Below are 72,089 nucleotides of genomic sequence, written 5' to 3'. Positions count from 1 at the left end.
CGTACGTGAGCTACTGATGATCAAATGAATGATCCTGAGCACCTACTTATGTTAAACATAACCCCACCGTGTCCTTGGTAGGAGAAGGAACTCGCAAAGGAGACAATCACGGTTACGCACTCAGTTGGCATATTTTAATTAAGTTAACTTCAAGTTATCTAGAACCAGTGTTAAACAAAGTTTCCACGTTGCCACATAACCGCGGGCACGGCTTTCCGAAAGATTTAACCCTGCAAGGGTGCTCCAACTAGTCCATCACAAATTACCACAAGCTGCATAGAAATCCTCGATCACGAAACTTGCGACCTCGTCGGACTCCTTACTGGAAAACCTCAACTCTGAGATTACCCAAAGCATCACCGGAATCCCGATGCACAAGACATTTATCAAAGGTAAAACTAATCCAGCAAGGTCGCCCGGCCTGTCGACGATCTCGATAGGAGCCGCGTATCTCGTTCTCAGGACACGACGGATAAGCTACGCGTACGGTGGCGTGATAGAAATCACCCAAGTTGCCCTGGGTTGGCCCCGCACAATGCTCTGTTTTGGACCAGCACCATCAGCACTGGCCCTCCCTGTATTATGTAGAATTACTCCTCGGATTCATGACGCCCTATGCTTTCAGTATTAATAGTATTATTATGTTGTGAAAATGTAGTACCAATGTTGGGCCTTGCCATACCAGCTTTAATCTAAAACTAATTATCAAGGGGGTCCCCATAAGAACCCCGACCGTGTTAGGAGCGCTCAATTATGGAACATAACACCGGTAGCCGAAACTAAGGGGGCAAAGGTGGAACAAAACACTAGGCTAGAAAGGCCGAGCCTTCCACCTTTTACCAAGTATATAGGTGCATTAAATTAAATAGCAATTAATAGGGTGATATAACAAGGAACCCATGTTATCACATGGTTAAGCAAGTGGTAACATAGCAACTGCACCTGCAACTAGCAACGCTAACACATGGTTAAGCAAGTGGTAACATAGCCAATAAGTGGTTTGCTAGATTGTGAATAGGTTGAGGTTTTTCGACGCAATGTTAAGAGGCTGATATTTAACGGGTGGTAGGCAGCAAGACATAACGATAGAAACGGTAAAACTAGCATGGCAATGTTAGTAATGGTATCTGGGGAAATGGTAATCTTGCCTGAGATCCCGCTTGGAAGAAGAATGACTCCGTGAAGCAGACGAACCGATGTAGTCGAACGGGTCCTCACTTTCCGACACGCTTGCGGAACTCTAGCGAGACGAAGGAAACCCGAAACAAGCATCAACACACGATATTCACCACGGCACATGCACAACAAGATGCAATCCACATATGATGCACGATCAGTTGAATATATGCAAGACATGGCATGGCAATTCACAACAATCAAACACTACACATTAACTGAAGTTCAATATGCAACGAGTTGCATATTGACGAAACTCCACATACGAATTATTTAGTTCTATCCTGATTAGGTACACGGCAGTATTAAATGTGGTTAAACATGGCAAGAGGCGAAGCGCCATTAATCTATCTATCTAAGCATTTTAAATGAGGTCGGAAACGTCATATAACATCTCTGAGATGACCTCATACGTCAATTTATAATTATGTCCATATCTTAATTAACATGTTTTAATATTTGTTAAACTGCAAAATAAATAGGTTCACGTGATCCTACGCATCGTTCCAATCAATTTACACATAGAGAACATCTCCAACGGACCTACAGTTCAAAAGATACGAACACCGCAAGATATGATGGCATGACTGCAATATGTGTGCAAATGACAGCCACAACATTTCAAAACATACAACCAGCAAGATAATACGAAACTACACGAGATTCTAAGCAAGTTTCATCTAGGACACGATCAAAACGGAGCAACGGTTCAACAACTACGAGCTAAACAACAAATCACTACAATCTGCCCAAAATCAGCCACATAGCATTTTCTACGCCCTCGAACAACTAGATACACAAATTCAATATGCTCAACCAAGGCATGAGACAGTAGAGGGCAAGATGCACTACAACATACTACTAATAACATTTAGCGTGGAAGCATGGATCATTAGGAAAAGAACTCACAAAATGGCATCTCACCCAGAGTTTCTCACTTAGTGAAAATATCAATTTATGACAGTGCAGTTTACGATCTGAAGGCATATTGACAGCAACAAAACTATATGCTACAGGGCACCAAATGACATGAAAATTCACAGCATGATAGAAAATTCACAGCACCAACCTCAAAAGAGCTATAGGTCACCAGATAAACTCATGGAAAGACAGCAACAAAAATAACAGATCTCAGACTTAAAAATATTTCAGCATCTCCAAATCAACACTATATTCTAGCATGTTGAGGGAAAGCAAACAACACCTAAACATGGATTTCTATTGCATCCAAAATTACGAGGGGCTAGCATACTTATCCAAGGGCATATCTCTAGTTGACAACTCATTCATATGATGCACGGATTAAATCACACAAAATAGACAAGAGGGCAACATGGCAAAATATCACGCGCACTAACTTTCTCAAAAGCTAATACTAAATGCATAGTTAAATTCTATGGATTTTTATACCCCGAAAACATATTTAACATGAGGGATTGCAAAATAAAATAACGCCACACGAATATGCGAGATATATGTCCTAAACACGGTATAACAAACTAGCGACGGAACCTACATGCAAAAATGCACAGAACTTACTCTAAAATACATGGAAAAAGGTTCCTAAAAACATGAGCATTTCATCTATGGGGTTTTGAGCAATCCGGACATGCACGAAAATAAATGCGGGATAAGCAACCTATTAGGACAACACACGTTTCTAGGCATATGGTAGTCAAATCACTTCAAACACGCATGCAACTTGCAAATTATGAATCTACGCGAAAAACTAATCAAGTTTCATATTTAAATCATTGCGATCCGACGCTCGATTAATTATCTACGGCCATTAGAAAATATATCCTAATTCCTGAAATTGTTAAAACGAAATCCTAAAAAAAAATAACTAACGGGCCAAAACAGGGCGGCGCAATTTAATAAAACGCGCTACGGGCGGGGCTTAGCGGAGGCGCTCACCTAGTGGGCTCGGCCCAGGACGGCGGGGGAGGTAGGCCGGCCGGGCGACTGGGCTAGGGAGACGCGCGCTGGGCCTGGGGCGCCTGGGCCGACGGGGCAGATCGGGCCCAGCTTGGCGAGAGACACGGGAGGCTCGTCCTCCCTCCCGTCGTAGCGAGGCCAGAGTCATGGCAGCGTAGGCTGGAGGGGACGGGAGGCGCTCCGACGAGGCGGGGGGGGGGGGGGGGGGGGGGGGTCGAGGACGGCCGGGGCTCCCGGGAGGGCCGGGATCGACAGATCCGGAGGCGGGGCTCCCGTTCCGGAGGGAGAAGGGTCTCGATGATGCCGGGGCGAGGAGATCAACGCGGCGTCTCTGCAAGGAAGAGGCACAGGGGGATGAGGAGAGGAAGAAGGAAGGCATCAGAGAGGAGGGGGCGACGAGCTGGCCTGGGGAAGACATTCGCCGGCGGCGGCACTCCGACGGAGCGACTGGCTGCGGTCGCCGGCAAGAGGCACGACTCGGGCGGCGGTCCATGGTGGGGCCGGACGCTGCACACGGGGGAGGCTTGGGGCAGCCTCGGGCAAGCCGGCAGCGGCACGACCCGGGCCCGTGGAGGGCCTATTGCGGGTCTGGCGGGTCGGCGGCTCTCGGAGGAGAGAGAGGGCGCAGCAGCTGGGGTAGGTGGGCGCGGGATTCGAGGCAGGCGGCTAGGTTTGGTAGTTTTTCGCCCCGGTTTCAACCGTACGATCGGAATCGAACGATCTCGAACGCGGGGATGGGCTAAGTGGCCGTGTAGAGTAGGCTAGCCAGAGATGAGAGGGAAAACGGGCACCCGACAATGCGATTTAAAATACCAAAAACGTCCGAGGATAGACCGAATATGGTGCCGCTACGGTCGACCGTTCGGGTACTAGACAGACTCCGATTGCGACGAAAATTGGCAGGCGTCCTACCTACGTCTAAATAAGACCGCAACCAAGTTTCAACCCAATCATAAAAAGTTTTATACACACTTTTAAAAACAAGATTTAAACAATGCCGCGAGCGCGTGCGAGTGTGATCAGGCTCAGAACGGGCAACGATTAACACGGAGAGAACCGGCAACTAATAACGGATGCAAATTTGAAAACCGGCGGCAACGGGATGCCGATGCAATGCGGATGATGCGAATGATGCGAAAAATAAAATAAGCACACGACAAAAACGGAATAAAAGGGGAATCTTTTGGGGCGTCGGTCTCGGGCTGTCACAACTCTCCTACACTACAAGAGGATCTCGACCTGAGATCCAAGAATGAAAGGGGAAGAGGATGAGAAAGCAAGAGGCAAAACTTAGTTGCTCCTTTGACAAACGAGTGAAACCAATGACTCTTGGACGTTGAAAGGAGATGAATAATGATATGAGAAACAAGAAAGAATTCACAGAAAATTTCGGTAGCACTTCGGTAGGAAAAGGGGACAAGAATTCGATAAGAAGGAAAGATCTTGAAAAGATTCACAACAGACTACTAAATTGAGCAAGGGAACCATATGATCTTGAAAAGACAAAATAATAGATTGAAAAGAGCAACATCACGAAGCCTATGTTAGAAAGAATAGAAATTAGATCTTGGCAAGAAAAGAACGAAGAAGAAATGAGAATTACTACCACAAGAATCCTGAAGAACCCCTTGAGAATGAAGAGATCTTGATCCACCTAACAGAAAACTGAATGAGGCACCGGAATATGAGCGATGAATGAAGAGGCAACAATTGAGGAGAATTTGAGAACGAAAGCTGAAAGCTGAGAACGAAGAAATCTTCTGAAATGATGGCCTTCGGAGGATCAAGAATGAAAACAACTCAGAAATGCACCGGATAGCAAAAGGGATTACTCATGATTGGAACATTTCAAGATGATGCCACAAAGTTGAAATGATGAATCTTCAAGAGAATGGACCAAAATTTGAGAGAAACACTCCTTCGGTCTTCCAAGCTGAAAAATGATGAGAAGAACGCCACCAAGAATAACTGAGACCCTCCGGAATAAGAACAAGGACAAGTTGAGCCAATGATGAATATAACTTTGAAGCGATCTTAAAGAAGGAATAGGACTGACGAAATTCATACTTACGTCATAGTTGGAAATAATTAAAGGACTCCGAAAAAATTACAAGAGGTAGATAAGATCCTAGGAAAAACCTGTGGGTTATGGGCCCACTCAAAGAATCCACCGTTGAAAAGATTGCTTAGAAGAGAGATAATGTACCGGTATAAAGAAAACTTGATGAGGTGAGGCCATCAAAATAATTGAAAGAATTGAAAACAAGAAACTTCTGAGATAACTTCAGCACTCCGGATAGAATAGAGAGAAATGACAACAAGACTTGATAAGAATTTTCACATGGGAAAGAATTACGAGGACGAAAAGGATATGATGAACACGGACAACTAAATTGAATTCACCGGGAAAAGATAACAAGATTGAAGAAATGATGAACTCAGAACTCCTGAGAATCTTCACGGAAGAAAGGATAGCGGAAGCAACAATTAAAAGAAGACACTTGGATGAAAATTGAGTCACTCAAGAAAAGGGTGGGGGGGCTGGAAAACAAAGAAAACTTGGGACAGATGAGACAACTCCGAAAAAAAGATTGATTTTGCAAATATTGGAGAGGATTGAATTCACTGAAGAGGAGCACACCGGTTGGAAAAGAATTGATATGATGACTCCTGTTGAAAAGAATTGAAAAGACAACTTGAATGAGCACGGAATTTGCACTCTCATATGAATATGAGAACACTGCTTAGGAAAGATCAAAAATCACCACTTGGCATCGAAGCAACTCGAATTACCATATCCCAACAAAAACAAAGGTTCCGGCTTATGAAACAAGCAAGAACAAATTCATGAGAGATATTTCGTCCGATATTTTCGTGGACAGGATCGCATGGGCTCGATCCTTACAGTAGACATCCTGTGCAAGGCAGTGCACATGACATACGAAGCATCCCTGAGTCGTAGCAAGCTACAAGGACTCTTTAAGACACAACGAGAACTGATGTAGGTCGACCGTGAACAAATGAATCCACTAGATGTCGAACCCCAACCTAACACCTTGCATTTGTTGGAAGATTGTCCTATAAGTAACTACTTGAATTCCCACCTAAGAACTCCCGAAATTTCTGGTCATGCAATCTGGTCCACGGATACAAGGAGTAATATATCACTCAACTCCTATACTAACCCGTCCAGTGTATCACATCCGTCAACACACAACCAGAATCCATGAACGTCATCTATCTCACACACTCGTAATCACAATGATACTAAGTATGGAGATACATCCATAACTCTCTGCACCGGTACTGGGGAAGCCGGACTCCTCTCGCCACTACTAGTATTGAAGCAACTTCGAACATCCTTGATACTAAGAAATCTGAATGATAGCGATGTGCTCAAGAATCCCCTGAACCTCAACTTCCCGGAAGAAATTAAGTCAGACAGGAGGCACCAAGACAGAACTCCGTCACATCGACACCATATAGATTCCAAAAATATCCGTGTGATCCTAAAAAAAATTGAGTGAGAAGAGGAGTAGAATTAAAATTATTACGTCAAGATTCCTCACGAGAGAATAGAAGAGGAGAAAAAAAGAATCCTACTCTCTGATATATAACTAGACTCAAAGCAGCTTTCACTAGACTCGACTCGGCCAAGTTCGATCAATCAAGGGCTCCTAGGTCGGTACTGCTCTGATACCAACTTGTAACGCGATTTAAAATACCGAAAAATGTCCGATGATAGACCGAATACGGTGCCGCTACGGTCGACCGTTCGGGTACCAGAAGGACTCCGATTGCGACGAAAATTGGCAGGCGGCCTACCTACGTATTAATAAGACCGCACGACAAGTTTCAACCCAATCAGAAAAACAATTATACACACTTTTAAAAACAAGATTTAAACAATGCCGGGAGCGCGTGCAAGTGTGATCGGGCTCAGAACGGGCAACGACGAACACGGAGAGAACCGGCAACTAATAACGGATGCAAATTTGAAAACTGGCGGCAACGGGATGTCGATGCAATGCGGATGATGTGAATGATGCAGTGATGATGCGACAAATAAAATAAGCCACACGACGAAAACGGAATAAAAGGGGAATCTTCTAGGGCGTCGGTCTCGGGGTGTCACACAGACGAACCGACGTAGTCGAACGGATCCTCACATTCCGACACGCTTGCGGAACTCTATCGAGACGAAGCAAACCGGAAACAAGAATCAACACATGATATTCACCACACGATGCAGAACACAGATGATGCATGAGCGGTTTCAATTATCCACGGTATGACTTGGCAATTCACACAATCAAACACTACACATTAAGTGAAGTTCAATATGCAACGAGTTGCATATTGATGAAACTTCACATACGATTTAATTAGTTAACTCCCGATTAGGTACACGTCAATATTAAATGTTGGTTAAACATGGCATGAGGTGAAGCACAAATTAATCTACGTATATATGCATTTTAAATGAGGTCGGAAACGACATGTAGCATCTCCAAAACGACCCCACGCATTAAATTAGAATTATATCCAGATCTAAACTAACATGTTTTCATACTTGTTAAGGAGCAAAGTAAAGTGGGTCACGTGATTCTACGCGTCGCGCCAATCAATTTACACATGGAGATCATCGCAAACGGAGCTACGGTTCAAAAGATATGATCACCGCAAGATATGATGCCATGAATGCAATATGTATGCAAATGACAACAACAAACATTCCAAACCAAGAAGGCAACAACACATTATGAAACTACACAAGATTCTAAGAAAGTTTCATATATGACATGTTCCAAACAGAGCAACAATTCAACAACTACAAGCAAAACAGGAAATAGCTACAATGTGCCAAAACAGCAACATGGCATTTCTCTACACCCTAAAACAACAAGCTACATAATTCCAAAATGTTCAAACAAGACATGAGGCAGTAGTGGTCAAGATGCACAACGAAACCCTACTAAACAGAACTAGCATGGAAGCATGGAACACTGGGAAAAGAACTCACAAAATGGCATCTCGCACACAGTTTCAGACATAGAGAAAATAACAGATTTGACAGTGTAGTTTTCAACTAGAAGGCATATTTGCAGTAGCAAAACTATATGCTACAGGGCATATAATGGCATGAACATCTACAACATGCTAAAGAATCTTAAGGACTACAAATAACTCCATTGCACAAACCCCAAAGGAGTTGTAGATCACTACGAAAACTCATGGCAAGACAACAACTAAATATTACAGTTCTCACACTTGGAAATATTTCAGCATCTCAAAAGAGCACTACTTTCTAGCATGTTGGCAACAAGCAAACAACACCTAAACATGGATTTCTATAGCAATCAAATTTACTATGGGCTAGCATGCATATCCAAGGGCATATCTCTAGTTCAAAACTAATTCATATCATGCACGGAATAAATCACATAAAATAAACAAGAGGGCAACATGGCAACATATCACGGACACTAACTTACTCAACAGAAAAAACCAATTGCATAGTTAAATTCTATGGAGTTTTCTACCCTGAAAACATATATAATATGTGGGGTTGAAAAATAAAACTAACGCCACACATACATGCAAAAATATGTCATAAACATGACATAGCAAACTATTGATGACACCTACAAGAAAATGGCCGGACAACTATTTCTAAAATACATGACAAGGGGTTGCAACAAGATGAACATTTTATCTACGGGATTTGAACAATCTCGACGCGCACAAAAATATCTACGGAATATTTATCCTAATAGGACATCACACAAATCTAGGCAAACGGCAGGTCAAACCAATTCAAACATGCATGCAACTTGTAAAATTTTATCTATGCAAAAAACTACACGAGTTACATATACAACTCGTTGCGATCCAACGCACGAATAAAAAATTTATAGCCGTTTTAAAAATACCCTATTTCCTGAAATTATTAAATTCGCAGGAAAAAAATACCTAAACTACTACGGGCCGAAATTGAGGTGCAACATATCTAAAACACATCGGAGGCGGGGAATAGACGGGCTGCTCACCTTGGTGGCCTTCAGCCCACGAGGCCTTGAGAGGAGGAGGCAGAACGGTCTGGGGGCGAAGGGGCGCTCGGCCTCGGTTGGGCCTGGCCATAAGGAAGCGCTGTTGGGCCTTGGGGTGCAGGTCGGCGCATGCTGCGACTACGGTCAACGCGGGCGAGCGCTGCATCGTCTTCGATCCCGATCGGGACGTAGGCAGCGGTGGTTGGCTTCAGGGGCTCCGACAGCAGGGACCGGCGACGGGCGGGATCGGCCAACGGCGACGGCGGAGCTTGGCCAGAGGCGGGCCAGCGGCGAGGAAGCACGACGGCGGCGGCTAGCGGCTGACTTCGGTCCGGATCTGGGCGAGCTACGGTCAGCTGCCGACGGTGCTGGGCAGCGCTCCGACCGGCGGGATGCGGCGGCTTGCTGGTTGTGCAGCGCGGCTCTAACGAACCTGTGCAGGCGGCGGCTCGTGGCTGCGAGGCATCGGGCGGTGGAGCTTGGGTGCTTGAGGTCGCCCGGACGTGTCCGGTTGGTGGCGGACATGTCTGGTAAGTGGGAAACTAGGCGAATCTAACAAACCTGTGCGGGCGGCGGCTTGTGGCTGCGAGGCATCGAACGGTGGAGCTCGGGTGCTTGAGGTCGCACGGACGTGTCCGGTTGGTGGCGGACATGTCCGGTAGGTGGAAAACTGGGCAAATCTGAGCCCCAGATCTCAAATCTGATGGCTGAGAATGGCTATGGAGCTTAAGGCTACGGGATTTGGAGGGTGTGGGCTAGAGGTGGTGTTTTCTAGGGGGTGGCTGGAAAAATGGCTAGGTGTGACATCCTCAGCTTTTTCTACAGTGATGTATGTAATAAAGCTACAGTGATGACCATGATCAATGCCTAATCAGCTTGCTAAACAGCGCCTTATCAAACTTCGGATCATTTCTCAAAGTCAAATTCTGATTTAAAGTCAAGATTCATTTTTTGTCAAACATGAAAACAAAAATGTTTAAGATGTGGAAAATATTCTCTGGATATTTGTCATGTTGAGACCACACTTTATAAAGTGTTTAAATACACTAGGGTAGTTAAAACAACAACGAAAATAAATTAGTAAATGCCCTCTTTGAAATTATAAAGTTTTAAATAATTTCAAACGGCCTGTAAACCTTTTATGCTACTGTCTAAATATTTTTGATTTGTTATTTTCTAATCTAAAAGGTATTTAAATAAATAGATGAAAAAGAAATCAAAATAAATAAACAAAACAAAACAAAAAACCTGGCCAACTCGGCCAACCAGCCGAGCCGGCCAGCCCAGCTCGCCACCCAACAAGCCCACCTCCTTAGGGTATTTAAACCCCCACGCAAACCCTAAACTACCACCCACTCCCCCACTCCCATCCCACGCCACCGCCAGAACTCACCCCACTCCCCTCGGTAGCCCACTCCCCAGCTCTCCTGCACCCCATCTCCAGCCTCACCTCTCGCGAGCCTCGCTCGCCTCCTTCCTCGTCTCTTCCCCACACGAGGCCAGCGCCACCACCCCCACCCGATCCCCTCGCCCAGCCCACGTGAGATCCCCCTGGCGCCTCCCCTCGCTCCCCCAGCTCGCCCCGGCCTCCGCCTCACCTCTCGCCCAGCCCTCTTTCCTCGCTAGACCACCACCACCGGCCCCTACAATGCCACGCCCCGGTCCTCCTCTGGTCAGATTCGGTCGGCCCTCCGCCGGCCCCTCCTCCTCCGGCCACCCCGCCGTCGGCCTCCTCCAACACCGCCGGCCGGACCTGCCTCACGTCGGCCCCGATTACCCCGTCACCGGAACGCCGTCGTCGCCTACCACCTCGCCTGACTGCAACGCCACCGTCGCGCCCCACCGGCCTCCCCGACCTTCCCCAAGCCATTTCTTCCACTACATCCGCAGTGAGCCCTCGGGCTCCTCCCCTCCCCCTCTCTGGTCACACTCTGGCCACCCCGGCCATGGCCGCACTGGCCCCGACCCCCTCCTGTTACCTTGTCTTGTTGCTAGCTGCGCTGGCTTCATGCAAGTGAATACCCATTTTTTGTCAAAATAAATAAATGCTTCGGAATGTGTGTGTGTAAAAATATAGATATGTATGAATGTGTATATGCAGTGATGTACGTATAAGTGCAGATGTATGTATATGTAAAAAAATATGGGTTTATACAAAATGTGTGTATGAGAAAAACTGCGTGAGTATGGTTTGTGTGTGCATTTAGTATAGATAGGTCTCACTGTCCCATTGACAGTTGGGCCCCACAACTCCCACCAAATGACAGGTGGGGTCGTTCGTAAAAAATTAAAAAAATAAAAGTAAAAAAATAGTTTATAAATATTTAATATTAATAAACTAATGAATTGGATTAATTAATTAGTTAAGCAGTAATTACTGTTTTGGATAATTAGGATTCACTAATAAAAATAATAATAGATAAATAACTGTTTAGCTAATTCTAATGTGCAAGATTAGGTAGATTAATTACTTAAACTATTTGCTAAATCTGTTTACTAAGATAAACAAAATATCCTATGCAGTGTATGAGAGATCGCTCTCACCCATTAATTAATTTGGTTGAATAATTATTTAACCCTAATAATAATTGTGCCTATGACAACGGGTCCATTGGTCATATTTGACTAGTCAAACCCTGTTGACTCATGATGTCGTGCTGACATCGTCATGATGTCATATTTAATTATCTAATCTAATTAAATATGTTAATTCCTAAATATTAATAAAAAAAAAACGTAAGTCAAATGAAAATATTTTAAACATGAAAGTTGGTCAGCAGAACGACACAAACCCGGGTACACTATCCGCTCGTTTCTCACGCGTCCCTAGCATAGCAAATATATAACTTTTTCACCATTTCTCGTCTGACCGGTAGTAGCTAGAGACCGTGGAAATATCATCAGATATTCTTTCGACCCGTCTATGACGGATAGCACTGCGTTAGCTCATGCCTAGACCTGCATATTGTCATGTCATGTATAGTGTTGCATCTGTGTTTATATTAGTTGTTTCTTCCCCTCTCTTCTTACCGATAGACCTCGAGACTGACGCTGCTGTCGGGTACATCTACCCACGTGACGACCAGCCCTTTGTCGCAGAGCAACAAGGCAAGCAAACCCCCCTTGATCATTCCTATATCGCCCATTTCTTTCTCCCTCATGCTTGCATTAGAATTTTGCTATTGTTGTAGATAGATCCTATTCTGATGCATAGCCTGATTTTAATGAACTGCTACTTTCAGTACCGCACTTTAAACTGCTTAGTATAGGTGGAGCAGTCATCCCCTCTGACCCTTAGTCCAGTTGCCCCGCTTTGTCGTCAAGTCTCGATCCCTGATCGACGAGACAAGATCCGACACATCACTTACACCCCCCTTAGTTGTACGACGTTGCAGTGCCACTATCGGGTACCGAGGGTGACACCTCGCAAAGTATGCATGATGCTACCTCTGTAGTGCAGCTAGTCGGTCGTGGTTATCGAGGATGATTCCTCCTTCACCACTCCCGACGATGACTGTCATGCAGCCCCTCAAGTGTGAGATCCTCGGGGGTGATTCCTCTAAGTCCACCTTGACGGTTACATCGTTCGGAATCCAACAAGGGTGATACCTCGGACCCCCCTGATGTTACAACCACACAGTTACTTGACCTTGTTACTAGGAACTTTGATGAATAAATATTAGGCGGGTGAATTCCCGCGTGGATGTGTCGACGAGTTAATTAAAATGTTAATAGATTTGGGTATTTGATCTGGGTTGGTCGGAGACCTTTTCGCACTAACCGGCTACGCGGGAGAAGCTATGGGTACTCGGCGTTGTGGTATCAGCCGAAGCTCTTCACACGTCAGGAATGGAGCGGCGCGCGCCCGATTGGTCCTGATATGCATCACACTTGTAATAAGGGGTGCTAGGACTGACATCGGCCGCCCTCGCATCGTGCAGGAGTACAAAGGGTGATGTGCCCATGACCCATGCGTGCTTAGGATTTAGTTTGGCGGACTGGCCTCTCTGTTGAGTCTAGGTGGGGCTGCGATGTGTCGATATTCCGAGGTCGGGCATGACCCAGAAAAGTGTGTCCGGCTAGAGTGTTATTGAGCCTAATGGGAAACTTGGTGCACCCCCTGCAGGGATGAAAATTAACTATTCGGATAGTCATGTCCACGGTTACAGGACGACTTGGAGTTGTGCCCTGAACTTATACAACTACAACTGTTACATAACTGGATTGTTTGCTCCGGGATTGCTTCCTCGCAGGGAGTCGAGGAATAATCTCTGGTCGTGACCTCGTATTAATATTGCTGCAACAATATGACTATTATTTGTGTTACCTGTTCTACTCTCGTCTATTGCTGCAAGACCCTTGAAGGTGCTAGTCTTCGATAGGACTAGGCCTTCTCTGTCTATTCTCGCATTGTTGTAGTCTCTCCACATAACCCCTTCCTTTTATACTGATGCATACTTAGCATAGTTTTGATGTTAGTCTTGCGAGTACTTTGGATGAGTATTCGCCGTTGCTTTGCTTCCCCTTTGTCCCCTTGATCCGTTGCTGCGACCAGATGATGGAGCCCAGGAGATGGAGTATCTCGCCGACGACGACTCCTACCCCGATGATGCCTACTATGTGGAGGCCGCTGAAGACCAGGAGTGGTTAGGAGGCTCCCTGGCAGGAGGCCTCGCCTCGTTCGATCGTTGTATCTTTTGTGCTAGCCTTCTTTAAGGCACCCCATTTTTAATGTCTGTAATAAGATATTGTTGCTTTCGTTGACTAGTGTGTTTATCGAGCTTCTGTATTCTAGCCCTCGAGGCCCCTCGCTTGTAATATGAAGCTTGTATGTTTTATTTGTGTCCAGAGTTCTGTTGTGATATCTTTTCGTGAGTCCTTGAGTTTGATCGTACGCATTTGCGTGTATGATTAGCATACGATTAAATCGAGGGCGTCACAAGTTGGTATCAGAGCCGACTGCATGTAGGTAGCCCCCTTTCCAACTCCATGGCCGAAGTTGAGTCTAGTACTTGAAAAACTTACTAACTTTGATGATGTGGCTTACGGGCCCACATCTCAATTGGGTGGTATTAGTATCTTTTACTCCTTTTCTATACTCAGGGTTCTACTATCTCTTCTCTTTCGGGTTAAAAAATTTGCTAACTCCAACTCTATTTTCTCGTAAATACTTCCTCCTGGAGAACCCCGCAATTCCAGACGATGGCTTGATTTCTTAGAAGACTCCGAAGATACTCTCCGATGTTCTCTCGAAAGCTGGTGCTCATTGCTTCTCCGATTCCCCTTCCTCCGTCAACCCTTATGGATGACTGCATACAAATGTCGTTCATACTTTATTTTCCAATTGCTCTTGTTTTACGAGGTACGACGAATTATCTTATTAGGGATTCGTCCAGCATCAGTTGTCATGGGTTTCGAAGGTTCTTCGAATTACTATTTGATCTTTCGGAATCCGAGTAGCCTATTATTCTTGACCTTTCTCACCTGCTTGCATTATGGTTAAATCCATATGTCTAGCCGCATTCATTAAAATCATTTGTGATTTTCCTGTGATCTTATTGATTCTACCTTTGTGTGAATGCACACAATCATTTGTTGATACTCATAAATTATATTTTCGGCTCAGGCGTCCTTCGAGACAGAGCTGGTTCTCGACAAATCAACTTTGGTTGGTTTTCCATCTAAGTCCATTCAACTTACTTGTATTTGCTCGGAGCATCTGATTATGATACACCAACCTGGAAATCCTAATTCCTTTGGTAATTAAGTATCGATATTTTTCAGATGTTCTATAACCCGATGCATTGCATCATATCTCCCTCTGATTGAGTACCGATACTCACACCAGGTCCTTTGTGGACTGCCACACTCATTGCTGGGTTATTATCCGACGGTATCCTTTACACTAAAAAATAATTCTTGTGATATCGTTCCCCGGATACATAATGCCATTGGTAAATTGTGTCTTCTCCTTCTGATGAGTTGTATCCTATGCCCTTGTCAGCCGTGCTCTTCAAGCATGTGTTAATTACTCTTGAAGTTTGTGGTATATGTTCCTAAGATGCCCGACGGGTTGAACCTATGCCTTCCTAAGTCAATATGATCCGAAGAGTTTTCACGGGTCTTGCTCTTCTGGTGTTTTGCCGAATATTCTTTCAAAGCTACAACCAGATCAAAGGCGAGGAGTAAATGGCAGGTGATGCATTGATGAAGTGGGAGTCGACCATGAACTTTGTGTTCATCCCCATGGAAACTACGTTGATCTTACCATAGAAGCTTCTCGTATCAATAATCATTCATTTTGTGGTTTAATCTGGTATCTATGATCTTGTTCTTTGCAATCGTGGTTCCGACCATTTTGTCCTACCTTGATTTCATTCTCACACGAGTTAAAGTACATGTCTTCTTCAGATCAATACATCGGTCCAAGCCTTAACGTTGATCTACCTCCGAGTATTATCCCGTGTAGCTCAAAAATATCACGGAGCTGTATAACTTCTTATGAGATCCTCGTCAACTATGATATTTTCATTAATTCTAGTTTTCCTCGTGTTTTGAGTCATTGGACGCTCAAGGATACCGATAACTGAATCGAGTACGCATTGCGATCCAACAACTCTTAGTAATCTTCTTTGCTTACGAGTTAGTACTCGATCATGTCATTCCAAGATGTTAAGCTACATCATCATCGTCATGTTGGAGCTTGACCATGCTATCTATGTCCTCCATCTCTGGAACACATTTCCAACTGTGCGTTAAGCTCACATCGAGCTTTCCACATCATATTGGTTGTTTTGAAAGCCAATTTTGATTCTAAGCTAGCAGACTTAATTGTGTTTCCGACAACCTTTAGCTTCACCATTCCTTTGCTTGATGTCGTCGCTGATCGATTACATCTTCATGGAACTTCTCGACAAATGTGTCATGATCAACATCAGCATTCTAAGCTCTTGCAGGGTATCAATCGAATGCATGTTGAGAAATACCATCCTTGCCCCTCGATGATTTGTGTTTTCACCGGCAACATTTTTTCCTTCCCTCCAAACACAAACTTGTTCATGTTTTGTGTTGTCCCTTGAGTTCCTTGCTAATTCAGCTTATGTTATGTTCTACCTTGGAGTATTACCATCTTTTTTGTCAAGAGTGATGTGGGAATTGATGCACCTCTTAAGAATTCTTGGTATGGTGATACTTCTCGCCATCACCATCTATTTTATGGTCCCGTGTTGTTTCAAACCGGAATACCAACAAGTGAACTTTGATGTGTGATCCCAATGCATCTGGCAACCCTATTGCCTTGAGGTTAACAACTGATTGTTTCATTCTTTGTGTGTTGGTTGTTGACTCACCATTCTAGCATTGTTCGTGCTACTCATTCCATATTTTTGAGCGCACCCTTAGACCAATGTTTAATTATTGATGTTCCCTCGAGCATACGTCATCATATCATTTTATCCGACAAATGATATCTTCTTGTTCTTATAATTCTGGAAATTCATCCCTATCGAAATCTTGAGGGATTGTTGCTGAGCCCGTCGACCACACCCTCAACTTCTCCATGGTTCGTAATGAAGCCTTTGAAAGCACTATCTTTGTGCCTAGCTCATGAAGAACATAATTGATAAGAAGAAGTGTTTTCCCAAGGTTCACGTGCATTCTTGCCGCCGTGAATATGTGAAAGTTTTGTTTTGCTTCCTCTAGGATCATCCCAAGTCATTCATGCATGTGCGAAGTGTTATATGTTTTGAAGATTTGCAATCTTCACTTCATATAACTTCTCTTAGCACCCCAAGCCACTGACTAATTTGATCAAGGGAAAAGAAGTTCCTTCATAAGAACTAAATCGAGGCTTACACAAGGGCCTTGATATCCTCGATGATGGTTCTCAAAACGAAACTCGGTTGTATTGTGTTGTAAGAATTCCACGTGGGCACGAATGTCTTGACATTATGTTCGCGTGTCTTACAATCGAATTCGTGATCCAAAACTTGCTTCCGTAGTTCATATCCCGAGAATCTTGCATTATCATCTCATCTGTTTTTGGTGGTCCCCTTTTCTTCTCAAGCACCGTGAGACTTAGGTATCCTGACACCAATCAGATCTGAATCTCGGGCTGATATGATGGATGGAACATTTTCCCAATAATTATAACTTTGGTCTTACGTAATCCTGTCCAGTGATGTCTTGTCTAGCACACCGGGCCGAAGGACCTATTATTATATTAACTCCCTTGGTAAGGTTAGGCATTCTCCCGTGAGGAAATTATATGACTAAATTTTTTAAGTCGTTCCTCATGGATCCTTTTGTATACCCAAGGTCCGACCTTTATCAGATGACCATGTCAATGCTATCCCGAAGCACGAATGTGATACTTCAATTGTCAACAGGAACATTGGAAGCGCAATGCTAAATTGTTCCTGATCAATTATCCAAACCGTATGGTATGGGTAAACATCATGTTTCTCCTTGCCCTTTTATCTAAATGGTTATGTACTTGATGACCTACACGTATACCATACCCTATTGTTTTCCTAGGGAATGGTATACTTTAATACTTGTGTGTGTGTGAACACATTTTCCTTTCCATTGGTCTGTTTGACCTTTCTTGTGGCATAACTTATCTAAGCAGTGTTAATTCCCTTCTTAGGTAACAACCTCGGTATACAACTCTCTCAGTAAGACCCTATTACTATTGTGGTTATCATTCCGGTAGCTACCGGTGTACGAGAGCCTTGCCTATTGGTCTGCCTCGTTTCAACGAGCAGAAAAATGGTTCTATTCGTTCCCCGCCCTTGGTACCGACGTTGTTGCCATCATAACTGACAGGCAATCCTCTGACATGTCTTGCTACCAAGATCGTATAATATGTCACCCCTCTGCCTACTCTAACCCACATGATGGACCCATAACCCAAATTCCACAGGATCGAAACCTGACTCTCCTGTACATCTTTTGACTCCAAAGTAACCTTTGCACTTGGCTTCGTATGAAATTCCCGAGCCACTGTCCAATGGAACGATCACTCTTCGGTCCATATGTTATCCAACATGCTGAAGATCAAGTCAGCATTATTCATGAGAATCTGAAGGCTTCTCAATGTCGTCAAAAGAGTCACTATGGCCGTCATCATCGAGATATAGTCTACGAATCTGGCAGAAAGGCTTATCTTTGTGTCACACCAATGAGAGGTGCACATTGTGTTTGGGATCAAGGGCAAGTTAGCTCCTCGCTATATTGGTCCTTTCACTGTTCTCGAAAGGCGTGGAAAAGTAGCTTATCAATTGGAACTGTCGGCGAACCTTTCTCAGGTTCACGATGTCTTCCATGTTTCTCAGCTCCACCGCTGCTTCAAAGATCCTATTCGAGCAGTGTATCATGATATGCTTGAATTGCAATGAGACCTCTCTTATAAAGAGCATCCGGTCCGCATTCTCGATCAGGCTGAATGTCAGACTCGTCGCAAAGTCACCAAGTTCCTTAAAGTGCAGTGGTCACATCATTCTAAAGATGAACCCACATGGGAACGTGAGGATCATCTTCGTGATGAATACCCCGAGCTCTTTCCTTCTACCTCTTAATTCTCGGGACGAGAATTCTTATTAGTAGGGGAGAGTTGTGGCATCCTCAGCTTTCGCTACAGTGATCTATATAATTAATCTACACTGGTGACCATGATCAATGCCTAATCATTTTGCTGAATAGAACCAGATCAGACTTTAGATCATTTCTCAAAGTCAAATTCTAATTTAAAGTCAAGATTCATTTTTTGTCAAACATGAAAACAAAAATGTTCAAGGTGTGGAAAATATTCTCTGGATATTTGTCATGTTGAGACCACATTTTATAAAGTGTTTAAATGCACTAGGGTAGTTAAAACAACAACAAAATAAATTATTAAATGCCCTCTTTGGAATTATAAACTTTTAAATAATTTCAAACGGCCTCCAAACCTTTTATGCTACTGTCTAATATTGCATTTGCAATGTTGGGCCATGAGGCATATTTTTGGTTTGTTATTTTCTAAACTAAAAGGTATTTCAATAAATAGATGAAAACGAAAAGAAAATTAATAAATAAATAAACAAAAACAAAAACGTGGCCAACTGGGCCAACCGGCCCACCTCCCTTGGGTATTTAAACCCCGAGGTAAACCCTAAACTACCACCCACTCCTCCACTCCCATCCCACGCCGCCGCCGGAACCCACCCCACTCCCCTCGCTAGTGCCACTTCCCAGCGCTCCCTCACCCCATCGTCAGCCTCACCCCACGCGAGCCTCGCTCGCCTCCTTCCTCGTCTCTTCCCCCCACGAGGCCAGCACCACCACACCCACCCGATCCCCTCGCCCCAGCCAATGCCAGATCCCCCTGGCGCCTCCCCTCGCTCCCCCAGCTCGCCACGGTCTCCGCCTCACCTCTCGCCCAGCCCTCTCTCCTCGCTGGACCACCACCACCAGCCCCAACAACGTCATGCCCCGGTCCTCCTCCGATTGGATTCGGCCGGCCCTCCGCCATCCCTCCTCCTCCGGTCACCCCGTCGCCAGCCTCCTTCAACACACCGGCACCGACCACCCTGTCGCCGGAACACCGTCGTCGCCTGCCACCTCGTCGGACTGCAACGTCGCCGTCGTGCCCCACCGGCCTTCCCGACCTTCCCCAAATCGTTGCTTCCACTACATCCGCTATGAGCCCTCGGGCTCCTCCCCTCCCCCTCTTCGGTCACACTCCGGCCACCCCGACCATGGCTGCACTGGCCCCGAGCCCCTCCTGTTACGTCGGCTTGTTGCTAGCTACGCTGGGTGCATGCAAGTGAATACCCATATTTTGTAAAAATAAATAAATGGTTCACAATGTGTGTGTAAAAATATAGATATGTATGAATGTGTATATGCAGTGATGTATGTATAAGTGCATATGTATGTATGTGTAAAATAGATATAAATGGGTTTATACAAAATGTGTGTATAAGAAAAACTGCGTGAGTACAGTTTGTGTGTGCATTTAGTATAGATAGGTCTCATTGTCCCAATGACAGTTGAGTCCCACAACTCCCACCAAATAACACGTGGGGTCCCTCGTAAAAAAATAAAAAAATAAAAGTAAAAACATAGTTTTATAAATATTTTATATTAATAAATTTAATTAATTAGTTAAGCAGTAATTATTGTTTTGGATAATTAGGATTTACTAATAAAAATAATAATAGATAAATAATTATTTAGCTAAATCAGTTTGTTAAGATAAATAAAATATCCTAGGTAGTGTATGACAACTGGGTCCCACCCCACTAATTAATTTGATTAAATAATTATTTAACCCTAATAATAATTGTGTCTATGACAACGGGCCCACTGGTCATATTTGACCAGTCAAACCCTATTGAGTGAAATTTTCGTGCTGACATCACCACGATGTCATATTTAATTATCTAATCTAATTAAATATGTTAATTCCTAGATATTAATAAAAGTTTACAAATTAATGTAACATAAACCGTAAGTCAAATGAAAATATTTTAAACATGAAAGTTGATCAGCAGAACGAGACGAACCAGGATAGACTATTCGCTCATCTGTCACGCGTCCCTAGCATAGCAAACATGGAACTTTTTCATCGTTTATCGTTTGACCGGTAGTAGCCAGAGACCCGGGAAATATCATCAGATATTCTTCCGACCCGTCTATGACGGATAGCACTGCGTTAGCTCATCCTAGAACTGCATATTGCCATGTCATGTATAGTGTTTCATATGTGTTTATGTTTATTGTTTCTTCTCCCCCTCTTCTTACCGGTAGACCCCGAGACTGACGCTGTTGTCGGGTACATCTACCCTCCTGACGACCAACCCTTTGCCGCATAGCAACAAGGCAAGCAAACCCCCTTGATCATTCTTATATCGCCCATTTCTTTCTCCCTCATGCTTGCATTAGAATTTTGGTACTGTTGTAGATAGATCCTATTCTGATGCATAGCCTGATTCTGATGAACTGCTACTTTCAGTATCGCACTTTAAACTACTTAGTATAGGTGGAGCAGTCATCCCCTCTGACCCTTATTCCAGTTGCCCCGCTTTGTGGTCAAGTCTCGATCCCTGAGCAACGAGCCAAGATCCGACACAACACTTACACCCCCTTAGTTGTACGAGCTGCAGAGCCACTATCGGGCACCGAGGGTGACACCTCTCGAAGTACTCATGATGCTACCTCTATAGTGCAGCTAGTCGGTCGTGGTTATCGAGGGTGATTCCTCCTTCACCACTCCCGACAATGACTCTGTCGTGCAACCCCTCAAGTGTGAGACCCTCGGGGGTGATTTCTCTAAGTCCACCTTGACGGTTACATCGTTCGGAATCCAACGAGGGTGATACCTCAGATCCCCATGATGTTACAACCACACAGTTACTTGACCTTGTTACTCGGAACGTTGATGAATAAATGTTAGGCATGTGGATTCCCGCGTGGATGTGTCGATGAGTTAATTAAAATGTTAATGGATTTGGGTATTTGATTTGGGTTGGTTGGAGACCTTTTCGCACTAACCGGCTACGCGGGAGAAGTTATGGGTACTCGGCGTCGTGGTATCAGTCAAAGCTCTTCAGACGTCAGCAATGGAGCGGCGCGCGCTAGAGTTGTCCCGATATGCATCACGCTTGTAATAAGGGATGCTAGGACTGACATCGGCTACCCTCGAATCATGCAGGAGTGCAAAGGGTGAGGGACCCATGACCCCTGCATGCTTAGGATTTAGACCGGCGGGCTGGCCTCTCTGTTGAGTCTAGGTGGGGCTGCGACGTGTCAATATTTCGAGGTCGGGCATGACCCAGAAAAGTGTGTCCGGCCAGAGTGTTATCGAGCATGACGGGAAACTTGGTGCACCCCTACAGGGATGAAAACTAACTATTCGGATAGTCGTGTCCACGGTTACAGGACGACTTGGAGTTGTGCCCTGATCTTATACAACTACAATTGTTACTTAACTAGATTGTTTGCTCCCGGATTGCTTCCTCGCAGGGAGTCGAGGAAGAATCTCTAGGCGTGACCTCATATTAATATTGTTGTAACAATATGACTATTATTTGTGTTACCTTTTCTACTCTCGTCTATTGCTGCAAGACCCTTGAAGATGCTAGTCTTCGATAGGACTAGGCCTTCTCTCTCTATTCTCGCATTGCTGCAGTCAGTCCACATAACCCCTTCCTTTGATACTGATGCATACTTAGAATAGTTCTGATGTCAGTCTTGCGAGTACTTTGGATGAGTACTCACCATTGCTTTGCTCCCCCCTTTGTACCCTTGATCCGTTGTTGCGACCAGATGATGGAGCCCAAGAGATGGAGTATCCCGCCGATGACGACTGCTACCCCGATGGTGCTTACCACATGGAGGCCGCTGAAGACCAGGAGTAGTTAGGAGGCTCCCAGGCAGGAGGCATCACCTCGTTCGATCTTTGTATCTTTTCTGCTACCCTTCTCTAATTCACCCCATGTTTAATGTCTGTACTCAGATATCGTTTCTTCCGATGACTCGTGTGTTTATCGAGCTTCTGTATTCTAGCCCTCGAGGCCCCTGGCTTGTAATATGAAGCTTGTATGTTTTATTTGTGTCTAGATTTGTGTTGTGATATCTTTCTGTGAGTCCTTGAGTTTGATCGTATGCATTTGTGTGTATGATTAGCGTAGGATTAAATCGAGGGCGTCACACTAGGGGGAAATCCTAGTGGAGTGAGAGAGGTCTCTCCATGGGGTGGTTATTATATAGGGTTGGGCTATGGAGGGGTGGACCACATCCGTCCGATCACGATCTGAGGACCACGAACGGAGGAAGTGGTTGGATGGGTTTAATGGACTGTGTAGTTGGGATATTTAGGGATGAGAGAGAAATGGCGCAACCCGTGACAGAGTTTTTAAAACACTGAACGTCCCACAATTAAACCGGCTATAGTGTCGTTATATAATAAACTGTACGTGTACTTAACGAGCTCCGATTGAGACGAAATTTGGCAGGCTGCCTACCTATATTAAAATAAGACCGCGCGCTAAATTTCGACCCAATCCGAGAATATTTTCCAGACACTTTTAAAAACAAATATTTAATCGATGCCGCGGGCGCGTGCGTGTGTGGTCGGGCTCAAAACGGGCAACGACGAACACGGAGAGAACCGGAAACTAATAACGGATGCAAGTTTGAAAACCTGCAGCAACGGAGTGCCGATGCAATGCAGATGATGCGCGTGATGCGATGATGAATGTGACAACTAAACGAATCACATGAAGAGAACAGAATAAAAGGAGAATCTTCTGGAGCGTCGGTCTCGGGCTGTCACACCGTCGCAAGGGGTTTTCCTAACAGAGAAAGAGGCCGAGGAGAGCTGCGGGAGCTGCACCGAGCGCCTTGAGAGAGACAGCTGCGGGTGCTCCCCCGAGTGCCTCGAGACAGAATGCTGCGAGAGAGGGTGGCTCACGCGGCGACGGGACCTTGGTCGCCGCTACCGGCGGCTATCCTGAGGGCTCTCCGGCGGGGCAGGGCAGCCACCGCATGAGTGAGATCGAGCCCCTCAGCCGCGGAAGAGACATAACGAGAAGAGAGAGCGTGGCACGAGCGGCGAGGTGGGCCCTTGGTCGCCACTGCCGGCGGCCAGCCCTTGAGCTCGCCGGCTGGGCAGAGCCACCGCTGCTGCGAGAGAGACCAAGGGAGAGCTGCGAGGGGGGGGGGGGCAGGACTAGAGCGGCACAATCAAGGCGGAAATGAGTTTAGGGTTTTCGGACCAGTGCTTGTGGCTCCTTTTTGTCCCAGCTAGACGCGCGGTCGGCCGTCCGATCTGATGGATAGCCAGGATCGACCCGACACAGAAACCCTATCCCCTGGTGGTCCACTTGGGCCGAAAGTGAAGCTGATCGGGCCCACCTGAGGCCGGTGGCCCAGCAGGCGGAGGCGGGGGCACGCCGAAGTTGCGCCCAGGCTAGGGAATCGCGAGAGGCCTTCTTGGGCGAGGCTGGCTTCGGTCCAGAGCGCAAGCTGACATTTTTTTTGTTTTAAGTTTTTTTTTTCTTCTGTGGAGTCCTTTTAGGCAGATTTAAACAGTTTTATATTTCTTTTTCTATGCATTAAATTTCCAACGGAAATTTTGTTTAGAAAATAGAAAAATAAATAGAAATTTTTCTACAAAGAAAAATAAAAGTTTATGAAAATAAATAGATACTTTTTCAGAAAAAGAAAAACGTTCATGGATTTTATAAAAGGAATAATGAAGTTCATGAATTTTTATTTTTAACAGAAATTTGTTTCTGTAAAGTAGAAAAAGTACATGAATTTCATATTCACGTTTTCCGCTGCAAAGTATTTATTTTAGTGCTCTTTTACAAAGAAAATAAAAGTTAAGATAGAATTAAAATTAAAAGAACACATTAAAGTGATTGTTTATTAAAAGAGAATATGATTATGTTATTTTCTAACCAACATTGTTAATAACATAATCATGTTTTATCATTATTAGAATTAAAGGTGCATTTATTTCTAATTTTGTCATACAGTAATATAGTTTTAATTGCATAGACAGTTGTATGTTTAATTTGACCAATGTTAGATTAAAGCATATGATTGTTATACTGATCTCAGTTACATTGTGATTTCAGGAGGCTTCCACCTGATGAGTTGCGTAAAATATATTCCCACACTCAGAGGTGATAACTACTCTGAGTGGAGGAAGAAAGTAGACATGGCTTTTGTTTGTGCTGAGATGGACCGAGTTCTGGAGGAACCACAGCCCGTTAAACCTCGAGAGCCAGTGAGAGATGCAAAAGCCACTGTTGTTGTATGGGAGAAAAAGCAGAAGGGTTATGCTCCAGTGGAGATGTCCTACTCCCTCAGCAACCAAAAGTGGGTCAATGCCAACAAAAAGTGCCTGGTATTTATAAATAATACAATTGAGAACGCCATTGTGAGCTCAATTACAAACTGCACTTCCGCAGGGGAGATGCTTACAAAGATAAAGAGCTAGTTCAGTGGCTCGTCAAAGACATATGTCACCCAGTTGATAAAACAACTGGTTACAGAGAACTACACTGGAGGTGTCCATGGTATTAGAGAGTGCATCCTTGGAATGAGCAACACGATAGTAAAGCACAAGCCAATGGACGCGAATCTGAAAATCAAACCAGCACTCCTCGTCCACTTGGTCATGGCTTCACTTCCAAAGGAGTTCGAAACTTTTGTTGTGAACTATGACATGTCCCGTGAAACATGGGACATTGAAAAGACAATAGCAATGTGTGTCCAAGAAGAGGACAGACTGAAAGCCTCACATGGTGGTTCACTCAACTATGTAAAGGACAATAAGAAAAAGAATTTCAATCAAAACAACAAAGGTTCTCCTTCGAAGCCACATGGTAAAGGCCCCTCGCATTTTCAGCATTAGCAAAAGCCTCTTCCGGTGGACAGGGACACTTGTCTCCACTGCAAAAACACAGGGCACTACAAAAAGGATTGCCCTGACTGGCTAAAGACCATCATGGCAAAGAGAGGTAACGACATCGTTTCCTTTGTTAATGAATCCCTGTATTCACAGTTTACGAAATCTACTTGGTGGATTGAGTCAGGTGCAACTGTTCATGTTGCAAATTCTTTAGAGGGATTCCGTTCGACGAGGATTATGCAAACAAGAGAAAGAAGTATTGAAGACGCAAATGGCGTCCAAGCAGAAGTTGAAGTTGTCGGCAACATCTCCTTGGAGTTGGCTGAAGGATTCAGTCTTTTGCTTAGAAACGTCCTATTTCTTCCTTCATGTAATAGAAATTTAATAAGTGTTTCTTGCTTAGATAATACAATTACGAGTGTTACTTTGGACATGGCAAGTGTGCCGTATGGTATAATAATGCTTATGTTGGTGTTGCCTAACTTCACAACGAGCCTTATTTGTTATCACTTCATGAAAAAGAGCATTACGTATGTAATGTGAATGATCAAGATTCCTCGTTAAACAAAGAACAAAAGAAAAGAAAGAGAACTCACGACTCATCGAAGTCATGGCACTGTCGTTTGGGCCATATTTCGAAAGCGAGGATAGAAAGACTAATTAAAAGCGATATACTTCCTCCACTAGAGTTCTCAGACTTAAACCAATACATTGATTACGTCAAAGGGAAGTATGTAAAACAAATTAAAAAGGGTGCAAACCGAAGCACCGGAACATTAGAAATCATCCACACTGACATTTGTGGACCATTTCCTGTGAAAAGCGTGGATAGCTATGACTCATTCATAACATTCGTAGATGACTACTCCCATTTCGGTTATATTTATTCAATCAAAGAAAGAAATGAAGCATTAGATAAATTCAAAATTTTCAAAGCTGGAGTTGAAAATCAGCTTGACAAAAGAATAAAGATAGTGTGATCTAACCGTGGGGGAGTATACGGTCGACACACTCCATATGGCCAAGTCCCTGGACCTTTTGCAAATTCCTTGCAGGAGACTGGCATAGTAGCCCAGTATTCAATGTCGGGCCAGCTCAACAAAATGGAGTAGCTGAAAGGCGTAACCGTACCCTTATGGATATGGTGCGTAGAATGATGAGTTACTCCAACCTGCCATTGGGATTATGGATGGAGGCACTTAAAACCGGCATTCACATTCTCAATATAGTACCAAGCAAGTCGGTGCCCAAAACACCGTACGAGGTGTGGACAGGAAAAGTACCATCCTTGCAACACTTCAAAGTGTGGTGATGCCGAGCTGAGGCCAAGATGTTTAATCCAAATATTGCAAAGTTAGATCCCAAAACTGTGAGTTGCCACTTCCTTGGCTATCCTGATAGATCAAACGGTTTTCGTTTCTACTATCCAGAAAGATACACAAAGTTTGTAGAAACGAGACATGCGGTCTTCTTAGAGGATGAAATGATGAGGGGGAGCATGGTAGCTCAAAAAATTGATCTTGAGGAGAAGAGGGTGCATGCACCTAATCCGATGATTCAAGAGCCATTTTTCGCACTACCCATTGTAACTCCAACCTTGACAAATATGGGAGAAGATTCAGAACCTGTCCTTCAGGATCCGACTGAACCTGTTGTTGAACATGAAAGGGAGGTACATCATCCAATTTTAGAGGATGTGCCAGAGAATGAGGCACTTAGAAGGTATAACATAACTAGAAGATCAGCTATTTCTGCTGATTATAAAGTTTATAACACATAATTGGTTCATATGGAAGGTGATCCTACTTCATATGAAGAAGCGATGAGAAGCCCTCACTCATCGAAGTGGTTGGAGGCAATGGAAGACGAGATGAAATCGATGAGTTCCAACGATGTTTGGGACTTAGAAATTGTTTCTAAAGGAGCCAAAACAGTAGGTTGTAAATGGCTCTACAAAACAAAGTATGACTCTAATGGGAATATAGAAAAATATAAAGCATGACTCATGCCAAAAGGATTTACACAAAGAGAAGGGATAGACTACAATGAGACTTTTTTCCCAGTATCATGCAAGGACTCCTTCAGAATCATAATGGCATTAGTTGCACATTTTGATTTAGAGTTGCATCAAATGGATGTAAAGACAACATTTCTAAACAAAGATTTAGGAAAAATGTCTACATGAAACAACCCAAGGGTTTTATCATGAAAGGCAAGGAAGATATGGGATGCCGCCTAAAGAAATCCATTTATGGACTAAGGCAAGCCTCTAGATAGTGGTATCTAAAGTTTAGCAATACTATTAAAATATTTGGATTTAAAGAAAATGTTGAGGATAACTGCGTTTATGTTAAGTTCAAAAATGGGAAATACACTTTCCTAATCTTGTATGTGGATGATATCTTGCTTGCAAGCAATGGTGTTAGTCTACTACAAGAAACAAAGAAGTTTCTATCCTCAAAGTTTGATATGAAAGATCTTGATGATGCTTCATATGTTTTGGGCATTGAAATTCACAGAGATAGGAAAAATGGAGTCTTAGGACTATCGCAGAAAGCATATTTAGCGAAGGTTCTCAAAAAGTGCAATATGCATCCGAGTAAGGCCACACCTGCTCCTATAGTCAAGGGTTCCAATGTCCCAAGAACCACTACGAGCTCGATGAGATGAAAGCAGTACCATATACTTTGGCTGTTGGAAGTTTACAGTATGCACAAGTGTGCACTCGCCCTGACTTAGCTTTTATCACCGGGGTACTCGGTAGATATCAAGAGAATCCAGGTCTAGAGCACTGAAAGATGGTAAAGAAAGCATTGCACTATGTGCGAGGCACAAAGGACATCATGCTAACATACAGAAGATCGGATTCCCTAGAGATAAAAGGGTATTCAGATGCAGATTTTGCGGGAGATAGAGATGATAGAAAATCCACGTCAGGATACGTGTTCACTCTCGCTAGAGGGGCTATTTCGTGGAAAAGCTCCAAACATACCGTAGTGGCATCTTCCACAATGCAGGCAGAGTTTATAGCATGTTTTGAAGCCACCAGGCAGGTGATATGGTTAAAGAAATTTATACCCGACTTGAAAGTGGTAGATTGTATTCACAAGCCACTAAAGATGTACTATGACAACCAGCCCACAGTATTTTATGCTCACAACAACAAGTCGAGTAATGCTACCAAAATAATAGATATAAAGTATTATGTTGTGAAAGATAAAATCCAGAATCACACTATAAGTCTCGAGCATATAAGGACAAAGGATATGCTTGCGGATCCGCTAACGAAAGGCTTACCACCCAATGTGTTCAAGGAACGCTTAGCTGGCATGGGGTTAATGGAAAGCCTATGATTCCTGGATCATAAGAGGCCCAAAAGGAACGGAATTTGTTTCTAAACAAAACGATGTTGTAGCTGTATGATTCTATCGGCAATTAAGTTGTGACCATGAGACATGCTCTATGTACCAATATGTGATGGAACAAATAAACTAGAAAGTATAAAGTTGAGATCAAGGGGGAGAATGTTAGGTTGATCTCTTCCGCGTGGGCCCAACGGCCCACCGGACCCTTGATCCATGCGCCCTGATTGGGGGCGCCCAACCCATTATGGTTGGTGGGCCCCTCTGACCCATGCTATATTAACAGAGGTGGGGGCGGAGCACGAGACACGAGGTTCGCCGCCACCACTTTCCCCACCTACACGCCCTACTGATCTAGGGTTAGCGCGGTGCTCACGGGAAGCACTACCGCCGCCACATCTCTCCGTTGCCGCCGCCGTCACCACCTCACCGATGGACGCCGGCGGGAGCTCCTCAAGTGCGGGGCAGGGTAAAACTCATGCTATCTACTGCCAGAATCCTAGCCGATCCGATCCACACAGTCTATCAGATGCATGTTGGATTCAAAGTTTTGCAGTTGAATAAAATTTGCAGTGGTATCAAGTTCTTTTTTATGATATGCTATGATCCATGATGGTCCCAAAACAGGATATTACAAATGAGGCTGACATAAACTTACAAAATGAACAAAATCCAGAATGTGCTCATTATCGGCAGGGAAATCAGCCACCGGCATCTCAAGCTTATGAAAGAAACTAAATCAACATTGTTTGTTCAATTCAAGACAGCTGCAGCCTTGTATGATTCGACACTGTCCCTGAGGGTCTCTTCAAGTGGCTTGATTTTCCAGCCCAGCATCTCAAGCTTCCTTGAACTAAACGAGGGCTCGTCATCCACATGGACAATCCTGCCATTAGTTTGGAGCAAAATTACGCCTTAGGCCACACTAGCCATGTCATGACATCATTGGGATGCCACAATTGCCAATTTGCCTATGCAAGAAAGATGGACTTGTATGCAGCAATAAGAGACAGATCATCATTCATTCAGACATTCAGTGATTCCACAAGGCACAAAGCACGCTAGCAAGTATGCAGAAACATCATTTTTGTTTCATTCTATAATAGAAATCAGCTAAACAGATCATAGGAAGCATTGTAACTAGCACTAACTTTCAATTATAAGCGAATGAATATACATCAATTAAAGTCAGGCTTACTTGTTGGCAAATTTGTAAGCAGGATACATGCTCTTCAGCAGGTCTATGACATCGGAGACCTTGCTTGCATGTGAACTGCATATATAGCGTCCGGAGACCTCTGGGGTTTCATACACCAGGATGAGAGCATCGGCAAGGTCCCGAACATCCACGAAGTTTCTGATCTTGCTCTTTACCTCATGTTCACCTGCAGCGAGTCAGAGGATAAAACAATTTCAAATATACTAATGTCTGAAGCAGGTATTGGACCTAATGCAATCATGCAAACACTGGCAAAGAACTCGGTCTGTGGTGATGACTATTTCAGAGCAGTGTCGCAAAGTGAGGCAACCTTTCAAGAAATCAACTATGACCGAGCTGCTCGCGTTCACCGTAGGTTGCAGCAAGGGCCCAATCACCAGCGACGGACAGACAGTCACGACGTCTAGTCCGCTTCTCTTTGCGTAATCGAAGGCCTGAAGCTCTGCTAGTGTTTTGGAAAGGTTGTACCAATTCTGACAGAACAATGTGAGCCAGAATTAGAAACGTGGAAACTGAAAACCACATGCCTGCATAACTAAGACGATGTTTGAAAAGCATGATTTTCACTGGAGACAATCCAATTCTTCAGAACCGTATGATAATTGTGTGATACTGTACTTTCTAGCACAAGCTTAACACACTGCAGCAAGTCTGGAAATGTCAAGAAACTAACGACTGCATACTTTCAGGAACGATCATGACTCTTTGATTTGGTTGGTGATCTCACCTCTGTGGTTCTGCAGTAGTCGACGTCAGACCAGCAGTCTTCATCCATGGGCTTGCCTTCAGGCCAGCTGGGGTTCGTCATGACGGCAGCGACGGAGGACACCATCACAACCCTCTTGACCTTGGCCTCAGAGCAAGCTTTCAGGACGTTCATCGTGCCAGTAACAGCAGGGGCAATCAAATCAGCCTGCACAAACAAGAACCAGAACAGGACGTGTCCCCCCTGGACCGTTTATTGACTGAATTTCCAAAGAGAAAACGAGAGGGAGGGAGACGGGAAAGGGGGTAAAATTACCTCGGGGTTAGGGGTGTGGTTGGCGAGGACGGGGCAGGCGACGTGGAAGACGACGTCGCAGCCGGCGATGGCCGCCGCCATGCTGCCGTAGTCCAGCAGGTCGGCCTTGAACAGCCGCAGCCTCTCCGCGGCGCCGTCCAGCGCCGGCAGGTGCGCGTTCTTGGCGTCGCCTTCCGGGAGAAACAGGAGATCGAATCTTGGTTTAGCATCGGTCGCGGTCGCGGTGAAGGAAGAATCCAACGGTTCGAGAACTCACCGAGGTCACGGACGGTGCCGCGGACGGCGTAGCGGCGGCCGCCGCCGCCGCGGGAGAGGAGCAGCTTGACGAGCCACGAGGCCACGAAGCCGCCGGCGCCGGTCACGCACGCGGTCGTCGTCGTCCCGGCGGCGTCCATCGTTGCTATGCCACAAAGGGAAGAATGTCGCAGGTACTAGCGGACGCAGCTATTTGATGGAGCGCTGGTTTGGTCCACTGTTGGAGCACGTGGAAATTGCACGAGTTGACAAAACACTCTGATGGTACTCCACTCGTTAGTTATATTTAGGCCAACTCCATCGCCGCGACTCTAAATGGACATCCGTTTTGTCTGGACTATATCCATTCGGATGGTGAGATGGAGTCATGTCCGGCCTTGTCCTGGGATGCGCTTGCCGCGTGCGACAAGCACATCCGTTTGCCCTATCTTGTTCGTATTCAAAACAACGCTTCAAATACCAGCGGCCTAGTTCACACCAGCAGCCCTAGTTCACGCCGGCAACAAAGCCAGCGGCAGGCAACACAGCCGGCCTCCAACATGAATAGTTTTGTTCATCGGCGACATAGCGAGCGGGCGGCAACACAGTCAACCTTCAAAATGAATCTGTTTCTCGCTGGCACACAGCCAGCGGCCCGGCGGGCAGCACCCATGCCAGCCTCCAAAAAAGATCAGCCACGTCCGATGGGACGACCTAGTTCAGGTCGTCGGCGTCGAACATCTCCTTCTGCCTGGCCTCGAACCAGCTCCTCGTCTTCTCGCTCATCTTGGTCAAGTCCACGCTCATGATCGCAAGGGCCACCTCCTTCGCTTTGGTTGCGGCATTGGTTGCCTCAATGTCGAGCTGCCTCTTCCTGGCCTCGACATTGGCGGCCTCGATGTCGAGCTGCCTTTGGCGGACCGTCTCCTCCAGGTCGATCTTCCTCTTCTTGGCCGCCTCCTCCATCTCTAGCTTCTTCCTTTGAAGCTTCAGGTATTGCTTCATTTGCTCGTCCTTGCTTTGCCGCTTCTTCTCGTCCCTCATTTTCTTTTGAGACATCATGCCATGCAAAGTCTCATGCAAGGCCATGGATGCGGCATCACGTATGTCGTCCACCTTGGAGTTGGTCTTGCCCATCGGCCTCTTCAACACCTCGCCATCTCCATCTCCGACGAACTTGGTCGTCTTCTTGCCTCTCTTCCTTTGAAGTTCACGGTATTGATCCTTGAACTCAGGGCAATCGTTGATTATCGTCCAACAATGCGTAAGCGTGAATGGCTTGTCATTGTGCTGGACCTTGAATGCTTCCAAAGATTGAAATGCCTACACCACATGATCAACAAGATTTGGACATGCAAACATATACAAGGCCGAAGCAAGGAAATGACTGGGATGAGGATAGCATACCATGTCCCCAATGCCGAGACCACTCACGGGTCGTGCTTCAATGCTCTTCAATGCGGCGCAATACTTGTTGCACTCTTGTTGGATGAACAACCACCTCTTTTAAATAGAGGTGATGCCACGGTCGCTTGTGATTTGATAGGGCTCAAACATCTTCCTTTCATGGAAAGTTGCCCTTTTGTTGCGTGCCTGTCCTCAGATCTTGGCTAATCTCCATCCAAGAGTTGTAAATCAGCTTGTCCTCATCTTGGGTATATGAACCCGCGCGAATGCTCTTCTTCTTCTTTTGTGCTTCCGCTCTTTGGGTGAGCTCGTCGATGAATAATGGCTCACCACTAATATCAATTTCATTGCCTTCATCTTCATCACCATCACCTTCGCAATAGACGTCGTCGTCTCCATGCCACGAGTCACCATGGTTGTAGTCAGCACGGTCGTCGGCCTCTTCATCGGCAACGAACTGGGCGCGGCCATCCTGACTTTGGGTCTCGTCGGGATCGTAGGCATGGACATGCCCACCGTTGTAGATCACATCTTCCATGAACTGGGCGCAGTAGGTGTCGTCGACCGGTGCCATTGGTGTTGCCATTTCGTCGAACAGGACGCGGGGGCACGACATGGTGCCCGCAAACGGCGGTCGTGCTTGCTTTCTTTGCATCTCGACGGACGGCCGGCCGCCGCTGCTGGACCCAGGTGTGACGTTGAGGTCGATGCAGGCCGAGGGGCGTGGGGTGGAAGGCGCGATCACGCTCACGTCCGGCGGCCTCGAGAAACGGGTGTGGGCGTCGTGCCTTGGCGGGGGGAAGTCGGGCGACACAGCCGTGGTCCGCGACTGGCAGTGTGGAGACCGGGCGACCGACGAGCCTGTGCTCGTCGGGCCGACGGTCGCTACAGAGAAACCGGTCGGACGACAAATGCCAAGCATGAGGAGGGTGTGTACTTTGTTGACGACGGCCTCCTTCTCCTCGACCTCGGCCTTGCGTCGCGCGGCCTCCATCGTATCGCGCTCGGCAAAGAACTTGCGCGCGGCGGCGTTGTCCTTCACGACCGCCCTCTGGTTCCTCCTCTTCACCGATTCCGCGTCCAACTTGGCGATCTCCTCCGGCGTGCACTCCGTCCGCGGATTCCTTGGCGCCTTGGCCTTCTTCTTCTTGGCCATTCCGGGCTGGTCGACGGCCGGGCCACCGGAATTCGGATGGGCGTTGGCCATGGACGGGGGAGAGAGAGGGAGACGGGGGGAAGTGGGAGGGTTTGGGGGGAATGGCACCAAATGGGGCGGGGGTGGGTTTTACTTTGTGCCACCGACAGGCGGGCCAGGGGCGGACGAGCGTGAGTGTCCGGCCCGTCCGCGCATTGTCCGTTTCACCCCAAAATCGGCACAAAGTTGAGCCGGGGATTGGTCGAAATCACACACAAAACGGACAAACGTCCGTTTGCTCCCGCGCGCTGGGCCGTCTGTTTTGTTCGTTTTGCCTCAAACGAACACACACGGATAGGATGGGGTCGCACGGTGGAGTTGGCCTTATGCAGTGGATGGATAGAGCTTGCAAATTTGAGTATTGCAAGTCTGAGCTCGTGCCGATTGCAGAGGGACTCTTTTTCTTTTTCTTTTCACGCTAGCGCGGTGACCTGTGTGCTACTCCCTCCGTTTCTAAATATAAGACCTTTTAGAGATTTCACTATAAACTACATACGGAGCAAAATGAGTGAATCTACACTCTAAAATATGTCTATGTACATCCGTATATAGTCCATAGCGGAATCTCTAAAGGGTCTTATATTTGGAACGAAGGGAGTACAAAGCACTGAGCGGCGTGGAACAGAGGGAGTACAAAGTACGAATCACACTAGGGGTCCAACTACACAAGAGGCGTGTTTGGTGTTAATTACACAAAATCATAACATTTGTGGTAGTTTGCAGGTAAATATTTTATCCCTAACTTTTTACAAAAGCCACCGTGTTTCTGGTAACTTCATACGAAAAGCATTGATCAAATGATTTGATCCATTTAATTAGGGCATGGTCAATGCATAACCCCACGGTGATGTCTCGTACGCCTATTGAATATAGCTCATATGGTGTAATGGAATCCTTAGAGCATCTCTAGCAGATCCCGTATAATGCCCCAATCCGTAAAATAACCATAAAAATATCGGGACGGGACGGAAAATGTTGTCAGAGCAGACCCCGCAAACGCGTCCGGCCCGTAAATTTTTTTGCGGGGCGCGGCAAAAGTTCGCCCTCAACCTTCAGATTCACAGGGTGGGAGGTCGACCCGAGCTCGCCCTTATCCGCAACGAGATTTGGCTCGAGGAAAATTTCCGCGCCGTTCCCCTGCACCCCCCTCCTCGGAAGTCGTTGCCCCGCCCACCACGTGCTCCGGACCTTCTTCCCCGCCATTGTTCGCCATCATGGAAGCCTTCCAGTTGGCAGATCTCGTCGCCGTGGAGGTCGCGCATGCGCAATCCCGTACGACGGATCTCGTCGCCGGCCATGTCGCCCCTGCTCCCGCTGTCGCCAACGCGCCAGCCCGCAAGCGGCAAGGCAACGTTGTCATGCACGACGACATTCCGACTGGCCCAGCCGAAAGGGAAGGCGCGACGCGCGCCGCCGCATCTGCGTGATCTGCCAGACCGCCGGCGGGGAAGATGAACAAGGTTTTGGGCATGAAGCGGAAGAAGGTTCTTATGAAGAAACCTCCCGCCACTCCATACACCCCGTCGAGACCTTCCCCGACGGTGCCTTCCTACGACGCTGCTTCCACCGCAGGCGAGGTGTTCGATGGAAGGGCCGAAAGGTATGCATCTTATCTCACTTATTTTTTCTTCGATTATTCGCCCATCATGATGTGCTTTCCCTCGATGTAGCTGTGGTTCGAATAATGTCGTTGCCGATTTCGTGCACTTGTTGGCCACCAACACAGTCGACATCGATCAAGCCCCGATCGGTGGTTTCGATTACAATAAATTGGAGGGTGGTATTGATGACCACTGTGGTGAAGACGAGGTGGAGGAGATAGATGAGGGGACGTATCAACAATCTCAAGGGAAAAAGCGTGGGATCAAAGAACTACACGGTGTTGGAAAATCAAATGTTGATCAAGGCTTGTAGTTCCGTGTCTATGGATCCTTGCACAGGGTGTCTCAAACCGCCCGTAGTGGCAAAGAATTGAAGATCAATACTTCCACTTGATGTCCAAGTATCCCAACAGGACAGCATGGACCTTTCGGTCACTCCAAGGTCGTTGGGACGTGATCAAGCCGACTTGTAACCGTTAGGCAGCGTGCTTGGAACAAGTTTACAATGCTCCTCCAAGTGGAACCGTCGAATCCAACTATGTGAGTTGATTGCAATCAAATGGTTCCATTAGTTTGCATAATGTACAATGGTTCCATCAATTTGAATTTGTTTTTATTGTGTAGGAAAAAATGCCCAACAACGGTACAAAGACATGGATGCTTCCGAAGGGAGATTTTTTAAACTAGAGCATTGTTGGGAATTGCTCAAAAACTACGACAAGTGGGCGTTGATTGACAGAGAATCCCCGCCAAAGAGAGGTTCACTTACGGACATGGATGAAGATGAAGATGATGGTGGCCCAAGAAACTTGAACAAGCAAGATGGTGACAAAAATACAAAGGAGAAGATCAAAAGGGAACACGAAGCATCGACCTTGCGGGACAAGACAGATTCCATGTTGCAATCAAATGAAGTATTTCTAGCGAAGTCTTTGAATGCAAAGATATAGATGGCCGAGAAGAAGGCATGAGAGAAGTAAGAGAGATGGAAATTGCTAACGGAAGTTGGGGAGAGAAAAGCACGTGCCGCTGAGAACAAAACCATGGCCAACCTTCTTGCCGAAGAGAATAGGATCATGACTTTGAACCACAATGACATGGATGACATCAGCAAAGAATGGCATGATATGACAAGGAGATAAATATTGAAGAGGAGGATGCTTGTGTGTTATGGTGGCGATGGTTTATCCTCTGGAATCAGAACCGATGATTTCGGTGTCGGAGTATGAACAAGTGTAGGCAATGGATTCGGGGGAGTCAATGGATTTGGAGGCGGCGATGAACTCGATGGTGCAAACTGAAGAACGACCAGGATGCATGAAGTCCTTTTGCGTTTGTCTTTCAAACTATGCTCTCATTTCGCGCGCAAACTATGCTTTATTGTTTAAATTCGAACTCATTTGCCGGAATCGCTGTCAAATTCCAACTCTGTTTTATTGCATGGTTTTCCGGTTTGCAGGTCGCCGCGGTGACGCCCGAACACACCCCGCATTGAAGACCCGTATAGTAGCATCTTCTATGAATATACTTTTATATGTGTCTGTTTTGGGGAGTGTGCCTCTGTCCGCACCCGTGCCAGCCCGCAAAATCTGTTTTTCGCAAACTGTAAACGGCTTTTGCGGGTCGGCATTATACGGGGTCTGCTAGAGATGCTCTTAGCAAGAGGTGTGTGTTTGGGAAGAAAAAATATGGTCTGATGCAAAAAACCTAAAAAGTTATAATGGAAAATAGAGATGCATGTGCATCAGTCTTTTTTCTAATGAGCCCCACTAGTGATAGCTTCCAATGGAAAGAAAAAGTTAATATAAATTACTCCAACTACTTTTTTTCATGGGGCATGTGTATTCATATGCTACCATTGTACATGCCCTTATTTTCTTACAGGTAGGACCGGATTGTAAGGATTTGATCCGACAACGAGTAATTTTTCCACAATTTCATTTGTGATTCAGATGATTCTTCATTTGATGATGAGAAGATTGTGGATGCTACTTTATTCGTTCATGACCACATGAGTAGGCAGGTGTCGACGTTCAGGAGCTCGATCTCGGGGCATACGCCAGTGTTAAATATCAACGGAGAGAGCGACCATTACCTACTCTGTTAGGACTACTTCCAGTCGCATAAACCTCTGTTCAGACCTAACCTATTCAAGCGCCATTTTTGGATGGCTAGACATGTGTCCAACCATATTCAGGAGGGGTGGTGGTGTATGATAAGTATTTCGAGTGCAAGGAGGATGTCCTGGAAAAGATTGGCTTCTCCTCTTGTCATAAATGCACGACGGCTATTCGGATGCTTGCATGCGGAGTACCCGATGATTGATGTGTGTGATTTTCATTGGGTTTTTTGTAAAGAGAAATGAGTAATTGCAGCAAAAATGGATAAGAATTTTCCCTAGTTAAGAACCAAGGTTTATCGAATCAATAGGAGTAACACGCAACCACCATCTTTAGTGACTGCACACAAAAGAGCAAACACTTGCACCGAACGCAAGCAAGAGGGTTGTCAATCCTCTTGGACTCGTTATTCGTAGGCAAGTGAAACAAGTAGATAGTAATGGATAATTGGAAAATAAACTAAAAGGTAAATAAAGGCAGCGGGGTATTGAAAGCTTTTTGTAATTTATAAGTGAGAAGACATGGGGGTCGTACTATTCTCTAGTGGCATCTCTCATGTAGGAAACATACGATGGGTAGACAAATTACTGTTGGGCAATTGACAGAAAAGCGAATAATGATGTTCATATTCATGACAATGATCATGTGTATATAGGTATCATGTCCATAAAAAATAGGCCGACCCTGCGTGCACCTATTATTATTACTCCACTCATCGACCGCTATCCAGCATGCATCTAGAGTATTAAGTAAAACAGAGTAATGCTTGGAGAAAGATGACATGATGTAGACAAAGTAAACAGAATCAATATGAATGAACCCCATTGTTTTATCCTTAGTAGCAACAACACAAAGACGTATCTTGTCCCCTTCTGTCACTGGGATATAGAAACCCGTCAGGTTCAACCCACTATAACGCACCCCTCTCACTGAAGAAAGATCAATCTACTTGGCAAAAGCAAATCAATAGATCGGAAAAATTTACGAATCTATAATGATCAGCAATAAGAATCAATAAACTAATTTAGAGAATACTTCAATATTTTATCATGAATAATCTGAACATAAACCCACAATTCATCGAATCCCAACAAACACGCCGCACAAAGCATTACATTAGATAGATCAAAGCGAAGATGTGATGATCATTGTATTGAAGAGAGAGAGAGAGAGAGAGAGAGAGAGAGAGAGAGAGCGAGAGAGAGAGAGACATCTAGATACTAAATACGGACCCTTAGGTCTGTCGTGAACTACTCACAAATCACCGTGGAGGCAGCGAGGATGAAGATGAAGGCCACCATGGTGGATTCCCCCTCCGGTGGAGTGCCCAAAAAGGCCTCCAGATGGGATCACAACGGAAGAGAGACTTGCGACGGCGCAAAAAGGGTTTCGGGAGCTCTCTTGGGGTTTTGGAATATATGTGAATTTATAGGTCAGGGAGGGGCGTTGGGAGGCGGCCGAGGAGGCCAGGAGCTATCAGGGCGCACCCTACCCCCTGGTCGCGCACTGATGGGTCATGCACCCGTGGTACGAACTCCGGTCTTCTCCCGAAGCTTCCAGGTCTTTATTTGGTCCAGAAAGAAAGATTAAAAAGTTTTGGGTCGATTGGTCTTTGTTTGGTACAGTAAACCTGAAATTGATGGATGCGATTATATGTGCTAGCAGGTGCTGCAACACAAAAATGGCGCAAGATAACGAGGATGATGCGGATATCATGATGAGTGGTGTGGGACAAACCAATAGTGTGATGATGCACATACGACAAGCGTTGGTTCTGCCAACATAAAAAAATAGACAATGGTAACATTTACCATGCATCAATCTACAACGACCACATTTTTATACACAAAAAGTTACCATCCAACTTGAATTGTAATTACCATCCATGACATTTACAACTATCACATTTACTACAAGCAAGTTACCATGCAAAAATGCATTACATTCACCATGCATGATTTCACAAAAGAAATACCAACAAATCTAATGCATACAAGTTACCATGAAATTTGGTACAATTACCACACTCACTGCATGAAAATTATCATGCAATTTGCATACAATTACCATGCTTTCACAATTTCAGTTTACAACTACTAACAACTTACTACATCCAAAATTTACCAGGCCAATGGAGTGCAAGTTACCCCACATTTTGGTATGCATATTACCACACAAACTAACATCTTCAAAACCATTGCAGGTGATACATCTAGAAGCAAGCCAATTGTCCAAGAGCCAAGCAAAGAACCGACTACTAGTAGCACAGGGGAAGAGAAAGCTTCTTTAATCCATCAGCCAGCGAGTCTAGAAACAGGAGGGGTGAATGCTGATCAGGGAGACATAAACACCAAGGCCTACTCCACACCGAAGCCTGTTGATGAAACGATGAAGTTTGACACTTATGAGGAAGCTTATGATCACTACAAGCTATATGCGCTCGGGCATGGGTTTGGGATAAGGATGGAATATAGGAAAACAATAAAGGGCGATATTGTACGCAGAGTCCTATTGGTTTGTGGGAAAAGCAGCAAGCCAAAAAAACAAGGAGGAGACATAGGATGTGCATAACCCAAAAGGCATCATGAAGAAAAGGAAAAGAGGGAAGGTTGTGAGGACAGAATGTCTGGCCCACCTTACCTTATGCACACGGATCCTTGGTGGAGAGTCAAACGCTTCAACGACAACCTCAGCCACCCTCTAATCAGAAAGACGTCCCTGGCAAAGTTCATATCATCACATAGGAATATTTCCAAGGATGAGCAGGACTTATTAAAGATATTGCACGAACAACATCAAGACATCAAGACTAATGCAACTAATGGCATGGTTCTACGGGTCTCCTAACGATGTACCATACACGACAAAGGACATGGCAAACCAGCGAGCTAAATTCCGCATGGAGTACCGCCACGCTGATGTGGGAAGCACAATCTCATACTTCAAAGATACGAAGGTGTTGGAAATATGCCCTAGAGTCAATAATAAATTGGTTATTATTATATTTCCTTGTTCATGATAATTTTTTATTATCCATGCTATAATTGTATTGATTGGAAACTCAAATACATGTGTGGATACATAGACAAAACACTGTCCCTAGTAAGCCTCTAGTTGACTAGCTCATTGATCAAAGATTGTTAAGGTTTCCTAGCCATAGACAAGTGTTGTCACTTGATAACGGGATCACATCATTAGGAGAATGATGTGATGGACAAGACCCAAACTATAAACGTAGCATATGATCGTGTCAGTTTATTGCTACTGTTTTCTTCATGTCAATGTATCAGTTCCTATGACCATGAGATCATGCAACTCCCGGACACCGGAGGAATACCTTGTGTGTATCAAACGTCGCGACGTAACTGGGTAACTATAAATGCGCTCTACAGGTATCTACGAAGGTGTCTGTTGGGTTGGCGTGAATTGAGACTGGGATTTGTCACTCCGTATGACGGAGAGGTATCTCGGGGCCCACTCGGTAATACAACATCACAATAAGCCTTGCAAGCAATGTGACTAAGGAGTTATCCATGAGATCTTGTATTACGGAACGAGTAAAGAGACTTGCCGATAACGAGATTGAACTAGGTATAGAGATACCGACGATCGAATCTCGGGCAAGTAACATACCGAAGGACAAAGGGAACATCATACGAGATTAATTGAATCCTTGACACAGAGGCTCAACCGATAAAGATATTCATAGAATATGTAGGAGCCAATATGGGCATCCAGGTCCCGCTATTGGTTATTGACCGTAGAGGTGTCTCGATCAGGTCTGCATAGTTCTCGAACCCGCAGGGTCTGCACACTTAATGTTCGGTGACGTTTCGGTATAGTTGAGTTATAGGTGTTGGTAACCGAAAGTTGTTCGGAGTCCCGGATGAGATTCCGGACGTCACGAGGAGCTCCGGTATGGTCCGGAGGTAAAGATTGATATATAGGAAGTCCTGTTTTGGCCACCGGAAAAGTTTCAGGCTCATCCGTAGTGTACCGGGAGTGTCGGGAGGGTATCAGCGACCATCGGGAGGGGTGTCACGCCCCGAGGGGCCTTATGGGCTGTGGGAGGATACAAACCAGCCCCTAGTGGGCTGACATAAACTCCCACTAAGGCCCATGAGGTTTGAGAGGCAAAAAACCCAAAGGTGGAAAAGGTGGAAAGGGTACCCAAGTGCAAAGGAGGAATCCTACTCCTAGTAGGATTGGAGTAGGACTCCTCCACCTCCAGTTTCGGCCAAACCTTGAGGGTTTGAGGCTACCTCCTCCCCTCCCTCCCTCCTATATATACTAGATGTATTGTGGGTTTTTGAGACACAAAATTTCAGCCACGTGCTACCCTCTCCTCTAGTTTGTAGTTCTTCCTCTAGATCGGATTTCTACGGTGCTTAGGCGAAGCCCTGCAGGAATAGATCACCACCATCACCGATGCGCCATCACGCTGACGGAGAACTCATCTACCTCTCCGCTCCTCTTGCTGGATCAAGAAAGCGGGGATCTTCATCGAGCTGTACGTGTGCTGAACGCGGAGCTGCCGTCCGTTCGACACTAGATCGGGATGGATCGTGATGGGATCGCGGAACGGATCCTGATGAGATCATGGTTCGGGCTGCGATTTTGATCGTGAAAATGTTCCACTACATCAACCGCGTTATATACGCTTCCTCTTAGCAATCTACAAGAGTATGTAGATTCACTCTCCCCTCTCGTAGATGATCATCATCATGGATAGGTATGGCGTGTGCGTAGGAAATTTTTTGTTTCTCATGCGACGTTCCCCAACAGTGGTATCAGAGCTAGGTTCATGCGTAGATGATATCTCGAGTAGAACACAAAAGAGTTTGTGGGCATTGATGTTCAATTTGTTGCCCTCCTTATTCTTTTCTTGATTCAGCGGTATTGTTGGATTGAAGCGGTATAGACCAACTTTACTTGTACGCTTACGAGAGACCGATTTCATCGACTGACATGTAACTTGTTGCATAAAGATGACTGGCGGGTGTCTGCTTCTTCAACTTTAGTTGAATCGGATTTAACCGAGGTGGTCCTTGGAGAAGGTTAAATAGCAATTTGCATATGTCCATTGTGGCTTTGCGTAAGTAAGATGTGATCATACTAGATACCCATGGCAGCCACGTAAAACATGCAACAACAAATGAGAGGACGTCTAACTTGTTTTTGCAGGGTATGCATGTGATGTGATATGGCCAAAGACATGATATGATATATTGGATGTATGAGATGATCATGTTGTAATAGTTAAATATCGACTTGCACGTCGATGCTACGGCAACCAGCAGGAGCCATAGGGTTGTCTTTAAACTAACGTTTGTGCTTGCAGATGCGTTTACTATATTGCTAGGTAGTAGCTTTAGTAGTAATAGCATAGTTAGCACGACAACCTCGATGGCGGCACAATGATGGAGATCATGGTGTGGCGTCGATGACGATGAAGATCATGCTGGTGCTTTGGTGGTGGAGATCAAGAAGCACAAGATCATGGTCATATCATGTCACATATAATTTGCATGTGATGTTAATCCTTTTATGCATCTTATTTTTCTTAGAACGACGGTAGCATTATAAGGTGATCCCTCACTAAAATTTCAAGATAAAATTTTGTTCTCCCGACTCTGCACCATTGCGATAGTTCGTCGTTTCGAGACACCACGTGATGATCGGGTGTGATAGACTCAATGTTCACATACAACGGGTGCAAAATATTTGCACACGCGGAACACTCGGGTTAAACTTGACGAGCCTAGAATGTACATACATGGCCTCGGAACACAAGAGACCGAAAGGTCGAGCATGAGTCATATAGTTGATATGATCAACATGGAGATGTTCACCATTAAAGCTAAACTCAACTCATGTGTTGATCGGACTTGAGTTAGTGGATTTGGATCATGCGCCACTCGAATGACTAGAGGGATGTCTATTTGAGTGGGAGTTCTTAAGTAATATGATTAATTGAACTCATTATCATGAACATAGTCAAAAGGTCTTTACAAACTATGTTGTAGCTTGCGTTGTAGCTCTACTGTTTTAGATATGTTCCTAGAGAAAATTTAGTTGAAAGTTGATAGTAGCAATTATGCGGACTGGATGCATAAACTAAGGATTGTCCTCATTGCTGCACATAAGGCTTATGTCCTTAATGCATCGCTTGGTGTGCTGAACCTTGAGTGTCATGTCTGGATGTTACGAACATCTGACATACACGTTTTTGATGACTACGTGATAGTTCAGTGCATAATGCTTAACGGCTTAGAATGGAGGTGCCGAAGACGTTTTGAACGTCACGAAACATATGAGATGTTCCAAGAGATGAAATTGGAATTTCATGCTAATCCCTTCTTGAGAGGTATGAGACCTCAGACAAGATTCTTTGTCTACAACGTAAGGGAGAAAAACTCAATCGTTGAGCATGTGCTCAGATTGTCTGAGTGCTACAGTCGCTTGAATCGAGTGGGAGTTAATCTTCCACATGAGATAGTGATGGTTCTCCAAAGTCACTGCCACCAAGCTACTAGAGCTTCGTGATGAACTATAAACATATCAGGGATAGATATGATGATCCTTGAGCTATTCATGATGTTTGACACCGTGAAAGTAGAAATCAAAAGGGAGCATCAATTGTTGATGGTTAGTAAAACCACTAGTTTCAAGAAGGGCAAGAGCAAGATGGGATACTTCATGAAACGGCAAATGAGTTGCTGCTCTAGTGAAGAAACCCAAGGTTGAACCCAAACCCGAGACTAAGTGCTTCTGTTATGAGGGGAACGGTCACTGAGGCGGAACTACCCTAGATACTTGGTAGATGAGAAGGCTGGCAAAGTCGACAAAAAGTATATTGGATATACCTGATATTGATGTGTACCTTGCTAGTACTCCTAGTAGCACCAGGGTATTAGATACCGGTTCATTTGCTAATTTTTAGTAACTCAAAATTATAGCCACAAATTAAATGGATACTAGCAAGGGTGAGGTGACAATGTGTGTAATTCTAAGGTTGATGTGATCAAACATCGCACGCTCCCTCTACCATCAAGATTAGTGTTAAACCTAAATAATTGTTATTCGGTGTTTGTGTTGAGCATAGACACGATTAGATTGTGTTGATCGCAATACGGTTATTCATTTAAAGAGAATAATGGTTACTCTGTTTATTTGAATAATACCTTCAATGGTCTTTCACATAAAATGAATGGTTTATTGAATATCGATCATAGTGATACACATGTTCATAATATTGATGCCAAAAGATACAAAGTAGTAATGGTAGTACCGGTTACTTGCGGCACTGCTGCTTGAGTAATATGGTATAAAATGCATGAAGAAGCTCCATGATGATGGATCTTTGTACTCACTCATTTTTGAAACGTTTGAGACATGCAAACCATACCTATTGGTATAAACGCATGAAGAAACTCCATGCAGATGGATCGTTTGGACTCACTTGATTTTGAATCACTTGAGACATGCAAATCATACCACATGGGCAAGATGAATGAAGGCCTTGTTTTCTAGTGAGGCGGAACAAGAAAGTAACTTATTGGAAGTAATACATTTGGATGTATGCAGTCCAATGAGTGCCAAGGTATGCAGTGGATATTGTTATGTTCTTACTTCACAGATGATTTGAGTAGATACTAGTGTATTTGCTTGATGAAACACACGTGTGAATTATTGAAAGGTTCAAGTAGTTTCGGAGTGAAGTTGAAGATCGTCGTGACAAGAGGATAACATGTCTACAATATGATCATAGAGATGATTGTCTGAGTTGCGAGTTTGGTAAACAATTAAGACAAATGTGAAAATTGTTTCACATCTCATGCCACCTAGAACACCATAGTGTGATGGTGTGTCCGAACGTCATAGCTGCGCCCTATTTGATGTGGTGCATACTATGATGTCTCTTATCGAATTACCACTATCATTTATGGGTTATGCATTAGAGACAACCGCATTCACTTTAAATAGGACACCACGTATTTCTGTTGAGATGACACAGTATGAACTATGGTTTGGAGAAACCTAAGTTGTCATTTCTTAAAAGGTTGCGGCTGCGATGTTTATGTGAAAAAGTTTCAGTCTGATAAGGTGGAACCCAAAGCGGATAAATGCATCTTCATAGGACACCCAAAATAGTTGGGTATATATCCTATCTCAGATCCTAAAGCAAAGTGTTTGTTTCTAGAAACAGGTCCTTTCTCAAGGAAAAGTTTCTCTCAGAAGAATTGAGTGGGAGGATGGTGGAAACTTGATGAGGTTATTGAACTGTCACTTCAACTAGTATGTAGGAGGGCGCAGGAAGTTGTTCCTGTGGCGCCTGATACGTCTCCAACGTATCTATAATTTTTTATGGTTCCATGCTATTATCTTATCAAACTTTGGATGTTTTGTATGCATTTTATATCTTTTTTTGGGACTAACTTATTAACTCGGTGCCAAGTGCCAGTTCCTATTTTTTCCGTGTTTTTGACCTTTTTCAGAGAAGAATATCAAAGGGAGTCCAAACGGAATAAAACCTCCGAAAAGATTTTTTCCGGAACAGAACCACAAGCCCCCTAGCCGTGGCCTGGGGGGCGCGCCTAGCAGGCTTGTGGGCCCCCCGTGGCTCCTTTGCCCTACCTCTTCCGCCTATAAATTCCCTAAAAATCTAAAACCACGAGAGGGAGCCACGAAAATACTTTTACGCAACTGCAAGCTTCTGTCTCTGCAAGATCCCATCTGGGGCACGTTCTGGTGCCCTGCCGGAAGGGGGATTCGGACACGAAGGGCTTCTTCATCAACACCATTGCCTCTCCGATGATGCGTGAGTAGTTCACCACAGACCTTCGGGTCCATAGCTAGTAGCTAGATGGCTTCTTCTCTCTCTTGGATCTTCAATACAAAGTTCTCCATGATCTTCATGGAGATCTATCCGATGTAATCCTCTTTTGCGGTGTATTTGTCGAGATCCGATGAATTGTGGATTTATGATCAGATTATCTATGAATCTTATTTGAGTTTCTTCTGATCTCTTTTATGCATGATTTCATATCCTTGTAATTCTCTTCGAGTTGTGGGTTTTGTTTGGCCAACTTGATCTATGATTCTTGCAATGGGAGAAGTGCTTGGTTTTGGGTTCATACCGTGTGGTGTCCTCACCTAGTGACAGAAGGGGTAACGAGGCACGCATCGTGTTGTTGCCATCAAGGGTAAAAATATGGGGTTTATATCTATTGCATGAATTTATCCCTCTACATCATGTCATCTTGCTTAAGGCTTTACTCTGTTTGTTATGAACTCAATACACTAGATGCATGTTGGATAGCGGTCGATGTGTGGCGTAATAGTAGTAGATGCAGAAAGTATCGGCCTACTTGTCTCGGACGTGATGCCTATATGTATGATCATTGCCTCAGATATCGTCATGACTTTGCGCGGTTCTATCAATTGCTCGACAGTAATTCGTTCACCCACCGTAATATTTTCTATCATGAGAGAAGCCTCTAGTGAACACTATGGCCCCTGGGTCTACTTCACATCATATTTTCAGCCCTACACATTCACTTTGTTGCACTTTCAACCTTCAGATCTCACCTTGCAATCAATCGTGAAGGGATAGACAACCCCTTTGTAGCGTTGGGTGCAAGTTTGCTGTTTTTGCGCAGGTACTTTGGAGACTTGCCTTGATACTCCTACTGGATTGATACCTTGGTTCTCAAACTGAGGGAAATACTTACTGCAACTGTGTTGCATCACCCTTTCCCCTTCAAGGGAAAAACCAACGCAATCTCAAGAGGTAGCAAGAAGAATTTCTGGCGCCGTTGCCGGGGAGCATCAAGTCAAGAATAGTCTTCCTCCAACGTGTCAATTTCTGGCACCGGGGACTATTCTAAGTGAAGCTTATCCAAGTAACTATTGCAAACCCATCTCTTGCATTTACTTTTTTGCCTCTTGTTTTCCTCTCCCCCACTTTTGAAAAACAAAAATTTACGAAAATATTTGCCTTTTTCGTTCGCCCTTTTCTTTCGCTTGCTTTCTGTTCGCTTGTGTGCTTGTCTGCTTGCTGAAGTCACCATGACTGAAAACACCAAACTTTGTGACTTCTCGAATACTAATAATAATGATTTTATTAGTACTCCGATTGCTCCCGCCACTAGTGCGGAATCATATGAAATCAATGCTGCTTTGTTGAATCTTATTATGAAAGAGCATTTTTCTGGCCTTCCTAGTGAAGATGCCGCATCCCATCTTAATACATTCATTGAGTTATGTGATATGCAAAAGAAGAAAGATGTGGATAATGATGTGATAAAATTGAAGCTATTTCCGTTCTCATTGCGAGATCGAGCAACAACTTGGTTTTCATCTTTGCCCAAAAATAGGATTGATCCTTGGAACAAGTGCAAAGATGCTTATATATCCAAGTATTTTTCCACTGGCTAAGATTATCTCTCTCCGTAATGATATCATGAATTTTAAGCAACTAGATCATGAACATGTTGCACAATCTTGGGAGAGAATGAAATTGATGATTAGAAATTGTCCCGCTCATGGCTTGAGTCTTTGGATGATTATACAAATCTTCTATGCTGGTTTAAATTTTGCTTCTAGAAACATCTTGGACTCTGCCTCCGGTGGAACTTTCATGGAAATCACATTAGGAGAAGCCACAAAACTCCTAGACAATATCATGACAAACTATTCTCAATGGCACACTTAAAGAACACCTACTAGTAAAAAAGTGCATGCTATAGAAGAAATTAACTCGTTGAGTGCTAAGATGGATGAGTTAATGAAATTGTTTGCTAGTAAAGGTACTCCTTTAGATCCAAATGATATGCCCTTGTCTTCCTTGATTGAGAGTAGCAATGAGAGCTTGGATGTTAATTTTGTTGGTAGGAATAATTTTGGCAACAACAATGCTTTTAGAGGTAACTATATTCCTAGGCCTTTTCCTAGTAATCCCTCTAATAACTTTGGCAACTCCTACAACAATGCTCAAGGAAATTACAATAAATTATCATGTGATCTAGAGAGTAATATTAAAGAGTTTATCAACTCGCAAAAGATTTTCAGTGCTTCCATAGAAGAAAAACTGCTCAAAATTGATGACTTGGCTAGGACCGTTGATAGAATGTCTCTTGATATTGATGCTTTCAAATTGAGATGTGCTCCTCCCAAGATCAATATGGATGAAACTTTGAAAGTTATGCGTGTTTCCATGAATGAGAGTAAAGAAAGAACCGCCCAAATTCGTGCTAGACATGAATGGCTTAAAAAGGCGTGTTCTCGTGATGATAATCACGAAGATCTTAAAGTGCTTGGTGTGACTCCCGTTGAATCCTTGTTTTCTAATGTCAAACCTAATGATGATGGGGCTGGATATGAATCCACTTTGGTTGAGAAATGCCCCAATGGTTTGGAGTCTATCTATCTTGATGTTAAAAGCATTGAAAGTGGAGTAGAGGATATCAAAACTTTGAGTAGTAATGAAATTACTACTTTGTATTTCAAGGAATTCAATTATGATAGTTGCTCTTTGATTGAATGTATTTCCTTGATGCAATCCATGCTAAACTCTCCACACGCTTATAGCCAAAACAAGGCCTTTACCGATCATATCGTCGATGCTATGATGAAATCTCTTGAAGAGAAACTTGAGTTGGAAGTTTATATTCCAAGAAAACTTCATGATGAGTGGGAACCTACTATCAAAATCAAGATAAAAAACTATGAATGCAATGCTTTGTGTGATTTGGGTGCTAGTGTTTCCGCTATTCCAAAGTCTTTATGTGATGTTCTAGGCTTCAATTAGATTGATGAGTGCTCTCTTAATTTGCATCTTGCCGATTCTACTGTTAAGAAACCCATGGGAAGGATCAATGATGTTCTTATTATTGCAAATAGGAACTATGTACCCGTGGATTTCATTGTGCTTGATATTGATTGCAATCCTACATGTCCCATCATTCTTGGTAGACCTTTCCTAAGGACTATTGGTACTGTCATCGATATGAAGGAAGGGAATATTAGATTTCAGTTTCCATTAAAGAAGGGCATGGAACATTTTCCTAGAAAGAAAATAAGATTGCCTTATGGATACATGATGAGGGCTACTTATGGTTTGAGTACCAAAGACGACGATACGTGATTCTATCTCCTTATGCCTAGCTAAGGGCGTTAAACAATAGCGCTTGTTGGGAGGCAACCCAATGAATTTATCTTTGCTTTTTGCTTTCTGTTTTGTTGTGTCCACACCATCATAATTATGTTATGATTGTGTTTTTTGTGTTTATTTTTGTGTTTGTGCCAAGTAAAACCTTTATGACTAGTTTTGGTGATGGTTGTTTGATCATGCCGAAAAAGACAGAAACTTTGCGCTCACGAAATTATTTTTAATTCCTATCTAGAAAGAGATTTTGAGTTGATTCTTTTTTTCTTCTGGTTGATATGCGAATTGCCCTAATTTTCATAAGTTTTCAGAATTTTTGGGATACCAGAGGTATACGAAGTATACAGATTGCTACAGACTGGTATGTTTTTGACAGGTTCTGTTTTTGTTGTGTTGATTGCTTATTTTGATGAAACTATGGATAGTATCTGGGGGTACTAGCCATGGAAAAGTGAGAATACAGTAATATAACACCAATATAAATAGAAATCAAGTTTTCTACAGTACCTAAAGAGGTGGTAGTTTGTTTTCTTATGCTAATGATATCACGAGTTTCTGTTTAAGTTTCGTGTTGTGAAGTTTTCAAGTTCTGGGTGATGTTCTCATGGACAATGGGATAAAGAGTGGAAAGAGCTCAAGCTTGGGTATGCCCAAGGCATCCCAAGCCAAATTCAAGGACACCAAAAAGCCTAAGCTTGGGGATGCCCCGGGAAGGCATCCCCTCTTTCGTCTCCAATCCATCGGTAACGTTACTTGGAGCTATATTTTTATTCACCACATGATATGTGCTTTGCTTGGAGCATCGTGTATTATAGGAGTCTTTTCTTTTTGTTATGTTACAATCATCCTTGCTGCACACCTTTTGAGAGAGAATTGCACTCATCGTGAATTTCCTAGAATACTCATTGAGCTTCGCTTATATCTTTTGAGTTAGACAATTTAGCTCGCATGTGCTTCGCTTATATCTTTTGAGCTACATAACTTTGCTCTAGTGCTTCACTTAGATCTTTTTAGAGCACGGCGGTGTTATATTTTTGGAGAAATAAGAACTCTTGATCTTCACTTATATCTTTTTGAGAGTGCTCTCTTTGAGTAGCTGGGTAATTGGCTTGTGCTATGAAAGTAGTCCTAAAGATGATAGGCATCCAAAGAGGATATAGTAAAAACTTCCATATTCATGTGCATTGATTAGTAAAGAGAAGTTTGATTCCTCTCATTTAGTTTTGAGACATTTATTTTGTAATATTAGAGTCATGTTAGTAGGGTGTTGTGAATCTAGAAATACTTGCGTTGAAGTTAGTGATTCCCGTAGCATGCACGTATGGTGAGCCGCTATGTTAGGAAGTCGGAGCATAATTGATTTATTGATTGTCATCCTTTGTGTGGCGGTCGGGATCGCGCGATGGTTAACACCTACCAACCCTTCCCCTAGGAGTATGCATTTAGCGCTTTGTTTCGATTACTAATAAAACTTTCGCAATAAGTATATGAGTTCTTCATGACTAATGTGAGTCCATGGTATAGATGCACTTTCACCTTCCACCATTGCTAGCTTCTCTAGTGACGCGCAACTTTTGCCGGTGCGCAAAACTCATACGTCTCAAACATATCTATAATTTTTTATGGTTTCATGTTGTTATCTTGTCATCTTTGGATGTTTTATGTACCTTTTATATCTTTTTTGGGACTAACTTATTAATTCAGTGCTAAGTGCCAGTTCCTGTTTTTCTGTGTTTTTGGCTCTTTTCAGATCTGATTTTGGAACGGAGTCCAAACGGAATAAAATCCCCGAAATGATTTTTTCCCGAATGGAAGAAGATCAGGGGGCCTGTGGGCCAAGCCAGGAGGGCTACAGGGAGCCCACAAGCCCCCACTCCGCCACCAGGGGCGGCGGAGGGTAGGCTTGTGGCCTCCCTGGCGCCCCCTGACCTAGATCTTTGGCCTATATATTCCCTAAAATACAGCAAAAAATCAGGGGAGCCACGAAAATACTTTTCCACCGCCGCAAGCTTCCGTTTCCGCGAGATCTCATCTGGAGACCCTTCCCAGTGCCCTGCCGGAGGGGACTCTCGAGTTGGAGGGCTTCTTCATCATCATCATCGCCCCTCCAATGACTCGTGAGTAGTTCACTTCAGACCTACGGGTCCGTAGTTAGTAGCTAGATGGCTTCTTCTCTCTCTTGGATCTTCAATACAAAGTTCTCCATGATCTTCATGGAGATCTATCCGATGTAATCTTCTTTGGCGGTGTGTTTGTCGAGATCCGATGAATTGTGGATTTGTGATCAGATTATCTATGATATATATTTGAGTCTTTGCTGATTTCTTATATGCATGATTTGATATCCTTGTAAGTCTCTCCGAGTCTTGGGTTTTGTTTGGCCAACTAGATATATGATTCTTGCAATGGGAGAAGTGCTTGGTTTTCGGTTCTTACCATGTGGTGACCTTTCCCAGTGATAGTAGGTGCAGCAAGGCACACATTGAGTAGTTGCCATCAAGGGTAACAAGGTGGGCTATGTCGTTGATATGAGATTGTCCATCTACATCATGTCATCTTGCTTAAGGTGTTACTCTGTTCTTTTGGACTTAATACACTAGATGCATGCTGGATAGCGGTCGACGTGTGGAGTAATAGTAGTAGATGCAGAAAGTATCGGTCTACTTGTTTTGGACGTGATGCCTATAGATATAATCATTGCCATAGATGACGTCACGACTTTGCGCGGTTCTATCAATTGCTCGACAGTAATTTGTTCACCCACCGTGTACTTGCTTTCATGAGAGAAGCCACTAGTAAACACTACGGCCCTGGGTCTATTCACATCTATCGTTTCCACTTTTGCTTTTCCTTTGCTTTGTTACTTTGTTGCTTTCAGTTCTCACTTGGCAAACAATCTATAAGGGATTGACAACCCCTTCATAGCGTTGGGAGGAGGTTCTTTGTGTTTGTGCAGGCACTTGTGATACTCCTTCACTGGATCGATACCTTGGTTCTCAAACTGAGGGAAATACTTACCACCGCTGCGCTACATCACCCTTTCCGTTTCGTGGGAACACCAACGCAAGGGTCCAAGTCCACGGGGTAAATCCTTTGCATATTTTCCTAGGAAGTCCCTTAAGGCGTAGCCGTAGCAGAAGGATTCCTAGTGCCGTCGACACACCTATTTCTGGCGCCATTGGAAGGTCTTTTATTGCAGTAGCAGAAGTATTTCTGGCACTGTTGCCAGGGAGGAGAGATCAAGATCTATCCAAGTAGGTCTCACAAACTCATCTCCTGCATTTACTTTTTTGCCAGTTGCCTCTCGTTTTCCTCTCCCCCACTTCACATTTGCCGTTTTCATTTGCCTTTCTATTTTGCCATTTTATTTTGCCCGTTTCACTCTCTCTTCCTGCTCGTTTGTTTGTGAGATAGTCCATCAATGGCTAGACCCACCACTCCAAACGATACCCCTGAAAATGAAGTTCTCAATTTCAGGCAGAATGAGGAAGAAAATTTGAAGGACGCTTGGTACAGGATTTGCAATGCTCAAAGTAGATCTACTCGTAAGCAATCCACTACCGTCCTCCTTCGCAGTTTCTATGTTGGAATTTCTCCTTGGAATAGGTATATACTGGATACCATTGTAGGCGGGAACTTTTTGGGGAGCCATACTATTGACTCCTATAGAGCTATCATGAATTTGGTAGGCTCACCCCCGCTCATGGTTAATGGAACTACCTTGACCTTGGAACACGTGATGCAAAGGCTTGACGCTATTGAAAACAAAATTGCCACAGTTGAACTTATTGAGGGTTTGGATAGAAAGATCCACAATCAAATTACTCAGTACGGATCAAAAGTGGGAAACTTTTTGAAAAATTGAAGGGAGAAGGAACTTATAGTTAATAATTCTTCTAGAATTGGCAAACTAGAAGGTGTCATAACCAACTTGGGTTCCGCTTTTGCCGCTGTGCAAAATACTCCAAATCTCACTCTCAAAAAGACCGTCAAGCCTGTTTTTGTTCCTAAAGCTAGTGGTGAGTCATCCAATAAAGATGAAGATCTTAAGATGATAAATGATCACACTACTTATGGTTTGAGCACCAAAGATGACCATACGTGATTCCATCACCTTTTGCCTAGCTAAGGGCGTTAAACAAAAGCGCTTGTTGGGAGGCAACCCAACGAATTTATCCTTTTTCTTTCTGTTTTGTGTTTTCCACACTTTCATAATTCTGTTATGATTGTGTTTTTTGTGTTTCTTTTTGCGTTTGTGCCAAGCAAAACCGTTATGATTAGTCTTGGGGATGATCGTTTGGTCATGCTGGAAAACACAGGAACTTTCTGCTCACGAAAAGAATTTTCATTTTTTTTCTGTAAGAGCTTTTGAGTTGATTATTTTTGCTTCTGATTGCTACGCAAATTATTCAGACTGTCGGAATTGTTCAGAATTTTTGAAGTACCAGAAGTATACGAAATATACAGATTGCTACAGACTGGTCTGCTATTAACAGATTATGTTTTTGTTGTGTTGGCTGCTTATTTTGATGAAACTATGGATACTATCGGGGGGTATTAGCCATGGAAGATTGAAAATACAGTAACCCAACATCATCCTAAGTAGAATTTAAGTTTTCTACAGTACCTAAGGAAGTGGTGGTTTGCTTTCTCATACTAATGTTATCACGAGTTTCTGTTTAAGTTTCGTGTTGTGAAGTTTTCAAGTTTTGGGTGAAGTTCTTATGGACAAAGAGATAAAGAGTGGCAAGAGCTCAAGCTTGGGGATTCCCAAGGCACCCCAAGAGATTCAAGGATGTCGTAAAAGCCTAAGCTTGGGGATGCCCCGGGAAGGCATCCCCTCTCTCGTCTTGAATCCATCGGTAACGTTACTTGGGGCTATATTTTTATTCACCACATGTTATGTGTTTTTGCTTGGAGCGTCTTTTACCGTAGGAGTCTTTTATTTTTGTTGTGTCACAATCATCCTTGCTGCACACCTAGAGAGAGAGACATGCACTCACCGTGATTTTGTCGAGCTTCAGTTATATCTTTTGGTAGAAAATTCAGCTCACATGTGATTCACTTATATCTTTTGAGCTAGATACTTTTGCTCTATGTGCTTCACTTATATCTTTTAGAGCACAGTGGTGCGTGGCTTGGTAGTTGATATATGCTTTGAAAGTAGTCTTAAAAGGGGTAGTTATCCAAAGGGATACGAAAACTTCCACCTTCATGTGCATTGAATAAGTCGAGAAGTTTGATTCATCTCAATTAGTTTCGAGTTGTGGTTATGGTAATATTGAAGTTATGCTAGTAAGGGGTTGTGGATCTAGAAATACTTGTGTTGAAGTTAGTGATTCCCGTAGCATGCACGTATGGTGAACCGCTATGTGATGAAGTTTGAGCATGATTAGTCTAATTATTGTCATCCTTTGCGTGGCGGTCGGGATCGCGCTATGGTTTATACCTACCAACCCTTCCCCTAAGAGTATGCGTTGAATGCTTTGTTTCAATTACTAATAAAACTTTTGCAACAAGTATATGAGTTCTTCATGACTAATGTTGAGTCCACGGTTTAGATGCACTTTCACCTTCCACCATCACTATCTTCTTAGTGCTGTGCAACTTTCGCCGGTGCACAAAACCCACCATTAGCCTCCCTCAAAACAGCCACCATACCTACCTACTATGGCTTTTTTTAAAGTCATTCCGAGATATATTGCCATGCAACTACCACCATGACATGTGCCACCATGTCTACATTGCCATTGCATGATCATAAGATAGCTAGCATGATGTTTCCATTAATGTCTATGCCATGCTAGATCATTGTCACGGTACACTACCGAAGGCATTCCATATAGAGTCATCGTTGCTCTAAGTTTTGAGTTGAAAGTGTGATGATCATCATTAATGGAGCATTGTCCCATGTGAGGAAATAAAAGAGGCCGAATAAGCCCACCAAAATAAAATAAAATAAAATAAGAGGCCAAAGAGCCCACTAAAAAAATATAAAAAAAATGAGAGAAAAAGAGAGAAGGGACAATGTTACCACTTTTCCACACTTGTGCATATTAAGCACCACGATCTTCATGATTGAGAATCTCTCGTTTTTTCACCACCATATAGCTAGTGGGAAATTTTCATTATATAACTTGGCTTGTGTATTCCAATGATAGGCTTCCTCAAAATTGTCTTAGGTCTTCGTGAGCAAGCAAGTTGGATGCACACCCACTAGTTTTCTTTAAGAGCTTTCACTTACTCTTAGCTCTAGTGCATCATTTGTATGGCAATCCCTACTCATTGACATTGATATCTACTGATGAGCATCTCCACAACTCATTGATATGCCTAGTTAATGTGACCATCTTCTCCTTTTTTGTCTTGCAACCTCCACCACACTCTACACCACTTATAGTGCTAAAACCATGGCTCACGCTCATGTATTGCGTGAGAGTTGAAAATGTTTGAGAAAGTAAAGGTGTGAAACAATTACTTGGCCAATACCGGGGTTGTGCATGATTTAAATTCATTGTGCAATGATGATAGAGCATTGCTACTGGAACAAAAGATCCCCGGCAACGCGCCAGAAATACTTCTGATGTTTGCTGTGTATCCCTTGCAACGGCGCTAGGAAATAGTTGTGTCCATGGCACCAGGAATCCGTCAGCTACAGCTACGCCTTAAAGGACTTCCTAGGCAAGTATGCAAAGGATTTCCCCCGTGGCCTTGGAGCCTTGCGTTGGTGTTCCCTCGAAGCGTAAAGGATGATGTAGCACAGCGACGGTAAGTATTTCCCTCAGTTTGAGAACCAAGGTATCAATCCGGCGAAAGAGTATCTCAAGATCCTGCACAAACACAAAAGCTTGCACCCAACGCTATGAAGGGGTTGTCAATCCCTTATAGATTGTTTGCCAAGTGAGAACTGAAAGCAACAAAGTAACAAAGCAAAGTAAAAGCGGAGGTGTAAACGATGGATGTGAATAGACCCGGGGGCCGTAGTGTTTACTAGTGGCTTCTCTCATGAAAGCAAGTAGACGGTGGGTGAACAAATTACTGTCGAGCAATTGATAGAACCGTGCTAAGTCGTGACGATATCTATGCAATGATTATTTCTATAGGCATCATGTCAGAAACAAGTAGACCGAGACTTTCTGCATCTACTACTATTACTCCACACGTAGACCGCTATCCAACATGCATCTAGTGTATTAAGTCCATAAGAACAGAGTAACGCCTTAAGCAAGATGACATGATCTAGAGGGATAATCTCAAACCAATGATAAAACCCCCATCTTTTTACCCTTGATGGCAACTACTTGATGTTTGCCTTGCTGCCCCTACTGTCACTGGGAAAGGTCACCACATGGTAGAACCCAAAACCAAGCACTTCTCCCATTGCAAGAATCATAGATCTAGTTGGCCAAACAAAACCCAAGACTCGGAGAGACTTACAAGGATATCAAATCATGCATATAAGAAATCAGCAAAGGCTCAAATATATATCATAGATAATCTGATCACAAATCCACAATTCATCGGATCTCGATAAACACACCGCCAAAGAAGATTACATCGGATAGATATCCATGAAGATCGTGGAGAACTTTGTATTGAAGATCCAAGAGAGAGAAGAAGCCATCTAGCTACTAACTATGGACCCCTAGGTCTGAAGTGAACTACTCACGAGTCACTGGAGGGGCGATGATGATGATGAAGAAGCCCTCCAACTCCAAAGTCCCCTCCGGCAGGGCGCCGGGAAGGGTCTCCAGATGAGATCTCGCGGAATCGGAAGCTTGCGGCGGCGGAAAAGTATTTTTGAGGCTCCCCTGATTTTTTGCGGAATATTTGGGAATTTATAGACCAAAGATCTAGGTCAGGGGGCGGCCAGGGAGGCCACAAGCCTGCCCACCGCCGCCTCCCCCTGGTGGCGGAGTGGGGTCTTGTGGCTCCCTGGAGCCCACCTGGCTTGGCCCAAAAGCCCCCTGGTCTTCTTCTGTTCGGGAAAAAATCATTTCGGGGTTCTTCTTCCATTTGGACTCCGTTCCAAAATCAGATTTGAAAAGAGTCAAAAACACGGAAAAACACGAACTGGTACTTGGCACTGAATTAATAAGTTAGTCCCGAAAAGATATAAAAAGATACATAAAACAACCAAAGAAGACAAGATAACAGCGTGAAACCATCAAAAATTATAGATACGTTTGAGACGTATCAAGCATCCCCAAGCTTAACTCCTGCTCGTCCTCGAGTAGGGAAGTGATAAGAATGAATTTTTGATGCTTTCATGCTACCTAGCATAGGTGTCCTTTGTAATTCCTCTTATGTGACGTGAATGTTCAGATCCATTAGATTCAAAACAATAGTTTTCTATTGACGTGGAAACAATAATAATTCAAGCAAACTAGCAAAGTAATCATGAACTTTCAAAATAACAAGGCCAAAAGAAAGTTATCCCTACAAAAGCATATAGTCTCGCTATGCTCTATCATCATTGCACAAGAATTTAAATCATGCACGACCCCGGTATTGGCCAAGTAATTGTTTCACACCTTTACTTTCTCAAACATTTTCAACTCTCACGCAATACATGAGCGTGAGCAATGGTTATAGCACTATAGATGGCGTGGAATGTAGTGGAGGTTGCAAGACAAAAAGGAGAAGATAGTCACATTAACTAGGCATATCAATGAGTTGTGGAGATGCTCATCAGTAGATATCAATGTGAATGAGTAGGGATTGCCATACAAATGATGCACTAGAGCTACGCGTATGTGAAAGCTCTTAAAGAAAACTAGTGGGTGTGCATCCAACTTGCTTGATCACGAAGACCTAAGGCAATTTTGAGGAAGCCTATCATTCGAATAGACAAGCCAAGTTATATAATAAAAATTTCCCACTAGCTATATGGTGGTGACAAAACGAGAGACTCTCAATCATGAAGATCATGGTGCTTAATATGCACAAGTGTGGAAAAGTGGTAGCAAAATCCCTTCTCTCTTTTTATCTCATTTTTTTATTTGGTGGGCTCTTTGGCCTCTCTTTTTTTTGGTGGGCTTCTTTGGCCTCTTTTATTTCCTCACATGGGACAATGCTCCACTAATGATGATCATCACACTTTCAACTCAAAACTTAGAGCAACTATGACTCTATATGGAATGCCTTCGGTAGTGTACCGTGCCAATGATCTAGCATGGCATAGACATCAATGGAAACATCATGCTAGCTATCTTACGATCATGCAATGGAAATGTTGACGTGGTGGCACATGTCATGGTGGTAGTTGCATGGCAATATATCTCGGAATCACTTTGAAAAAGCCATAGTAGGTAGGTATGGTGGCTGTTTTGAGGGAGGCTAATGGTGGGTTTTGTGCACCGGCGAAAGTTGCACGTCACTAAGAAGATAGTGATGGTGGAAGGTGAAAGTGCATCTAAACCATGGACTCAACATTAGTCATGAAGAACTCATATACTTGTTGGAAAAAATTTATTAGTAATCGAAACAAAGCATTCAACGCATACTCCTAGGGGAAGGGTTGGTAGGTATAAACCATCGCGCGATCCCGACCGCTGTCACATCCCTGAAACCCTAATCAAGTTAGCATTGTGCTCATATCTTATTTGCATTGCATCCAAGAAAATTTCAACAAGAACAAAGCAAGTGGTGAAGGAAAACTCAAAAACCCTAGCCACTTCTCAAATTCAAAGGAATTATAAACTTGTTCAAATCAATGAACCCAAAATGGCCCCAAGAAAAGTTCAACTTTTCTGATAATTCTTGAAAGCAAATAAGCAATGAAGAAAACCATTTTCTTAACACATTTGGCATTTTAAATAAATGCAAAAGGCTACTGGTTTCAAGTTTAAAGTTTGAATTAAAAAATATCTAGTTTTCAAAAATGCTGAAAACTTTATAGGTGATTGGAAATATTCCAACTAACACCCCAGCATTTTTCAAACTATTTCTTAGTTTGCTTTTGAAGCCAAAACAAATAGAAATCAATATCAGTATTTAAAACAGAAACAAAACAGAAAAAAAAATGTGGAAAGACTTACCTGTCGCCTGAGGAGGCCCAGCCCACCACGGGCAGGGGCGTCTTCCTCCTCCTGCCTTGTGGCAGAGGAGCGAACGCCCACGGCGGCTCCTCCACCTCCTGCTTCGCCGTGGCACGCTCGGGTGCTCCCCAGGACAGCGCGACAGCGGGGATAACCTCCCCGAGCACGTCCCTATCCGTTCCACCATTCCTCCACCTCCTCTCGGTTTCTTCCCTCTCCCCACTTCCGCCATTGACAGGAGCTCGAGCTCGAGGTGCCCGTGCCCCTAGCCACAGGATCTTCCTCCAAAGTGTTCCATTCGTTCTGCCTCGACGAGCTGGTCCTCCTTGCAGCAGTAGAAGCCTCCCCGAGCCCTGCAACGCCCCAGTGCCGTCGTCTTCAACCTTCGGCCACCGGCAAATCGACGGTGGATCGCCGGCTACAGCCCCTCCCCGAGCAGTCTCAGCCCAGCTTCACCTCCACCGTGAGCTTGCGATCATTTCCCCTCTTCTTCCCCTCGGTTTCATGCTCCCTAGCCACTGGACCGACGAGCCCGAGCACCGGCCGTCGCCTCCGCTCGTCGCCGGTGACCTTCGGTCCTCCCGAGCCCTCCCTGAGGCTAGTGCTGGATTAGGCCGAGCCTGGGGATCCTCCCAGTGCTCTCGACTCCCGATCCCGAGCACTACAGCCATCTCCGGCGACACCCCGGCACAGATCCGCCGCGGGTTTGGTCGCCGCCGGTCAGTCTCCAGCACGGGATGACCTGGCCTCTCTAATCTGCCATTTAAAACCCTAAGCAGTCGCTAATAGTGGGCCCCAGGCCAAGTCGAACGCAATCAGGGGCTGGTCAGCGCGGGATTATCCGTGTGAGGCTGACCAGTGGGTCCCCCCTGTCGAGTTTGACCTGATCAGGTCAGCCGACGGCTGACGCCATGATGATGTGGGCTGACGCAATAAGTGGATTTCTGATTTAAAAGAATTCCATAAAAATGCCAAAACTACTAAAAATCATAGAAATTAATCTGTAACTCCAATGAAAATAATTTATATGTGAAAAAGTATCAGAAAAATCCAAGGAATCTGAATATGTAATGTTGCTGGACCCAAACATATAGAATAATGAATAAGTTCAATTTTATAAATACTTTGGAGATGGAATTTGGAAATCATTTGAATTCCACTTCAAATGATATGGTCAAACATTGTTCAATCACAAACCAACAACTTAACATGTCATTTCCATGCATGTAAAAAAACAAGTTGATCTGAGCATCAGGTCGAATCAATTAAAATGGTATTCGAGAATACCTCGTTTGAAGTAATATTTGAGTTTGATTCAAATCAACTTCAAACCTAATAAATGTTAGCTATAATAGTATACCACCTTGCATCCTCATGCCATGCTCATGCATCATCTTGTTGCATATGATTGTTACTGATTGTTTTCATTCCTTTCGGTAGGCTCCGCTCCTCCGGATTCCACCGAATATCCGACTGACGGATATTGTCCCTCCTCTGAGCAACAAGGCAAGCAACCATTTTGATCATCCCGATAAATCCCATGTTCTCGCTCCTGCACTTACTTATTGCATTTGGATCAAATGCTTCATATGTTTTTGCCACGTTAGTTGAACCCACTTCCTTTGCATGACCTGTCCTTGTCACAGTAAATAGCTGAACCTTGCAACCTAGCATACCTGGTAGTTGCTTGAGCCATGATGTGCCTTATCCTGCTATGCATGCTATGCTTAGAGTTGTGTATGGTCTGTCATCAGGGAGATGAACAGAATTGTGAGAATGTGTTCAGTAAGTAAAGGTTGTGTGTTCAACCTGATTTGGTAAAGGTACCGGTGAAAGGCTATGTAGGAGTACATGGCGGGTTGTTTCATTGGAACCGTCCTTAGGAACTGAGTTCCGTGTATGTAATCCAAGATGAGATACTACCACATGTTGGGCCCTGAAATATGACCCCGCTCGACTTATTAATCGCTTAGTACTCGGTCCAGGAGTTGCAAGTAGTTTCTGGTGTTTATAGTCATGCTGGAGGCCGTGCATAGTGCTGACCTGAGAGCTGGGCTGTGATGCGGTAGGCAGTGGCACGGTGTACCAAGTGGCACCCGGATGGTGGGCTTGGGAACCCTGCGCACATCGTTTGGGGCCGTGGCGGAAACCTCGGCCGGACTTCCGTGCGGGTTACCCTCAGATAGGCGATAAACCTGAACTAAGTATTAGTGTGGTTAATGGTCGTGGCCGACTCCCTCGTTGGGCTTCCGCTTGAAGGTTGCCGAGGTGCATGACGTGCACATGGTGATAAGTGGCGAGAGCGTGTGGGAAGAAGTACACCCCTGCAGGGTTATGATCTATTCGAATAGCCGCATCCGCGGATATGGACTACTTGGAGACATATGTTGTTCATAGATAACTTCAATGGCTACTCATAAAATTGTCAAGATAAGCGTGAGTGTCGTGGACGGCATTTACGTATGGAGACGAAATGATTCCACGATGGTGTATTGTTGTGGTGTTAGTGGACTCGTGTGCGAGAAATCAAGTTGTCAAAAATTATTTAAAAATGCAAGTTGTCTAGCCACGAGTCAAATGCTGGCTTTCCGCATGAAACCCCACAATTCCTTATTGATACATTGCATGAGTAGATAGTTATCCTAAAGTCTTGCTGAGTACCTCCGTACTCATGTTTGCTTAATATTTGTTGCAGAGGTTGTTAATGACCCTAACGGAGGGTTCTTCCTAGACATCGACGATGACGAGTAGCTGGTATCCCAGCTAAGATCTGGCCCTAGGGTGGGTCTGTAGTATAATCAGGCCACGTGCCTTCTAGTTTCATCTGTCTGTACTCAGACAGTTTAATTACTTCCGCTGGCTTGTCACTTGAATGATTGTTATGATGGGTCGTGAGACCCCTACTGTGTAATATTATATGTGTGGCTCTTCCGAGCCTCTTAAATAAAGCTTGTATGTTTATGGTTATGTTGTGTTGCCATCGATGTATCTATACATATCAGTATGCCATGCGTACGTGTGTCGTACTTGATATGTATGGGGTTCGATTACCTAGCCGTAGACTTTAGTAGCATTCCTTACAGGGAAATGCCCCTTTGTGATCCAGTGAGCCATGGTAGCTCGCTACTGCTCCGGACACATTGGTTGACCGGCGTGTGTCCTTCTTAGATGTTGTGTCTGTCCCCTTTGGGGAAATGTCACGCGATGTAATGGAGTCCTTGTAGCTTGCTATGACTCGTCTACATTCGCTGGTGACCGACACCTGCTTTGCTGGGTCATGTATGCCTGTCCCTGTGCGGAACTGCCACTTTGGTTTATGACTAGACATGTCGATCCGGGTTCTTTGTCATTGGATTGCTAGCGACACAATTGCATACGTGAGTCAAAAGGCGCAAACGGTCCCGGCTAAGGTAAGACTGCAGTCGTGGGGTTAACCGTGCGTGAGATCGCAAAGAGATGCGATGTGTTACAGGCTGGATTCCTATGGCTTAGGATCGGGGTCCCGACAGCGTTGGTATCAGAGCCTGACTGACTGTAGGACTACTAAGCCAAACTGGTCGAAGTTGAGTCTAGAATTGCTTTAGTTATATATAAGGGAATTGTTTGTGGAAGGGAATGTAAGACTCTTGTTCTCCTCTCAAGTTATTCTATTTTGGTTATCCTCGTCTTTTCTGCGGGAATTAAGGACTAGGTTACTCATCTTCTTCTAGGCTCGTGTTTCTGATCGGTAGATTATAAGACTACGGGTCGAGAGTTGTATTGGGTTTCTTTTATCCCTAGGAAAGAGGAAGTAAGTCTGATGATCAGAGAATTGAACTTGATAGTTGAGTGGTTACGCTATTCTATTTTTGGGTTGTCACAAAATTGTTTTTGAGCATTTACAGTCGTTATGCTGCCCAATTTTGCATTCAGAACTCTAATGCTTTTGCATTATTCTCTATCTTCATATGCCTGGTCGTCCTTCTCGTCAGGTGGTACGTCTGACCAGGTGCATTGATGTGCCGGGTCATACGGCCATGCTGGTCAGGGTGATGTCGGTGTGCGGTTACCGCTGGTACCCAGAGTACACAGTGGAGGAACAGTACCGAGACTTCAACCAGAGCCAGTATATCTGTATTGTTAGGGTATTTCCAGACTACCCTGGAGCTGAGGAGCCAATCCATTGGTCCTATGGATTGGGAGTCATTGTTGACATGGCAGTACAAGATGCTGCCTATTCAATGCTGACCATTATGAGGGCGAGACATGCACTGTTGCAGAATTCAGAGTTCTGCTATGTTCCTACCTCTCAGCCTAGTGAAGAGGGATACCTCAGTGGGGTCTATTTTGATTCCTCTATGGAGGATCCGCTACTGAAGACCACTACTAAGATGCTAGAGAACAGAGACAGGGATGCTCGTGCTCTCCGCATGGAGCTTTATGCCACACGTGCCCGTCTGTGGACGGCTTTGACGCAGCTTGCACCGGTAGTCCAGACAGGGTATGGAGACATGGAGATGCTGACCCTGTTAGGACCCATCTTCCGGCCCACGTTGACTGGCCAGCTATAGGAGGAGTCACCCCTCTTCGGGGACCCCTACTACCACTAGTCAAGGGACCAAGGCCACATCCGTGTCCTTATGGATCCCAGGGATCTCAGGCTAGAGTATTTCCTGATCCGCAGGTTGAGCTTCCAGGCCATGGAGGCAATCTTTATGAGATGTTCTATGCGGATGCATCAACCGTGAGTGGAAGGATAGTATGGTAGTAGCCGTACGTTCACAGTCCTGTGTGACTTGTGAAGTATGCTTGTGATGTGAAATGAATTCCGGAGGCCTAGATAAATAATGTATAGGAAGCTTGTAAGCCTCTGATGAGTAGTTTCATAATTTCAGTAGCTTGCTCTTCGGATAAGGTTGTACTGAACTATGTAAGGGTGTGTATGAACCATGGTGTATATATAGCAGTTGCTTGTTACCATGTTGTTCGGATATTCATTTCCGCATTCCATGTGTTCAGTGCATTCTTAATCCATAGCTAGTACTGATAATGATATTGGTCTAAGCTGTGAGTTTGTTTGTCAGGATGGTGTTCACCAGGTTGAACCGTGCCCCTGCTCATGAGCAAGGTGAGGGTAGTCAAGCGTCGCAGGAAGACCTGCCTCACCCGTCCTCTCTGGCGGAAGTGATGCTTGAGGCAGAGAGGAACAAAAGGGAGACCAATCGACTGTTAGAGCGTATTGAGCAGAATACGGCTCGTCAGCCTAGGAATGCTGCAGTGTCCCTCAATGACTTCGTGAAGCTGAATCCTCCAAAGTTCCATCACTCCATCGATCCCCTCGACGCTGATGATTGGCTGTGCAGTATCTCACATAAGATTCGCTCTGCGAATGTTTCTGAGGCCGACAAGGTGACCTTTGCAGCATATTTTCTGGAAGGACCCGCCAATCTGTGGTGGGAGAACTTTGAAGCTATGCGTCCTGCTGAACCAGCAGCCACATGGGCAGACTTCAGTGCAGCCTTCCGTCTGCACCATATTCCAGAGGGCCTGATGGACAGAAAGAGAGAGGAGTTATGTGCATTCACCCAGGGAAAGTTAACCGTGGATGCCTATAGTCGCGAGTTCGGTAACCTCGCCCGATATGCAACAGAGGAGGTGTCTACTAATGCCAAGAAGCAAGCAAGATTCCGTAAGGGTCTGAGCCTTGAGCTTTGTCGTGATCTGCGCCTCCATGAGTGTGCAAGCTTCCAAGCCCTGGTCAACAAGGCGATTAGTGTTGAGACTGGTCATACCGACTTTGAAGCCACAAGGAAGCACTCCCGTGACTTTGGCTCGTCATCTGGCTCCGCATTTCCAAAATGCAGGCTATGGGTTCCAAACAGTTCTCTGCCGCCAAGATACACTCCGAGGCCATCCTACGTGGCGCCTCAGACGAATCAGACCAACCCTCCAGCAAAAACCTATGGTGGTCCAGCTAGCAATGCTGCACCACGTGCCAACCAAGTGATATGCTACAAGTGTGGAGAACCAGGGCACTATTCCCGTGAGTGTCCTCAGAATGTGGGTGCCAAGCAACCCGGTAAGTCCGTCGGGCAAGGCAAGTCGGGCAAAGCTTACTATGTGAAGCCAACTCCTGCACGTGGCCGTGTGAACTGTGTCTCAGCAGAAGAAGCTGCAGAGGATCCCGACATCATACTGGGTACGCTTCTTGTTAATCATCACCCAGCGTCTGTTCTTTTTGACACTGGGTCTTCTCATTCCTTCATTTCAGAAAGTTATGCACAGTTGCATAACATGTCTTTTTGTGATATGCCAATTCCATTGGTTTTCCAAACCCCTGGTAGCAAGTGCCAAACCTCTAGGATAACCTATGGCAATGAAATTCTAGTAGACAGGCTAGTTTTTCTAGCCTCATTGATAGCCCTGAAATCTTCGGATATTAATATCATCTTGGGTATGGACTGGATGTCAGCTCACTATGCCAAGATTGATACTCATACTAGAAATGTTCAGCTTACCCATCCCTCGGGTGAGATAGTCAATGTCTCTACTCGAGTTGCCAAATGCCAACTCTATTCCCTCAATGCCAACCCTCTTCCGGAACTTGAAGACATTCTGGTAGTCCGTGACTTCCCGGATGTTTTTCCAGAGGAACTGCCAGGAATTCCACCTGATAGAGATGTAGAGTTCGTGATAGATCTTGTTCCGGGAACTGTTCCAATAGCCAGAAGACCATATAAGATGGCACCCCTGGAGCTAGCCGAACTTAAGAAGCAATTAGATGAGGCCTTGAATAAAGGTTTCATTCGTCCTAGCTCTTTCCTTGGGCTTGCCCCGTCCTCTTCGTCAAGAAGAAAGACGGAACAGATCAGATGGTTGTAGATTACCGACTAGTTAATCTGGTCACCATAAAGAACAAGTATCTGCTCCCCAGGATCAACGACCTGTATGATCAGCTCGCTAGATCCTCAGTCTTCTCCAAAATGGATTTGAGGTTGGGATACCATCAAATCAAGATCAAGAACGGGGACATTCCAAAAACGGCCTTTGTTACTCGTTATGGCCAATACGAGTACACCGTCATGTCCTTCGGTTTAACCAATGCCCCAGCCACCTTCTCTCGTCTGATGAATTCAATCTTCATGGAGTATTTGGATAAATTCGTCGTGGTATACCTCGATGATATTCTCATCTACTCGAAGAACGAACAAGAACATGCCGAGCATCTAAGGCTGGTATTGATGAAACTTCGAGAGCATCGCCTTTATGCCAAGTTCTCAAAATGTGAATTTTGGTTACCAGAAGTGACCTATCTAGGTCACGTAATCTCTGGTAAGGGTATTGCTGTCAATCCCGAGAGAGTTCAAGCCGTCCTTGATTGGACTCAAGCTGAATCGGTTAAGCAAGTTAGGAGTTTTCTTGGTCTAGCGAGCTATTGTCGACGCTTTGTCGAGAATTTCTCCAAGGTTGCAAAGCCTCTAACTGAACTCCTCAAGAAGGATAAAAAGTTCGAGTGGACACCACAGTATGAGCATAGTTTTCAGTAACTGAAAAGACGCCTGACTTCCGCACCTGTGTTGCTACCACCAGATTTTTCTAAGGACTTTGTTATCTATTGCGACGCCTCGCGACAAGGATTAGGTTGCATCCTCATGCAAGATCGTCATGTGATTGCATACGCATCTCGACAGTTGCGTCCACATGAGGATAATAATCCCACACATGATCTTGAGCTTGCAGCTGTATTCCATGCACTAAAAACCTGGCGACATTACCTTCTGGGTAATCGTTGCGAAATATTCACTGATCACCAAAGTCTGAAATATATCTTCACCCAGCCGGATTTGAATCTCAGGCAAAGACTGTGGGTTGAGTTGATCTCGGATTACGACTTAGGGATAACTTACACCCCGGGGAAGGCCAATGTTATGGCTGATGCACTAAGTCATAAATCTTATTGTAACAATTTGATGCTACAACAAGGTCAACCACATCTCTATGAGGAATTTCGGAAGTTAAATCTCCATATTGTTCCTCAAGGATTCCTTTCTACCCTGGTGGCGAAGCCTACCTTAAGGATCAAATTATAGCTGGCCAGAAGCGTGACAAGGGTATATCACGGATCAAGGAGAATATTATTAGTGGAAACGCTAATGAATTCTCCATAAATGATCAAGGTGTTGTGTTCTTCCAGAATCGTCTAGTGGTTCCTAAGAACCCACATCTAAGGCAGTTAATCCTTAAGGAGGCCCATGATTCTCCTCTCACCATTCATCCCGGAAGTACTAAGATGTATCAGGACCAACGCCAGAGGTTCTGGTGGACTAGGATGAAGAGAGAAATTGCTGAGTTCGTTGCTAACTGCGACGTTTGTCGTCGAGTTAAGGCGGAACATCAAAGGCCTGCTGGCACCCTTCAACCTTTACCTATTCCTGAATGGAAATGGGATAAAGTTAGTATGGATTTCATTACCGGATTTCCCAAGACCAAGAAAGGAAATAATGCTATCTTTGTGGTCATTGACCGTCTCTCCAAAGTAGCTCATTTTCTTCCAGTTCGTGAGAGTATAACAGCTAGCCAGCGAGCAGTGTTATATATCTCTCGAATAGTGTCTCTTCATGGTGTTCCCCTGGAGATTAACTCAGACTGTGGGAGTATCTTTACTTCTCGCTTCTGGGAAAGTTTTCAGAATGCTATGGGGACTCACTTATCTTTTAGCACTGATTTCCATCCTCAATCAAGTGGTCAAGTAGAAAGAGTGAATCAAATCCTTGAAGATATGCTCCGAGCTTGTGTTATATCGTTCGGTATGAATTGGGAGAAGTGCCTTCCATTCGCCGAATTTGCTTATAACATTAGTTATCAATCAAGCTTGGGCAAAGCTCCTTTTGAAGTTCTCTATGGACGAAGATGCCGAACACCTCTTAATTGGTCAGAAACCGGAGAGAGGCAACTCTTTGGCCCAGATATGATCCAGGATGCAGAAGAGCAGGTTCGCATTATTCGTGAAAAGTTGAAAACAACCCAGTCTCGTCAAAAGAGCCAATATGATCGTCATCATAAGGCTGTGACCTTTGAAGTTGGCGAGAAGGCTTACCTTCGGGTTACACCTTTGAAGGGTACCCATCGATTCGGTATCAAGGGCAAGTTGGCTCCTCATTACATTGGTCCTTTTCGCATTCTTGCCAAACAAGGAGAAGTTGCCTACCAGTTGGAACTTCCTCCGCATCTTTCCAAGGTTCATGATGTCTTCCACGTCTCGCAACTCAGGCATTGCTTTTCGGATCCTATCCGTGAAGTGGACCACGAAACGCCTGATCTCCAAGATAACCTTTCATACCGAGGATACGCCATGCCTATTCTTGATCAAGCTGAGCGTACCACTCGACGTTGAAGCCTCAAGTTTCTTAAAGTTCCATGGTCAAATCTTTCTGAGAAGGAGGCCACTTGGGAAAGAGAGGATCGTCTCCGACTTGAGTATCCTGCGTTATTCCCGACGACTTCTAAATCTCGGGACGAGATTCTTTTGAGTGGGGGTGAGTTGTCACATCCCTGAAACCCTAATCAAGTTAGCATTGTGCTCATATCTTCTTTGCATTGCATCCAAGCAAATTTCAACAAGAACAAAGCAAGTGGTGAAGGAAAACTCAAAAACCCTAGCCACTTCTCAAATTCAAAGGAATTATAAACTTGTTCAAATCAATGAACCCAAAATGGCCCCAAGAAAAGTTCAACTTTTCTGATAATTCTTGAAAGCAAATAAGCAATGAAGAAAACCATTTTCTTAACACATTTGGCATTTTAAATAAATGCAAAAGGCTACTGGTTTCAAGTTTAAAATTTGAATTAAAAAATATATAGTTTTCAAAAATGCTGAAAACTTTATGGGTGATTGGAAATATTCCAACTAACACCCAGCATTTTTCAAACTATTTCTTAGTTTGCTTTTGAAGCCAAAACAAATAGAAATCAATGTCAGTATTTAAAACAGAAACAAAATAGAAAAAAATGTGGAAAGACTTACCTGTTGCCTGAGGAGGCCCAGCCCACCAGGGGCAGGGGCGTCTTCCTCCTCCTGCCTTCTGGCAAAGGAGCGAACACCCACGGCGGCTCCTCCACCTCCTGCTTCGCCATGGCACGCTCGGGTGCTCCCCAGGACAGCGCGACAGCGGGGATAACCTCCCCGAGCACGTCCCTATCTGTTCCCGTGCACCATTCCTCCCCCTCCTCTCGGTTTCTTCCCTCTCCCCACTGCCTCCATTGACAGGAGCTCGAGCTCGAGCTGCCCGTGCCCCTAGCCACAGGATCTTTCTCCAAAGTGTTCCATTCGCTCAGCCTCGACGAGCTGGTCCTCCTTGCAGCAGTAGAAGCCTCCCCGAGCCCTGCAATGCCCCAGTGCTGTCGTCTTCAACCTTCGGCCACCGGCAAATCGACGGTGGATCGCCGGCTACAGCCCCTCCCCAAGCAGTCTGAGCCCAGCTTCACCTCCACCGTGAGCTTGCAATCATTTCCCCTCTTCTTCCCCTCGGTTTCGTGCCCCCTAGCCACTGGACCGACAAGCCCGAGCACCGGCCGTCGCCTCCGCTCGTCGCCGGTGACCTTCGGTCCTCCCGAGCCCTCCCTGAGGCCAGTGCTGGATGAGGCCGAGCCTGGGGATCCTCCCAGTGTTCTCGGCTCCCGGTCCCGAGCACTGCAACCATCTCTGGCGACACCCCGGCACAGATCCGCCGCCGGTCAGTCTCCGGCAGGGGATGACCTGGCCTCTCTAATCCGTCGTTTAAAACCCTAAGCAGTCGCTGACAATGGGCCCTAGGCCAAGTCAAACGCAATGAGGGGCTGGTCAGCGCGGGATTATCCCTGTGAGGCTGATCAGTGGGTCCCCCCTGTCGAGTTTGACAGGATCAGGTCAGCCGACGGTGACGCCATGATGACGTGGGGCTGACGCAATAAGTGGATTTCTGATTTAAAAGAATTCCAGAAAAATGCCAAAACTTCTAAAAATCATAGAAATTAATCTGTAACTCCAATGAAAATAATTTATATATGAAAAGGTATCAGAAAAATCCAAGGAATCTGAATATGTCATTTTCAAACATGTTTGAAAATGTTGCTGGACCCAAACATATAGAATAATGAATAAGTTAAATTTTATAAATACTTTGGAGATGGAATTTGGAAATCATTTGAATTCCACTTCAAATGATATGGTCAAACATTGTTCAATCACAAACCAGCAACTTAACATGTCATTTCCATACATGTAAAAAAACAAGTTGATCTGAGCATCAGGTCGAATCAATTAAGATGGTATTCGAGAATACCTCGTTTGAAGTAATATTTGAGTTTGATTCAAATCAACTTCAAACCTAATAAATGTTAGCTATAATAGTATACCACCTTGCATCCTCATGCCATGCTCATGCATCATCTTGTTGCATATGATTGTTATTGATTGTTGTCATTCCTTTCGGTAGGCTCCGCTCCTCCGGATTCCACGGAATATCCGACTGACGGATATTGTCCCTCCTCTGAGCAACAAGGCAAGCAACCATTTTGATCATCCTGATAAATCCCATGTTCTCGCTCCTCCACTTACTTATTGCATTTGGATCAAATGCTTCATATGCTTTTGCCACGTTAGTTGAACCCACTTCCTTTGCATGACATGTCCTTGTCACAGTAAATAGCTGAACCTTGCAACCTAGCATACCTGGTAGTTGCTTGAGCCATGATGTGCCTTATCCTGCTATGCATGCTATGCTTAGAGTTGTGTATGGTCTTTCATCAGGGAGATGAACAGAATTGTGAGAATGTGTTCAGTAAGTAAAGGTTGTGTGTTCAACCTGATTTGGTAAAGGTACCGGTGAAAGGCTATGTAGGAGTACATGGTGGGTTGTTTCATTGGAACCGTCCTTAGGAACTGAGTTCCGTGTATGTAATCCAAGATGAGATACTACCACATGCTGGGCCCTGAAATATGACCCCGCTCGACTTATTAATCGCTTAGTACTCGGTCCAGGAGTTGCAAGTAGTTTCTGGTGTTTATAGTCATGCTGGAGGCTGTGCATAGTGCTGACCTGAGAGGTGGGCTGTGATGCGGTAGGCAGTGGCACGGTGTACCAAGTGGCACCCGGATGGTGGGCTTGGGAACCCTGCGCACATCGTTTGGG

The 72,089-nt window shown here is 44.6% G+C and overlaps 1 protein-coding gene and 1 pseudogene across 1 annotated transcript; both read right to left on the bottom strand.

Annotated features, from left to right (window-relative positions):
* Nucleotides 1–29,500: 29,500 nt before the first annotated feature.
* Nucleotides 29,501–31,590, bottom strand: LOC123407666 (cinnamoyl-CoA reductase 1-like). The gene is made up of 6 exons (XM_045100852.1): nucleotides 31,431–31,590; nucleotides 31,175–31,344; nucleotides 30,881–31,066; nucleotides 30,464–30,626; nucleotides 30,133–30,319; nucleotides 29,501–29,820 (listed from the first exon to the last, which is right to left on the bottom strand). The coding sequence occupies exons 1-6, from the start codon at nucleotides 31,567–31,569 to the stop codon at nucleotides 29,688–29,690; spliced, it is 978 nt and encodes a 325-aa protein (XP_044956787.1). The 5' UTR covers nucleotides 31,570–31,590; the 3' UTR covers nucleotides 29,501–29,687.
* A 532-nt stretch (nucleotides 31,591–32,122) lies between these two features.
* Nucleotides 32,123–34,166, bottom strand: LOC123409260 (annotated as a pseudogene).
* Between the last annotated feature and the right edge of the window lie 37,923 nt (nucleotides 34,167–72,089).

This window comes from Hordeum vulgare, chromosome 7H (genome assembly GCF_904849725.1).
Source record: "Hordeum vulgare subsp. vulgare chromosome 7H, MorexV3_pseudomolecules_assembly, whole genome shotgun sequence".
NCBI lineage: Eukaryota > Viridiplantae > Streptophyta > Magnoliopsida > Poales > Poaceae > Hordeum > Hordeum vulgare.
The sequence above is the reverse complement of the archived record's forward strand: the minus strand, read 5'-3'. Positions and strand labels throughout refer to the sequence as shown.

Coding starts and splice junctions, on each gene's coding strand:
- LOC123407666 (XM_045100852.1), bottom strand. CDS start 31,569: ATGGACGCCGCCGGGACGACGACGACCGCGTGCGTGACCGGCGCCGGC. Junction 31,067..31,174: donor ACCACACCCCTAACCCCGAG/GTAATTTTACCC, acceptor TTGTTTGTGCAG/GCTGATTTGATTGCCCCTGC. Junction 30,320..30,463: donor CATAGTTGATTTCTTGAAAG/GTTGCCTCACTT, acceptor GACTCGCTGCAG/GTGAACATGAGGTAAAGAGC.